The 72089-nt window shown below is 38.9% G+C and overlaps 2 protein-coding genes across 4 annotated transcripts in view; one reads left to right on the top strand and one right to left on the bottom strand.

The window, feature by feature from the left end:
• Positions 1–10837, top strand: part of LOC117294835 (protein O-GlcNAcase-like) — a 24298-nt gene extending 13461 nt beyond the window's left edge. Inside the window, exons 10-16 of one of the 2 annotated variants that reach the window (XM_033777370.1) lie at positions 1365–1418; positions 5353–5438; positions 6469–6570; positions 7471–7562; positions 8118–8310; positions 9039–9198; positions 10302–10837. In XM_033777370.1, coding sequence (XP_033633261.1) covers positions 1365–1418; positions 5353–5438; positions 6469–6570; positions 7471–7562; positions 8118–8310; positions 9039–9198; positions 10302–10435 — 821 coding nt within the window. In that variant the 3' untranslated portion in view covers positions 10436–10837. The remainder of the gene's footprint in view (positions 1–1364; positions 1419–5352; positions 5439–6468; positions 6571–7470; positions 7563–8117; positions 8311–9038; positions 9199–10301) is intronic. The other variant, XM_033777372.1, reaches the window with a different exon arrangement.
• Positions 10838–19477: 8640 nt separating this feature from the next.
• On the bottom strand, positions 19478–67423 carry LOC117294524 (receptor expression-enhancing protein 3-like). Of its 2 annotated transcripts, none has more exons than XM_033776976.1 (10): positions 67205–67423; positions 57508–57580; positions 49893–49969; positions 36171–36291; positions 33804–33917; positions 30640–30814; positions 29178–29605; positions 28562–28641; positions 24979–25049; positions 19478–21012 (listed from the first exon to the last, which is right to left on the bottom strand). In XM_033776976.1, the coding sequence occupies exons 1-9, from the start codon at positions 67234–67236 to the stop codon at positions 24986–24988; spliced, it is 1164 nt and encodes a 387-aa protein (XP_033632867.1). In that variant the 5' UTR covers positions 67237–67423; the 3' UTR covers positions 19478–21012; positions 24979–24985. The 2 variants fall into 2 exon arrangements, with proteins under 2 accessions (XP_033632867.1, XP_033632866.1); XM_033776975.1 differs by having other exon boundaries at positions 19478–20562.
• Between the last annotated feature and the right edge of the window lie 4666 nt (positions 67424–72089).

Below are 72089 nucleotides of genomic sequence, written 5' to 3'. Positions count from 1 at the left end.
GATAAATAACATCAAAAAAGGATTGAAATTAGCATTGATAAAAAATGTTCTGGTGTGTGTTCAGTTAACAACTCCACTTTTTTCTCAGGTCCATTCTTTCTCATCTCTTGGGATTTCTACTTAGAGGTTTTGGGTACTTTTTGTAGGACATAAAACAGAATATCCACAGATTTACATCAAACTCACACATTTTCGTGGCCGAGCGGATAAGAGCACCGAACTCGAGCTCTGGTGCTTCTGTTCAGCAGAGTGTGAGCTCGAATCCCGGTCGTGACACTTGTGTCCTTGAGCAAGACACTTACCGGTAACTATAATTGCTTCTCTCCACCCAGGGGTAATTGGGTACCTGTGAGGGCAGAGATGGTTCTTGTGATTGATTTAGCCGAGTAGCGCATATTAATGTTGCACAGGCTGTATACTCCCCACCAGGGAGCTGAGATGGTTTAAGGAGTGAATTAAGGCCCAGTGACCAGGGGTAATAATGTGAAGCGCTTTGGGACGCCTTCCGGGTGTGAAAAGTGCTATATAAAAACGGGTTATTATTATTATTATTATTATTATTATTATAATGGTAGAAAGCTTCCCTTAAAATATTACTTGCGAAGGTGCTGTAACTTCTGAGAAATTAGTAAAAACAAGTCATGAAAATATTTTTTGTCTCAGTGAGACAACAATTTTTTTAGCATGTAAAACTTATTTTCGTGACATTGGTTTACTCGTTTCTCAAAAAGTACAGTGCCTCAGCAAGTGATTTTTTAAGGGAAGCTCTCTTCTATCATTATCTTCAAACAGTGTAAGTTTTATGTAAATCTGTGGACATTGTGTTTTGTGTTACCAAAACCTTTAAACAATTTTTGAACCAAAGGCGGCATCAAAATGGGGTTTTATCAAAATTAAAGCAAAGATTATGGTCTTTTCACATGTAAGTTTGTGTTTACCTAGGTCGGCAAACGACTAATTTTGCTTGATGGCATCACAATCGGTATATAGATGGATTGCACTAAGCGTCATCGCCTGCCATGCTCTATGATAAACAACGGAAAAAGTGTACAACTGTGCACAACTCTCAGCCAATGATAACCTTGCACGCATGCACATTTCATCAAATACGGGGGTCGATGACACTTAGTGCAATCCATTTATATGGAAATGTGTGTCTCTGCACCTACTAAATTCACTGCAACCAAGTTTCCAGAGTACGTCAACTGCTATTTTGAATTGCCTTTCACGCTGCGGCAGTAGAAAGCTTTGCGTGACGGCACTCCCAGATTGCTGCCTCCTGGATTTTGTCTCTACATTTCCTGTTGGAATAAAAAAAAACTCATTAACAAGTCTTGTTTCCGATTTTGTTCTTTTGCTTTTAGGATATGGGAAAGTTTCTCGCTTTGGCTGTTCTCTACTGGATGTCCAGGCATCATGTACGATCACAGATATATTATCTTTGTAGCAAATAACTGGCCTTCAAAGGGCAACACCTGACTAAAACTGTTTGAGAGAGTTTCTTTTGAATAAACGGTATTCAGTTGTAAACACTGTGAATCTGGAATGTTTTGCCAGTAAAAGTGCACAACTGAATCCTGTTTCCACGTTTTGCCATTTGAAGACCATGCTGTGTACTGTAAAATATGAAAGCCGCCAACAAGTGTTCAATCTTCGGTTTAAGATGCAAGAACGGTCTTCTAAATTTTGAGAAAAAAATGTGTCTCACCAAAATAAGCTTCTGACAGGGTTTTTTCCATAGAAATTGTGTTGAGTGACTTTCATATTCTACAGTATGCAAATTTAACTATTGACCCTATTGTTTAATTGGAACTGGAAACTCGCTTCGGCATTTGGTGGCTACAACAAGCAGACACGCAAGTTGAACTAATACCATCCGATTTGTTGTCGTACTTTTTGTTGATTATTTTAAAACTCATTTTTGTTTATCCAGAAGCAGAGAGTTCCTTTACAAAAAGCCAAAAAGGGACTAAAGTCCGGTTCAATCCTGCAAATGCGCATGCGATACGCATTTTGGCTTCACAAGCAGTTGAAATTGTGCTCGACTCCTGCGAAACATTCACAGTGAAAACAGCCCTGTGACGTCAAAATTTGTATCGCATTCGCAATCCCAGGAAGTATGAACCAGGCTTTGTTCCTGTCTTCCTTCACCCTCAAAACCATGTCCCCTTCCAAATGGCTCTCAAAACTTCCTGATGATGTTGTTGTTTTTGTTTACGAGTGCATGATTTTTTTTTTTCTCGATCGGAGTCGTCTCAAAAGTTTGACTGTGGAGGATTGAAAAACGGGCGGAGTTTGGCTACACAGTGGAAATGGGATCAAGTGTGAAGGCTGCTTGGTCGTTGCCCTCGTGTATAAATAAAACACAGTCAGGTTATGAAGATCATTACAATGTGGATTGTGGAGAAAATGACTGTGGTGGTCCAGAAGGCAAAATATGCAAACTTAAATGGCGCTGTCCAAATAAAAAATCAAAAAATAAAGTTAATGACCTTAAGTTTTGAACCTAGCAGAGTCTTTCTTGAAGGCTAAATTAAAAATGCTGAATCAATTAACAGCTCCAAGATTAAAATTAAAAGTTGCAAGCGTTGCGACAGTTTTACACAGTGAACGATTTATAAGTTTTGACATGTAAACTTTCCATATTTATCTTTTTTTAATGGACATCATATTAATTGAATTGAATTGAAAGATCCTAGATCTGATTTTCAACTAAATGATTTTAAATTTTTAAGACCCGTGAAGTTTGAGTTGTCCTCTGGTCGTGCCCATCATTTTGCTCCTTGGTGACATAATCTGACTGTAGCAAACCCCCCAAAGTTTTAATCTTTGACATTTCTTTCCTGCAGGGACAAAGGACCATCCGCTGCAATAGAACTTAACCTCCTTAGTATAACTTTCTCTTATAATTTTGTGACCATACTTGACCAAATATGGCACTAAATAAAGAGCATAATGAGTTGTTTCAGTAGGTTGTTGGGCTTGATGCCCATAAGAAAAGTTTGACCGAAAAACGTTTGCAATCTTGTGCTTCTCAGGCACTTTTGATATCGAGAATATTGGTGAAAACTGCAAAAAATTCACCAACCATTTGATCTTTACCAAACAAAAACCACTCAGATCTCACAATTACTCAGATTTAAAGGACATGCTGAGTTCACGCTCGCAATGTTCCTTCAAAATTGGGCAATTTTGCTGAGATTATAAAACCTGGACTTTTTTTTGTATGTAAAACATACATTAGTCATTGTGGTTTGGGGCATTCCGCTGTGCCAACATCCTCACAGCTGAATCATTGGATTTGATCAAAAAGACAAATCGTTGTCAAACAATGTGTGGACATCAAGTCACTTCACCTGTTCATTTAAGAGGTTTTTACAGCACCTAACGTCTTCAACAGTCAAATGTACTCTGAAGGGGCTGTTGCTGTTCACTCAGCAGCAACTTTGACGGATGCATTTATAAACCTCTTAAAGGATCAAGAAACAACTCATTCTTCCTTGATTTTTCAGATTAGTAAAAAACAAAAAGTACACCCGGCCGACTTGAATGATTTTACCTCCAGAGAAAGTCAAGAAAGCCAAGAATGTTTTAGGATGATATGTCCAAGCAATTGCTCTTGCAAATCTGACAGAAGCTACATGTATGTGCAAAGACAAGAATATTTGCGGAGTCATTTCTTCTGAGTGCTTAACAAATCTTTACAGAGAATGTAATTTTCTTGATTTGTTTGTGTGTGATTTGTTTGTTTTCAAAGTGGCACTGGTAACAGATTTTTGGAAAGCGTCTGGCAAATTCTACTTTCCATGTTTGAAACTCATGAACACAAAATGATTATTACTAGAAAAAAAGTTTAAAAACTCATCCATCAATCAGTGATTAATGATCCTCAAATATTCTTCTCAGTGCCTAGCCTTGCTGCAAGCTATTGCAAATCACCCGATTCCATTCGCCACAGTGTAGCACTACAGATACTCCAACACCAACCTTGCCTGTACCTCCAGCTGTACTCCAATAGCGAGCTTTTGAGATGACTTGTTTTTAGGGCTCACATTTGGGGGAGGGAAATTTGTCGCTTAAAACTTTTACCGGACCAGAAAATATGTTGTATTTATCACTTAGTGAAAAATGCAGTGAGATGTTTACTGGTTCTAAAGTTTACTGGTCCGTCGCTAAAATCACTGGCCTAAGGCTGGGGGTAGTGTTAAGTTCGAGCCCTATCTTTGTAGCCCGTGGATCCTGCCCTTTTTAATAGAAACCTCAATGAAAGCCGATTTGCTCTCATGAAACTTTCGCCGCTTACGTCTTTTGTTTCAGAGTTGAGATCCAATATACTTTACCAAGTAGTGTTTAGACTCTAAATTAGTCTGGTAACTGATAGTATTGCCTCCTTGTGATATGACAGGGGTTCAGGGAACCCTGACTTGACCTAATTGGTATTACAGCATGTTAGGAGTCGGTAGAATTTTAGTGATTTGTTTTAGCAGTGGTTTCCTTTTTTTCAGTTGAATGTTTTATTCATGGAATATGCAACTAAATTTGTCTGTGTAGATATAATGAATACCACATCAGTATTGAGAAGGAATCGTTTTTTTTCTTTTCTTTTTCCACAAATGTTCTGATTACCACGCTCCCTGTGTACGAATCAGAAGAGTTTAGCCCCCCTCGGGCCGACATTGCGATGACACAAACAAAAACAACCTCTTGAATTAGTTTTTGGAACGATGGTGCTTTTCAACAATGACTTATTGGCTGTTGTAACTGCCAGGCAGTTTTTCCTTGCTATGAAGGGCACCTTTCTGTACCTCAGTGAAGTATCAGGCCTGAAGAACCAATAATTGTTCACTAGTGTTCCAGTTTAAAATGTTGGCAACCAATGCGTTCACATATATTGCAAATATCAAATACACTTTGTGATTTCTCAGTAATTTTAAAAGTGAGCACTGCTCAACGATGCTGTAACAAAACTTTATGAATCTTTACAACTTTAAAAAAAATTCTTTGTACAAGTTGTTTTGGAGGGTGTTCAAAGCAAATTAACAACACCAATAACAAACCACCAGCAATACAATTTATCTTTAAGTACGCGCTAATCCTCCACTCAGATTTGCAGAATGGAGTGGTGATAAAAACCTATATTGCACGGCTAATATCACTACCTGCGTCTTGTGTGTTCTATGGTCACGCGCCAAGTTTGCTTGAAGATAAATACGTTATTCCACTCGCGCTTGTGTGATAACTTATATACTGATGCTCTCCAAACATTTGTGTTTAGTGTTTTACAGTTAATACAATTAGGCTGTTTTCAGATTTGCTGATGTTGTTCTCCTTGTTGTGTCTATGATTATTCAGGTGGTTCCAGAAATTACAAGGAGGCGTTTATGAGTGGTGATCTTGAACCGTGGGTCTTTCGTGGAGGGTTGACGGCTGAATTTCAGGTATGAAGAATCAACGTTGGGGGGCCCTTCATAACATTTGCAATAGCGGGGCTGATACTTCACGGAGGCAACGAAAGCGATTGCCTCCATGCCCCCTGGTAATTGTCTTGGTGCCCTTGTAATGCTCTTTACATAGTAGTTAATTTCCTGAGTTGTTAACTGCCGATTCTTTTCAGAACCGACACAACTCAAAAGAGATTTACACATGGTGCTACTGCAGACCTCGCCTAATTAAATGCCCACCAAGCAAAGTCTCAAGTTCTACATCATGGCGTCTTTCGAACATAGTTCTTTGGTCTAGAAAATTTGTGGTTTTCCCCTATAGGCTCCTAAAATAACACCAAGTTCACAATGCTAACTTGTATATTTTACCCATACACCAAAGCACTTTGATGATCAAATTCACCAGACGTATCGTCACAAAATTCAATTGTGAAAAATCACACAACTATTCTCGAAATTTATCAAAGACCGGTGTTCTGACTTGGTGTACACCAACAAATGCTTAAAACCTGTGAAAATTTGGACTTAGTTGGTCATCGAAGTTGCAAGAGAATAACAAAAGGTCGTTATGATCAATAAATTAAATGAGCACAAATACTGTCACCTTTACCTGCTTGTACATGTACATATATTTTAAGTGCCTCAATAAGAAAACAAACCCAATATTTACATAATATACAAGATTCCTGACAAAACAACGTTATTTGTTGTTTTCTTTAAAGGTGCACACCAACTTTGAGGAAATGTTTAATGGGCTCAATTTCATAAAGCTGTCGAAAATGCTGCTTAACATATTTCTTTGCTTAGCAAAAAAATGAGAAGGGCACCAGTCACAAAAATATAACCTGTATGGAATGTTGGCTGGTAACCTGTTCTTGCTAAGCAAGATTTTGTGCCTTCAGGCTTTATGAACATTGGCCCTGGTTAGTTGGACTGGGGACGCCGACGGTGTGTTTATGGAAGAATAGAGGATTGGAATTAATTTACGAGAAATAACAATAATAATGATGTACTTTCCGTTAAACAGAGAATGCTGCCGTTAAACGGAGCTGCAGACTTGTTTGCCAAGAAACCATTCCATGTCAGCAGTAAAGTCTACACTATTAGACCACTCCTCCCGGTTGATCAAGTAAGTCCATTTGACCGATTAAATGGTTTGGTACCATTTATAGATCAATTATAGAATCCCACATCACGGACATGAATATTTATGTAGTATAACTTAACTGTAAAAGATTTAGCTTCATTAGTCCTCACGTTTTTCGGACGATAAGTGATAATCACAGAGCAATTTCTTTTGGAGAGTCCCGTAAATCTGTTGTACATGCTTAGGCTAAACTACATGTAATTTTCATCTCACTAAGATTGTTTAAAACATCTTTCTTACCATATACATTTTATAAGAAATATTCATAAATAACTTAGACAGTTTATCCATTCTTATTGGTCAGGAGGGCATCACGTGGGGGTGTTTGAACGACTGATATAACACCAGTTAAAAGTGTTTAAACATGGGCATGACTCGCGAGCTTGCACCTGTGCTTCTAAGACAGTTTATTCATTCCTATTGGTTGAGAGCAACGGCATGAACACCTTGGCCACATCACGCCACGCGATACGCGCCTCGCGCATGTCAATCTCCTTATAAGGAGAACAATTGAACAATTATAATTTTTGTGTTTTTTTTTTACTATTGGACCAAAAAGTTTTGATGTTTTTTACCGAAAAGGTATTTATGAATGGGTATAACAATATGCTAGTCTGGTATTAAACACTCTGTTTAAAACCGGTTGCAGTCTGGATGCTGATAATTACTGTCGCCTCCGGCTCTGGTAATTATCACATCAAGACTGCAACCGGTTTTAAACAGAGTGTTTAATACCGGACTAGCACATATTTATTCCCTTAGTTACAAACGCTTTTCTTAGACCAACTCACCCGATCTTTTTGCTTGTCTAAGAATCCTTGCCTTCGAAACCAGAATTGATATGTAAACATTATTTGATATTTTGATTGGGTTTTTGTTTAGGATGCAGTGTATCGAGTTTGCCAGCTTACATGTAATGATCGAGATGACGGGGGAGAGTTCTACGGCAAACATCCACAACTCATCGGTGACAAGTATGCTTTATTTCATTTTATTTATTTTTCCATCAGTCTTAGGGCCATGTCACACGAGGCAACTTTTATCTTACACTACTTTTTTTTTTTTTTTTTTTTTTTTTACTGGAAATAAAGTGAAGTGTTGTGTATTTCTGACTTACACCCTTTGGGCAATATAATTAATCATGGCTTTCAAAAAAATAAACACAAAACAATTTATTATCTCTTATGTAAAATGTAAAAGGCAGTCAATCAAAAAACTTAAAACCCAATTATCTCAAAATGGTCTCATTTTGAGATACGCCATTTGACCAAAACAGGGCCGCATGCTTGAACTTAGCTACCCCGCTGTTTGTAGCTCACAACTGCACTGTACATTTTGTCCTACACCATGCAAGCACACAGCACATACTGCACACAGTACGTAGTACGTCATTGGCGGTCTGTACTTACATGTATCAAGGAAGAAGAAGAACAACTTCCCAGGTAGATCAACCAATTTTACACAATGAACTCAGACTTCTCCACCTCCCCCCCACCCCCTCTCCCCTTTTCACCCTGTTCATTCTACAGACTTGTTGGTCACTTCCTGACGTTCAGCAATGAGTACTGCTTTGTCCTGTGCGATGGGGAGGACATCGTAGGTTACGCCCTCGCAGCTTGGAACGCTAAGACATTCTACAAACAAGTGGAGATAGCGTGGAAGGAAGAAATGAAGAATAAATATCCCAAGCCGGCCAAATCAAAGAACGCCACGACAGCCGAGGTTTGTTCACACAATCCGTGGTTATATGCAACTGTTTAGCTGATCAGCTTATTTCTTTTTATTGAGTGCCGGCCTCGATAAAACCCAAAGCATCCACAAAAGTTGGCGTGGTACCCTGTGCTTTTGCCATGGTGCCTGTTGCAAAGTTTTTTTTAATCTGGTGCTATTGTTCTGGCTTAACCGCTTGCCTTAGTTTTCATGACGGATGGAAATTAGCAAAGGTTACTCCAATCCTCAAAGGTTCAGTAAGCCATTTACGAGTTGGATTTGAATAAAGTCAATTGCTGAGACACAATGTACCGCTCACATTTGAATTTCTTGGACCTTAGAGAAAGTTGCTATGTCACATGGTTCGGGAAAAGCTTTTGTACAGCAACCTATTGCAGTTATTCGGCCAAATTTCATAAGCGCAGATTTTGGTGCTAAGCAGAGCCATTAAATTGGGCCCAGCTCAGGATACCCCGATGGATTGCTCTGTACAATGTCTATATAGAATAATTGCCTCATTGATCATAGTGCTGAGCTTTTAGCTGTCATTTTGTTGAGCAGAGTATACTGGTCGAAGTGTCGGGACCACACCGGCTCTTCTCAGAGCCAACACTCCCACACAAGAGATTGACACATGGTTGTACCCGCAAGTTTACTATTTATTTATAGTTTCTTCCTGTCATTTTGTTGATAGTATAAAAAATTGATTGATCTTTCCTCTTTTTTTTCCTGGTGTGCAGAAGACAATTCTTACTTTCCATGAAGATCGAAGTCCACTAGTCGATGCTCTCTTCAGCCAGTACCCTTCTCATTTGCGTATGGATGTACTCCCATGTGTGGAGGATACTGGTGTGGTCAAGAACATTCTGGCATGTGTCTTGTCAGCTTTGAAGACGAGTGGTAAGTCAAATACACTTATCTAGATAAAAAGGCCAGGGGTCGATTTCTTAAAACGCTAGGATTAATCCTATCTCTTAGGATGGGTTCAATGCATCCTCACATCTATGGATACAGAACTTAACTCATCCTTAGTCCTAAGATTAATCCTAAGTTAGGAAGAGTTTGGTGAAGTCGACGACTGGACTCCCTTGGTAATTTTCAAAAACCAGTTTTCTCACTTGGTGTATCCCAACATATGCGTAAAATAACAAGCCTGCGAAAATTTGGACTCAACTGGACATTGAAGTTGCAAGAGAATATTATGAAAGAAAAAACACCTTTCTTGCACACAAATTTGCTTTCAGATGCCTAAACAAGGCTTTAGGCCTGAAATCTTTTACAGATGGTTAAAAAGGCTTCAGGCCTGAAGTTTTTAAACCTTTCAGTGAGACATTATCTCTTTCTCAAAAACAACTTTACTTCAGAGGGAGCCGTTTCTCACAATGTATTATACTATCAACAGCTCTACATTGCTCATTGCCAAGTAAGTTTTTATGCTAACAGTTATTTTGCGTAATTACCATTAGTAACCACTGCCTTTAAAGGCAGTGGACACTATTGGTAATTACTCAAAATAATTATTGGCATAAAACCTTTCTTGGTGACGAGTAATGGGGAGAGGTTGATAGTATAAAACAATGTGAGAAATGGCTTGAAGTGCCATAATTTTCGAGAAAGAAGTAATTTTCCACGAATTTGATTTCGAGACCTCAGATTTAGAATTTGAGGTCTCGAAATCAACCATCTAAAAGCACACAACTGCGTGTGACAAGGGTGTTTTTTCTTTCATAATTATCTCACAACTCCGACGACCAATATTGAGTTCAAATTGTTAACGGTTTGTTAGTTTATGTATATGTTGAGATACAGACTGGTCTTTGACAATTACCAATAGTGTCCAGTGTCTTTAAGGGGGATTTTTTGTTTTCGAGTACATTGCAATCTCTGCGTAGCAAACATGGCAAGTGTAACTCAAGGAATCACTCTCAAAGGTGTATCCTTGCATTTGCAATAATACTAAAATTCAGTTTTTGTAATTTTCTTTTCTTCTCCTGAATGTTCAGGTTCCCAAGGTGCATTTGTAGAGGTAGTCAAAGAGAGCAAGAGTCAGGTGGAATTCTACAAGAAGTTAGGCTTTACAGAAGTCCAGGATCTAGACTTTCCCGAGGACACCATCATCCTGGGGAGGGCCATCTAGACAACAAAACTTTACTACAAGGCTAAAGGACTGAAATGCAAAGCCGTTCTCGTGGGCTCTCTCTCTCTCTCTCTGTCTGTGTCGTAGTCGCCGCTTTGTGAAGACTCTATTGAAATGTTTAAATGTTCAGGTCAGCATTATCTTTGTATTCGTTACTTCTTCTTATTATTTGTCGCTGCTGCAATTATTTTTATCAGTGTTTTTTGGGTCTAGTTGGGTTCATTTCAAACTGTGTAGTAAGGACCGATGTATCCTCCTAACAGAAACAATTATTTCATTAATTTACCGTACACATGAATACAATTGATAAACAATGGTGGAAGCCCAGGCCTCAAAATAACCCCAGGCCACCCACAGCAATAGACCGATCCAGTAGGCTCTGCCCACGACTCACGTGTGAGCAAGAACATGTGCGGCTCTCCAATGCCTTTCCGCACAACTCTGCCGCGCCTGCAAGCATACGCGCACGCATGTCGGACCTTAGTGTCGGACCTTCGTTGCGTTGTGATTGGTCAATACGCAATGGGGCGGAGCTTAATGGATCGGTCTATTACCATGGAGTCCTGTGCCTTTGCTGTGGTGCCCTTTGCAAAGTTCCATTACAAATGTACATTTTCCTCATAGACGTGCCCCTTACAATAGGGAAATTGCCGTGCTCCTTCAAGAGTGAAGTTCAAGACGTGCAGCCTCTCGATATCTTGTAATCTTCTTAGAACAAAAGGACAAAGGTCTAAAATCGGGGATTATCCAATAATCATGATAAAAAGGGAGATTTTGAGATTGGTGTCCAGTACCACATGTCCCTCTTTGTATGGGGAAACAGAGGGTTGCACGGTGAGTGCATGCACTGCGCATGGTAAACAGTGACATGTCCTGGGAGTCGCCTTCGCTATACATTGCATAAGTGTTTTCTGCCTGTTCTTGGGTCGTCCGCCGCAAAACGCACAAATGCAAATATTAGTGGTATATTTCATGCTCATAATTGAATGTTGTCGTCGATGCCTGTGCACTTTCCAAGACAGAAGTGACTCCTTTAAGATGTAAAGACAACTTTACAAGAGAACAAAAAAAGCTGTTTGTTTTTCTGTAAGGGAGCAAAATCATGCACTTATGGCCTACCCATAAATCTGGCGCTTAAAACCACAAAACTACCAAGATTGCTCTTGTTTTTGTACTTAAAAACTTGCAAAACTTATTTAATGTCTTTGCCGGTGTCGCGGCCTCAGTTGTCTGGCGTGCTAAAAGCTCCGGATTACCAAATACGGCAGTATTACGTCATTTCATACCTGCGCACAGCACGCGTAAGTGGTCGATTTGCTGAGTCGACTGTTTAGCTCGAGCTCGTAGCTGTCATGGCGCGCCCACAAGTAAATGATGAAGGAGTGGAGCATCTACGACAGTATTGTGAAAAAGCAACCACATAATCGAGTTTTGCCGGAGCGGTAATTACAAAGAAGGTCCTTCTGAAAGCCTGAGGAGGGTTGTACGTTGCCAGGTGAAAAAGCACTCGTACCATAACAAACAAAGGGTCTTTATTTGCGGCGGCAGTAGAGCACGGGAGACCAACGCCCGCAATGACAGCATGCTGAATAGCCGGCTTCATCATCCGAAAAGCTTGGCTCGCCGAACATCTCAGACTGTGACTGCAGCGTGCCGAAATGCCCGGTGACGTCACCTGGAATTTTGAGCACGCCGAACATCTGAGACCGTGACACCGGTGTCTTAGGGGAATCTGTCCCACTGAGATGCGGTGTCCCCCCCCCCATATATAGGCTGGAATAAGCCTGTGCAACAAGTGCTACTGGTGTTGAACTCACGACTATTGATTGCTTTAATAGTCGAGTCGTGACTACCGTTTTCAACTACTCGATTAATCATGCCGCCGCAACTACCTGCTTCGTGAACCAATTGTGTCGCTCACGATTATTCACGACAACATTTACTTTCGAAACACAATCAGACATCTGTGATATAATCCTGAAATCCTATCAGCTTAACTTACTACTTACTTACTATATTGCGTCCATGAAAAATTATTCATGACTAGTGTTGAAGTTGCAACTATTTGAGGCGCGATTAGTCAGGTAGTAAATTTCACTAGTCACCCAGGCCTAGGCTGGAAAAGGATGATTCAAAAGAAAGTTTCATCAGAAGAAGTTTGTACACAGTTCGCCATGTTGGGGGGGACAGAATCCCCTGCCACACCTGTATAAGATAAATAACTTAATCATAGTGGTATATATTGACACCTCAGTTAATAATAATGATAACAGTAATAATAGTGACTAAAGCTTAATAGTGACTTCTTGTGTAACACTCAAGTCAAAGCCATCGTGAGGTTGATGCCCATGTCTCAAAATGTATTACCCCTGGTTACTGGGGCATTTTATTTAATTCCTTGAACCATCTCAGCTCCCTTAGGAGTGATCATCCTGTGCTGCAAATTATGTAGCACCCGCACCAAGTTAAATCAATCACAAGAACCATCTCTGCCCTCGCAGGTACCCGTTTACCCCTGTGTGAAGAGAAGTAATTGTATGTTTATTTTGCATTGGGGATAAAGAATATAATTTTACCGTTACACCGATGTGTATGAAGCACTGTTATATACTCGATACTTTCCAGAGTTTTGTGAAAACAAATCTATAGGCTAATCACTTGGGTGGGATTCGAACCCACGACCTTTGCACTGCTAGAGCAGACTTTGTCTTCGAACCATCAACTTGATGTCTGAAGCTATCTGCTCTAGAAGTACAAAGTTTGTGGGTTTGAATCCCCCACCCAAGTGGTTTGTCTATGGGTTTTTTTTCTCCGCATAACTTGGGGAAAGTACCCAGTATACAGAGCTTGAGACACATTGGTGTAAGGGTAACAACTAATTATAGAAGTAATTCTAGTTTATTATTTTGCTCAAGGACACAATTTCATGAACGGGATTGGAACTCAAATCATGATGAAGTTATAAAGCCAAGGTATTACTGTTTTTGTTGAAGAGTAGTTGAATTATTTGACATCTTGTTTCAAGGTATTACTGTTTTTGTTGAAGAGTAGTTGAATTATTTGACATCTTGTTTCAACATCCTATGTGGAACTTTCATCCAATTTGGTGGTCATGTATTTGTGAAAACAGCTAAAGTTGGTTTATGTTTTATATGGGACTTGAAGGCATCGGACACTATTGGTAATTACTCAAAATAATTGTTATCATAAAAACTTACTTGGTAACGAGCAATGGAGAGCTGCTGATAGTATAAAACATTGTGAGAAATGGCTCCCTCATGTAGTTTTTGAGAAAGCGGTCATTTCTCACACAAATAATAAAATACTTCAGACCTGAAGCTTTTTTTATGCATCCAATCCAAAAGCACACAAATTTGTGCAACAAGGGTGTTTATTCTCTTGCAACCTCGCTTACCAATTGGGTCCAAAATGTCACAGATTTGTTATTTTATGCGTCATGGTGGGATACATCAAGTGAAATTACCGATCTTTGACCATGGTGTCCAGTGCCTTTAATGCGCATGATTATTTCAATTGCTGCAAACTGTTACTAAAATTTTGAAAGGGGGGGTGTCTAATTTGGAAAGTTTGTCTATCTTCACTGGATATATCTCACCGACTCACTGATCTAACATTCTTTTATCTAAAGTAATTCATTTGATTCTGTATCAACTGCAGTACACTCTGTATGATTTACCTTTATAGTTTTGTTTTGTTTTGTTTTGTAGACTTTATGAAAGTGTGCAGACCCTCCTGTTTGGATAAATGTAATTAATCATGCCCGTCTTTCCGCTTACCATATCTAACTAATTTTCATTCTTGGAAGCAGGGAAACCCAAGTTTATCATCAGCGCATTTTACATTTTAGCAATGTTTTTTTTTTTGCTGGTGCGCATGTGTACTTAACCTCACTAACATTTTCCTCACAGAAGTTTCCCTTACCAGAGGAAAACTACTGTGTCCCTTCAAGAATGAAGTACTCCCACAGCGACCCGTTACCTCTTACAAATTGTTGTTATTCTGTGTCCAACTTCTTCATTATTATTACTATGCTTTGTGAAGAGTTGGTGTAATCTTTGCCTCAACTAAAAGCAGTATTGTCTAGCTGTATGTAGATTGATTTAACATGGGGAATAAATTTCAATTGTATTTATTACAATTGCATTCTAAAGAAGTATTTATGTGCGAGCTTCGAGTCTCTTAAATTTCTTACACCAAGTCTTCCTCTATCCCTCAACTTCACACCAACAACTTTGGACTTCAGAAAAGATTGGTATGACTGTCTTGATCCAAGGCGTGTCTATCTCATACTCGTAATGCAACGTAACGTGATAAACGCAAAAAAAGGACGCGCTTTTCTTCTTGAATTCATTTTTGTTGATGACTGTCTAAAGTAACTGGAAATCGAACCTGCGCAAGGTCTTTATTGGACACGTTAAAATCATTACTTAAAACCCATCCGTTTGTCAATCTGGACAGCGCTTGAAATAACGTATTTTAAAGAGCTCTTTAAAGGCACTGGACACGTTAGGTAATATTGTCAACGTCCAGTATTTTCACTTTGTGTATCCCAGTATATGCATAAAATATCAAATCTGTGGAAATACGGACTCAATTGGTCATCGAAGTACACTCTTGTTAGCTTTCGGATGCGATACGGCGCGCTGCCCATGGTAGCGAGAATAAACTTGCGCAAAGCTAGCGGTCAATACGGCGCACTGCCCATGGTAGCGAGAATAGACTCATGCAAAGCTAGCAGGCAATACAGCGCACTGCCCATGGTAGCGATAATAGACTTACGCAAAACTCGCAGGCAATACTCCGCGCTGCCAACTTTAGCGAGGCTGCGAAATAATCCATGCAAAGGTCTTGGTTAGCCCCAATCCTCCACGATTGGACAACTTTCAAAGGTGGATTGTGCACACTTAAGGGTTTCAGTTAATACGCATGTCTTGTTACATATACTAAGGCTGAAAAACATAACATTATAAAATGTGTCAATTTTTTTAGGTCTTGGTTTTGAGACCAGAGTTAAAGTTTTTTGTTTCCTCATCTTAGCATTGTGCTTAGCAACATCATCAGAAAATGTAAAGTGGACATTTCAAATATTTGTGATCCAGTTAATCAGGTGACAGTTGGTTTGGGTCGACAGCCCAAATCTGTTGCCTTGGAGTGGCCGTCCGGCCTTGTGATGTTGGGCAATTTCTCATAATTGTTTTATTTATTTTTAATTAATGGGCAATCGAGGACATTATTATAAATCTTTGCCTAGAATCAATCGACACATAACAACAAATAAACAAAATACACAACAAATAAAACACCACAAATCCTGGTCATCTTATTTTCTTCCAAAAATTCAGATTGCTCATTTTTTTATTAAGCCAATCAGTTTCACACAAGGCACATCCATTGGGACGCTGTACACAGTTCTACTGTCATTCTTATATAATCGCAGAGTTACTTCCGTTAATAAATCAACAAATTTAATACATTTATGTGTAAATTGATACAACGGTGACCCAGAGCTGTGTGTTGAGAGAGTTAGGACAAAGAGCAAGTTCGAGTGCAGACATTTTAGTTGTGGTTGACCACTGACCAGCAACATAGATTGTACATGTGCAGTGACGTACTCACTAGAGCGACTCGTTTGGAAGTCTAGTCAACCATCGTTTCCATGGTATTCAACACTTCCATTGCCTTCCGCCTTTTCGCTATAGTGTCACTGGTTCCCTTCTGCACTTCACACATGTTAGCATGGAACAGGCTATCGGGGACCACGGAAGAAACCATGGTCTTGAGGCTGGTTCCAAATGGTCGACCACAGTTGTCAACCAATGGTGGACCTGGTCGACCACAGTTGTCAACCAATCGTGGACCTGATCGACCACAGTTGTCAACCAATGGTGGACCTGATCGACCACAGTTGTCAACCAATGGTGGACCTGATCGACCACAGTTGTCAACCAATGGTGGACCTGATCGACCACAGTTGTCAACCAATGGTGGACCTGGTCGACCACAGTTGTCAACCAATGGTGGACCTGGTCGACCACAGTTGTCAACCAATGGACAGGACTAGTCTGGCACCCTATAATCGCCCACGTGTTTTTGCACACAAAATGGCTTCCAATTGCAAGTGTTTGCAACTCTCTCAATATCTGACTCAACTGTAACCCAATAACATTGCAGAATGCTTTGTATCCAAAATCACTGTGACAAAAGAAAAAATTGTAAAACTTTTTCAACAAAAAGATAAATATTTAACTTGCACAAATTTGACACGCAACAGCTATATCTATTTACATGTTTTCCCAAAAATAATGGCTTTTTGTAGACATTTACTCGACAAGGCATGTGTGCGCTACATATATAGAAAATATTTGACGGCTCCTAGTTATGTTTGCTGTGAAATTTATAAGGCTGAATAAATGGTTACTTGGCACAAGCCGTATTCTGTATGCCAAATATACACGGAATGCTCTAAACCAAGTGCTTTTAGATTCCGTATTATACAGTTTTTTGTTGATTTTCTTTTTTAAACACGTGAGCTTCTTACTGAAGATCTAGATTAAAGCTCAACATCAGACTAAGAAAGTCCCCTAAAATTTAGAAATACACACACTTGGCATGTTCATGTTGCAAAGAGTACCAATTATAAAAGAAATTATTCATAAAGAAAAGTGCTTAAAGGAACGTTACAGAATTGGTAAGAAACAGAAATCGTGTAGATCACAGATTTACATAAAACTTACACGGTCTTATGATGATGCTAGTAGAAAAAATCCCTTGAAATATTTTTGTCTGAAATTTCGTATTTGATGAGAAACAAATAATCTAATTTCGCGTTTGGAGTTTATCGCTCAGTGAGCGTTTTATTCATTTTTGTTTTGCCATCGATGCAATAAAAAATTTGTAATGGGTTTTTCACTATACTCTCGTGACCCAGATGGCCGATCGATCTCAAACTTCTACAGGTTTTATGGTGGATTACAACAAAGTGCTTACACTGCCAGCAACTGTTTTGTTAGCAAAACCAATTCTGTAATGTTCCTTTAACTGAAGCCAATTTTACACCAGTTATAGTCGAGTACTTATTTATAATCTAAAATGCTCTAAATGACAGGAAAGCTTAAAGGTTTTAAACCAGACTTTAAAACATTCAATCCTGTTACATCCTTAATGCACTTTTAAATTCATTCATTCATTAAGATTGTCTTGTCCAAAGCTCATTAACACGAACGCACTCGCTTGAATATTCCAGTGTAAATACAACTTTCTAGCATACCCTTTTCTTGGGTTAAAAAAATACATTGCTCTTCATGATCAGGGGCTGATTTCACAAAGAGTTAAGATTGATCTGACAATTTATCTTGCGATAAATTTCATTGCTTTGAGTAATCGGCCCTGGGGCCCAATCTCATAAAGCTAATGTTCAGCAGTAAATGCTGCTTAGCAAGTTTCTTTGCCTATCAACAAAATGGGTGGGGCACCAGTCACAACAATGTAAATTTTAATGGACGTTCATCAACCAGTTTCTGCTAAGCGATACTTGTCTGTGCTTAGCAAGTTTTTTGTGCTTACTTTGCACACTTTGCTGGTTTAAGCAGCCCAACAAATTTCCAGGAAACGGTGCAACAGCCTTGGACAAGGCTTACAAGAAGCGTGAGGCATCACTCAGGCTCTTTTCCAGAGCTTCTTCAAGCATTCATTAATTTTTAACGATTTTACAAAAAAGGCAATATACATGAGGCAATTTACATAATATCTACTGGACAGAGAAAACAAATGGCTGACATATCTCATGTTACTCTTCTGTATGTTCAAATATAACATTCACAAAGATATAAACTATGTACACAAGTGATGAGGTATGAGTGGGAATTACGGGCAATTTGTGTATTATGGATACACTGGAAGAACATTTCTATATAATGTTGTCGTGTCGTCTAACTAAGTCGTCGTCTTCTTTTTTTCACAATCATCATTTGGAAAATCATGTGTGAAGATACTGGACAATTTTAGCTCATTGTGTAAAAACAAATTTGAAACCATACTTACTAGTAGTAGTTTTTTTGAGATATTGCAAACAATGCAAGAGTGCATCGTTTGATTATAAATGTGTTTACCGACAGGTCTACCAACTGTGCAAAACGTTTTTTTTTTGTATCAGAACAGGGTATTTTTTTTGCATCACAAATACAGTTTTATCTTATTTGGATAGCCTGTGTTTTGTTTTCTTCTTTCAATGACCAGAATACATACAAAATAATTATTTCAGATCATTGTTTTGCATCAGGTAAATTTGGTTTCATTGTGCGCTTGGTCAAAAATACAGCAAATTGTAATGTGTCGACAATATATCCAAATGTCTTATGACTTCAAAGAGCCTTTAAAAAAAAATGGGAAAAAAACCCATTAAGGATGTCTTTGCATCTGTCTTCACACAAATTAAATCTAAACAAAAAATAAACTTAAGTATGGAAGAAAATGGTGAACAAACTAAAAACTTACAACAAAATAATGCACTAATCCCTACAAGAAAGACAATTTTTCACATACACAGGAAACGTCAAAATACAGGGGTAATAAACAAAGATGTTTTTACCTGAATCTACTTAACAAAATGTGCTAATCCTGAGCAATTTCTTCAATCAACGTAGTTTAAGTAAACTTATAACATTGTGATTTTAAAACTAACAAATTTAAAGGCACCGGACACTATTAGTTATTACTCAATAAAAATGTTAGCATAAAAACTTACTTGGTAACTAGCAATTGAGAGCTGTTGAAGTTATGTTTTTTTTTTTTTTGTGTTTTCTTTTTTTGAGAAAGAGGTAATTTCTCACTAAAATATTTGAATCTTATATACAAGACTTCAGGCCTGATGAAGCCTTTTTTATGCATCAGAAACCACACAAATTTGTGCAGCAAGGGCGTTTTTGTCTTTCGATATTCTCTTGCAACTTCGATGACCAATAGAGTCCATATTTACAGGTTCGTTATTTTACGCAATGATATACAAAGTGAGAATACTGGTCTTTGACAATTACCAAAGGTGTCCAGTGCCTTTTAACATAAAACATCAATACTCATTTGCATCGAGGATAAAGCAGAATAATTAGGTTGACCTTTCGCATATCACACATTTGTGTGAGGTTAAAACAAAAATATAATAAACGTTACTTACAAAAACTACCATTTGCTCATTTGCAATGTTAGTTTACCATGTCCGTCAAACAAAACAACTAAATTTAATTACACATATTGACTTTTTTCAATGAACAACAAAATGAAGAAAAACCCCTTAACTATTATCTGACATCGCAATGTGACGTCATTGTTTTCAGTTGCAATTTAGGGTGCATTCGCTTAGCTTTCCCGTGTCGACCCCATGATGTCATGCACCTCGGGCCAGCCCCAAGTGACCTGTTCCACAAGTGGGGCACTAGGGGCTGACCCAGGTGACCCCCTGGAATGGCGTCAAAGCTATTGGAACGTACCAGGGGCAGACCGGGGTCGACCTGAGGAAGCTAATCCAACGCACCATAAGGAACAAGACAATGACTTACTAACAAATAAAATCTTGCCACATAATTATGAAGTTGTTATAGATGAAAAAATGTGATGATCTGTGACTAAGTCCGACACAGCCAGACAGATTTGAGGTATGGAATCTGGAGATGCATGTAGTTTTCAAAGAGGAAGACAACTCAAGAATAGATCCCTTGCATTTGACGTCAAAAGCCTGAACAACGCCCTCACTGAGGTCAAAGAAGACCTATCATTGGCTGAAATTTGTGCGCTGCGCATTAATTTATGCACATTTCCATTGCAGTGGCCAATGCAAGGGATCTTATAGTGGTGTTTTTTTCTGCAATGGGTTAGGTCCAGAACAAGATTGTCTTTTATACTAAAAATAGCTACACAACAAAACGTAACATTTCTACGCTCTATGATTTGATATAGGGAAAAGAATGTAGGAGTGGATTGGACCAATTTATGGGTCTAGGAAGAATGATGCAAGGAAATTAGATGCAATCTAATTTTCAAAGTTTAGTCTTTTTCATAACATACAGTTGTTGATGAAGATGTTTGTCTCGTCCACTGTTTCTTTCCGCGTCTGCCTGAAACAACCCAACAATTTCCACATCATAAAGTACACATATTTCATAATAGATTGCAATACATCCACCGCCATGTTTGATGTATTAACAAGCGAAAAGTGCTTGCGTGTACGCGCTGTGTACGTGCACTTTTCCCTTGTATTGCAATCCATCTATAGAAGTCTACGTTGTTTAAATGATTTTTCAAAATGAACACAATTTGTTATCCACATTTAAAACAAGGTTGTATCCAAAGTCGTACACAAAGTGACTCGATGTCCAAAATACATGAATGGTCGACTATTGGGACACTAGATGGCAGCAGACTTACCAGGTAGTTCCATGCTCTGGATAACGTGCGCATGCTCAGAAGTTCAAAAACAATGAAAATTTACCTTTTACATCTGCTGCCACCTAGCGTTCCAAAGTCTCCTATTGTTTTCACGCAAATTTCCAATTTGACTTTGCAACCTTAAAGAATGAAACAAGAATTTGTAGTTTGAGATTGTGGACATTATTTCTATCGTAACGACCTTGTTTTGAAAATGAAAGGGTCATGGTAAGAGAGACTGATAAAAAAAAACTGAACTAGTTGTGAGCTCAAAGCGTGAAAGCTTGCGAGGGCGAAAGCTTGCGAGAGCGGAGCCTGCTTACATACATTTATCATTTGTTTTAAAGACACTGGACACTATTGGTTATTGTCAAAGACCAGGGGCCAATTTCATAGAGCTGCTTAAGCAAAAAAAATGCTTAAGCACGAAAATAGCTCGCTTATTTTACACATGTTACTGGCCAAAATTTCATGCCATATACATTGATTACCACTAGTATTTAGCTGTTGTTTACTTAGCATAACAATTGAGTGGAGTCTTGGCCGGTAATCTGATTTTACTAAGCAATGAGTTTTTTGCTTAAGCAAAATTTTGTGCTTCAGCAGCTCTATGAAATTGGGCCCAGTCTTCTCACTTGGTGTATATCAACATATGCATAAAATAACAAACCTGTGAAAAATTTAGCTCAATTGGTCGCCGAAGTTGCGAGAGAATAATGGATGGAAAAAACGCCCATGTTGCACAGAGGGAGCTGTTTCTCCCAATGTTTTAGTCTATCAACAGCTCTCCAATTAAGTTTTTATGCTAATAATTATTTTGAGTAATTACCAATTGTGTCCAGTGCCTTTAAAGCCCTACTCTGCTGCAAGCTGGGGTGATCTATATAGTTTGATCATAGAGTTATATATAAGAACTAGAGGGCACACTGGCCTATATACGCGCTCCGGCATGCACGCAGGCGGCCATTTTCTAAGTTGACAAAACTGGCATCTCACAGCGTGTGTTTGTGCGGCCATTTTGTAAGTTGAACAAACTGCATCGCGTGAGCGTTCAATAAAAAAAAACTCAAACGTGTATTTCATATTCAACGCGCGTGCAGAATGACGCGCTTGTCATCTTGCGGTCCCGTGGCATTTGTGCACGAAGCATCACTCGTGCGCCCTCTAGTTCTTATATATAACTCTATGAGTTTTATCTACATGTTTTTTGTGAATTTTATCTTAATTATCGAGGGGGGACCACACACTTTCTGAAGGTTAATACCAATCACCTCAATCATTAAGTCCTCTCCTTTGAAATTGAGTCGGAAGAACTCGTGATTGATACAGCGTGAGGTATGCTTTGATGGATGAGAGGATGCAAGCACTCATGGCACCCCCTTCCTTATAGTTACCACCATCTGCTAGGTGTTAGTAATCATACCCTGTCACCAAGTATATACGCCCATTTCAAGGAATGCCACCAATGTTATGCATTTAAAGGCAGTGGACACTATTGGTAATTGTCGAAAGACTAGCCTTCACAGTTGGTGTATCTCAACATATGCATAAAATAACAAACCTGTGAAAATTTGAGCTCAATCGGTCATCGAACTTGCGAGATAATAATGAAAGAAAAAACACCCTTGTCACACGAAGTTGTGTGTGTTTTAGATGGTTGATTTCGAGACCTCAGGTTCTAAATCTGAGGTCTCGAAATCAAATTCATGGAAAATTACTTCTTTCTCGAAAATTATGGCACTTCAGAGGGTGCCGTTTCTCACAATGTTTTATACCATCAACCTCTCCCCATAACTCGTTACCAAGTAAGGTTTTAGGCTAATAATTGTTTTGAGTAATTACCAATAGTGTCCACTGCCTTTAAGATAAAGTTAAGATAAATTTGCGTCAGGAAAAAAAGGCCTAGTCAAGGGAGTCCAAGAAGCAAGAAGGCCATTACCATGTAAGCAGCAAGGACTGCAGCTGCGTCACCAGGCGCGTGCTGGGCCTGGAATGAGGTGCATGCTGGTCTAGCTAGCGAACAACTTCGATTCAATAGCTAGACCAGCATGCACCTCAGTTAACAGTTAGCGCTTGCGCAATGGGTATTTGCGAAAAGGTCTATGATAAAAAAGGTCTAAAAAAAAAAACATTACAAAAAATGTACAATATTATTATGTTATAATTTATTAAAGCATATAGGCTGCCCCTTAGCCACTTTGAGCCAATAACCCCAATGATGGAAATCAAATTTTACCCCCTTTAGAAAATGGAAGAACATGGGAAGCATTGGTTTACAAGTGCACAACACATACCACTTCCATGCATACTACCATTTTGGTCAGTGCAATTACCACAGGAGGGTGAATCTTACTACAGTGAAACTTGAAGAAAAAAGTTTTGCAAATACCTATCTGGCTTCTGTGTAACAACATTGTATTTGTCATGGTGCATAATGCATTATAGTCAAATTTGCCCTTCAGTCTTCCTTCTGCCCTTGCTATTCATTTGGATCCACCCTGCCCCTCACATCAATCACACCCCTTGACATGGTGTGCATCAGTCCAGTTTGTTGACCCATGTGGAGGCAAGTTCAAATGACCATGTGCAGACATTGTGCTGTGCTTAAGCATGGAGGAAGGCACCCAATGGCTGAAGAGGGGAACCTAGTTGCTTTAGGAAGGAACCTAGTGGCCTGAGGAGAATCTAGAGAGTTGAACCCAGTGGGTGGAGCAAGGAACCCAGTGGCCTGGGGAGAATCTAGAGTTGAACCCAGTGGGTGGAGGAAGGAACCCAGTGGCTGGAGAGGGGAGCCTAGTTGCTTTAGGAAGGAACCTAGTGGCCTGGGGAGAATCTAGAGAGTTGAACCCAGTGGGTGGAGGAAGGAACCCAGTGGCTGAAAAGAAGAACCTAGTGGCTGAAGGTAAGTGGCTAGAGGAAGTCACTTGTACATTTTTCATTGAAGGCTATTGAGCCAGGGTGTGGCTGGAGATAACCTAACTGTGCTATGACCAAGTAAGTTGTATCTAGGTAGATTTCACACACAGGTAACCTGCCAATTTACATTCAGCAAATAATTTTGATAAGTAATATTTTCGTGTCTTCATGAAATTGGGGCCTGTGTCTCTTGAAAGAAAAATTCAGTGGAAAAAGTCCCCCGATTTTATTTTTACTTAAGCGTAACGGTATCAAGAAAATTAGGCAATCAGCTTGCGCGTTCACCATCGATTTGCATCGTTACGTCAATTCATTTTTAAACATCTTCGCACAAGAAGGTTGGCATGTACCCGTGTGTTATACAGTGCAGTGCTCATTTTAGGCGACACATTGTTTACATACTTGGTGAGCGCTGCAGACAATAGCGAGGTATAGCTTCACGTTGCACGAGCAATTACGTGAACGTGAACAAAAAAAATATTGTGTTGTTTTGGGTGACATCGCCACTTCGGGCTTATTGCATGCTCACGTATACGTCTGCGTGCACGTACGTACCTGACGTGAAAAATTGGAACTTCACGTATGCTAAAAACGTGAGATTTTAACGACACAATGTTGTGACAATCACGTTCACGTGGAATGTGCAGCTAAACCTCCCTATTAGCCGTGTGTGAGGTTGGTGCGAGGGCTCAATAGATACATTTAGTCTGTAGTGCATATCAGTGTTAATGAACCCATATACAAACTCGAGCCTGTATCATCCTTTGCTATCTTTATTTATAAACACCCCTTACAAATATTCTGCCTTTTCATTATTGGTTTAGAGCGCATCACATGATATGTCTTAGTTTTACTAGAAATGGTGGCCGTGTGATAGTGCATCGTTTGATGTGCGATAGTCCGACGACTATCACACAGCGTGTAGTACCCAGATGTCTTTTTACCCACCTCAAACCCAATCAGTTGTGCATCTGTACGAACGTTACGTGTGCGAGGACGATAAATAGTCTGTTGGGGTGTTATAAAACAAATATTGACTGCTTTTACTCGTGCTATGGTTAAAACTCCGACTCCCTCAGTGATCCCCGGACCGTTCACACTCTAAAAACGCACCCCTAGCCTATTAGAGCCTCCCATTGCTAGTAAACCTTCACCAATGCTCAAATGGTCTACAATAAATCATCAGATACCTTGGCTTCAAATAGTACCAGTATTACCCTTTTCAGGGCTGGTTGTGGACGATCGGTTTTTCTTCTTTTTGCTGTTTGTGTTAAGGCAGAGGAAGAAAAAACAAGAAATTCAAAAATAGATTAACGATTAATAGGAACAATTTAAGGTGGACGTTTCTAATGTTAAAAAAAAACAGCCCTTTTCAGGGCTGGTTGTGGACGATTGTTTTTTCTTCTTTTTGCTGTTTGTGGTCAGGCAGAGGAAGAAAAAAAAACAAGAAATTCAAAAATAGATTATTGATCAATAAGAACAATATAAGGTGGACGTTTCTAATGTGTAAAAAAAACAGCATCAGCAGAACACTCATGTAACCTGTCATTAAAGGCAGTGGACCCTATTGGTAATAACTCAAAATAATGTTAGCATACAAATTTACTCGGTTACGAGTGATGGGGAGAGGTTGATAGTATCAAACATTGTGAAAAACGAAGTGGTGTAGTTTTCGAGAAAGAAGTAATTTTCCACGAATTTGATTTTGAGACCTCAAGTTTAGAATTTGAGGTCTCGAAATCAAGCATCTGAAAGCACACAACTTCGTGTGATAAGGGTGTTTTTTTCTTTCATCTCGCAACTCCGATGACCAATCGAGCTCAAATTTTCACAGGTTGGTTATTTTATGCATATGTTGAGATACAGCAAGTGAGAAGACTGGTCTTTGACATTTACCAATAGTGTCCACTGGCTTTAAAGGCATTGGACCCTATTGGCAATTACTCAAAATAATTGTTAGCATAAAACCTTACTTGGTATTGAGCAATGGAGAGCTGTTGAAAGTATAAAATATTGTGAAAAAAACAGCGCCATTTGAAGGAACGTAGTTTTTGAGAAAGTAGTTATTTTTCACTAAATGATTTGAATTGAATTCCAGACCTCAGCTGGTGTCTCGGTATTCAAGGCATCTGAAAGCTCACAACTTGTGTGACAAAGGCGTTTTTTCTTCCATTATTCTCTTGCAAGTGAGAATACTGGTCTTTGAGAACTACCACACATGCCCAGTGTCTTTAAGTATATCTTGCGCTAACAATTGAAAAATTAGCATAAATTATATTGAAGCTTCCTTGTGTGCTGGGATCCATGGGTCAATCTTCCCCTCCCCGTTCTCTTGTTTTATGTGTGGACTTCACAGAAAATAACATGTGGAGATCATTTAAACAAGCTCTACAAATTATAAATCATCTTTATAACAAAGGACTGGCCAAATTGGACAGCAAGACAAAGAAACACAAAGCAGAAATGAGATTCAGGACTTCAGAATAAAACTCTCTGTAAGCTTGAAATGAGAACCAACTGGGCCCAATTTCACGGCTCTGCTTACTGCCGAATTCTACGCTTACGATCACGATTCCCCGCTTACGTGCAAGCGCTGAACTTCTGCGCTAGCCTTGTCAGCGTAGGATTCCAAGTAGCGTGGAGTAAGCATGCGCAGAAGCCAAAATTCACCGCTGACCCGTGAAATACGCTTGCCGTAAGCAAAGAATTCCCTGCTTACATAGGCGCCGATTCTGTGCTTAAGGTAAGCTGAGCCATGAAATTGGGGCCTGTACGTGAACATGTGGTGTTCGTTGTAACATTTGATTAAACGTGTTCTCAATATTATGAGTAACATAATTCGAAAGACTCTTTATGTTGTGACATTTTTTAAAATACAACAAGTCACATACTTCTTGACACACTTTCGAACCAATCAAAGGGCTGAACTTGAGTTTTTACATCACCTACTTAAAGAAAGTATCCATAATATTCATGTTTGTTATAAAGGCTTAGTATAATATATACATGTATGTATAACAAGTGACTCTAAAAAGGTTAAATAAAAACAACATTCTGTTCACACATCTTCTGTGATTTAAACCAAAATGTTAAAAAAAACACAACTTAATTGAACGATAATATTAAATTGGAGAAATAAAAAAATAACAAAACTGTACATCTTCTTTTCTCCAGAAGTCCAATTCTAAACAAAAATTAAAATCATACCATGTGCCTCAGAATAATTATATTTGGATCAACATGCTTCAAAAATCATTGACTATCATTATAAACAGTGAACTCTTTAAGTTTATAAATATCAAATCATACAGTTTTAGATCACTTAATTTCTCAACGTGCTCTATAAATATGGTTTGAAAATTAACCTTTTCTAAGGCCAAAAGGAAAAGGCTTCAGTCATGATACTTAACCTGACCAAGTAACCTGCTTATAATAATAAAATAGCCACATTTACCGTGTACAAAAAAGTAGAGTTATTAACGCATACAATTGTAAGAAAAACCTTTACCAACAAGTTTCTTTGGAGGACGTTTATTCACTGCATTGAGTTAACGAAGTGCATCCTGCTAATATTCATAACATGCGTCTTTTATCTTAAACTCATCGATGGTAATTGAGTGTTGTTTTTATTTCGTAAAGCATTCTGTAAATGTCAGTGATAAATCTGACTACTAAAATGTAAATGAACATTATCATGTTCCTTTTTTCTTAAGACAGTCAAATTTTCTTTGAAGTATTCACATTGGAAAGTTGCTTCCTTAAAATTTATACATTGTACCAGAAGATGGCCAGGGGAATTAATTCAAAGAGGCTTATAAAGTTATCATCCGAAACTTTTATCTTTAGGTTTCTACACACACATTTTTGGACATACCTCCGATATCAACATTCAGCACTCACGAATAAATACGAATGTGCACGTTATCAATATTTAAACCATTATTAAAAAATATTTGTACAAACAAAATTCAACTATGCATTGCCACTGAGATTACTTCTCCGCAGTGGGTACATGATGAAATAAGAATTGACATCTCCTTGAAACCAGCAAGGAATTCAACATATCGGCATTCTTGGTTCCTCCTTTTAATAATGAGAGGATAATATGGACTGCAGAGGAGCAACACTATTTAAATAGATTTTTCACTGGTGTTACCTCAAACATCTCTTTAGTTAATAGACACCTTGCATGTGACGTCACACGCTCAAAGGGGTCAAAAAGCGCCCTCACTGAGGTCAAAGGAGGCAAATGATTGGATGATAGCTGTTCTGTGTGCGAAAAAACGTGCGCATAAGCTCAGCATCTGTGTAGCCTTTCGCGTTATGCAAGGGGTCTTAAAACTAGAAGGCATGTAGTTTCAGTTTGCAAATGTGTCTTTGCTCATATTACATGTACATTTAACGGCCAGTCAAACTGCAGCTATAAACGAAACAACGATAATGATCACATTAACAATGCACGCCCTCGATTAATTGAATAAGCGTGCGCGTATTCTGCACGGAGCAACTCAACCAGTAGAAGGCATTCTCTTTGCCTTGTGATCGTTATCAATTTCATAAACGCTGCAGTTAGATTGGCCCTTCAGTCAAGATACATATAACACTTATTCCCAAGTAACTCTTGTCCATACATGTAGCTTGAGATATTGGCTGATAGTTGAGATTTTAAAGCACTAAAAACTCCAGTATTTCTTGTCCATAGCTCGAGATATTGGCTGATAGATTTTAGACGGTGGGATAATAAAGCACTGACTGTTGTTTAGTTTTTAGTACCTTGTCATTTTGATGGCTGATGTCCTGGTCGGGTAGCGCTGTTGAGTTCTCTCTGTACTGGGTTGTGTGGTATGTGTGGTCTGAAAATAGAAAATATGGAAACGAACATTCAACACACTGGCTGTCGATAAAAATAATGAGGCCTGCAGCCGTTTTCACAAAACGCTAGGATTAATCCTATCTAGAGTTAGGACGAGTAACCCGTCCTAACTTAGAATTAATCTTAAGGTCTGCATGCTACAGTACGGGGTTGGGACTCGCCCCAAGTCCTAAGATTAATCTTAAGTCATGAAGAGTTTGGTGAAATCGACGGCTGGACTACGACACTAGTGGCGACTCATTTTTAATTATTAAAATTCAAGCTAAAAGGATTGAAGGATTGTGTCAATACGGTACTTCAATTAGTATTACTTTGTACATATCCCAAATACAAGTGAAATAAAAGGGTTGGTGCACTCAGAATCCCAAATTTTTACGTACAAAATTTGCAACGACATTTGACATGTGCTCAACTCCAGTGAAACATTCACTGTGAAAACATCCCTGTGAAGTCAAAATTTGTATTGCATTTGCTTTGGCAGAAAGTATGAACCGGGCTTCAATCACCATCCCTTACCTCGGGTTTCCTCCTCATCGGTCTTCGGCTCAAGTTATCCGCCGACGCGTAGTGAGAACGAGACATTGAACCCTCCGTACCGGACATATAAGTAGGCTGTTGTCTCAAGGAACGTAGCGACGGGGAACGTCGGAAGGTATAGTTATCCTCCCCGTCCATGTACATGTCGTTCTCATCGTTGTCGAACTCTTCTCTGGACTGAGTCCTCTCGTAGTACCTCGGCATCGCCCGGCGAGGGCTCGGGTCCGGTTTCTTTTTCCCCCGCTGTTGTCTCGGTCTTTCCTCCTCTACGTAACCGCCTTCGTCTTGCTGACTGATTTGGGCGGCGTACTCCTTGATGTTGTCGTGTTCCTCGCGCAGTCTGTTGTCAAGGCTTTGTAGGCTGTCCATTAAACCTGGTGACACGTCTGGGTCTGATTCCAGCCTCTCTGGAGGTGACGAAGTCAGGATAGTAGTTTTTGTAAAAGGGAAGAAACACAGTTAGTTATAATTGACTGAATTTCAGACTAGCAAAATGTAATTACAACAAAAAACTGCATTGGACAAGAAAGGAAGAATGTGAATGTCCCCACACAGGGTAACGGTCCATGTCACAAATTGACAGGCAACCACTTCCACGCTATCTACAAGAAGATAATCTACTCACATTTGAAATGTTAAAATATTATTCTCGGGGATCGTAAGTAGTGCTGGGCGAATAGTGAAATTTTGGTATTCGGATACCACTGGCCAACTATCCGAAATTAACCGGATATTCGAATAGTTTTTTCGCCGCTAGAGGGCTCTGTTCATTTGTGAATGAGATCTTTAGGGCGGATTAATATTAGTTTTAGACAGTGTCACTCGGTTCATTCATAAAAATAACCGGATCTAATTTAAAGATGGCGATTTGCTTTTTCTTTTGATCGTGATTGACTCTACGTGAAGGAAAACTTTCGTAATCTTTGAACAAATTACGTCAGAAATGTCATTGTTTTAACTCTTCACGGAGGTGAGCATAGTTAAATACTTAATTTATGCTGTTTAATGCTGTCTTAATAGAAGTTTCATAAGGATTCAGACAAGACATTCCTATCAGTTGTCGCCCGACGTCCGCGGATATTCGGATATTAAAGAATATCCGGTTACTTGGTTGTAATTACAGAACTATCCGGTTTATAAATAGCTATTCGCGCCCTATGCGGATATCCGGTTAAGTAAAAAAAAAAAAGGCATTTGCGGTCACGGATAGAAAAACCTAATCGCGATTAACCGTATATTAGAATAATTCGCCCAGGCCTAATCGTAAGATATTGTTCTAAAAAATATTAACTTGTTTTCTACCACAGTGGTCCCCGTAGCATGTGCTGCAGTTGGTTGCCTCCAAGTTGCCTGTAAAGTTGGCTCATGTGACAAGGCCCTAAGAGTGATAAGTTGACTGCGTGTAAGTGAGTTCTGAACAGTTGATGGATTTTGTTCGTACCTCTGAGTGGAACATCGTAATCTCTATCTTTCCTTTCTTCCTCTGGACCATCGTTGCAGACTTCTCCTCCGTCATTCTCCACCATGGGAACGTTGGAATCTTCCTCCTCTTGTATCGCATTCTTTGGTGCGTTTTTGTTGTAGTTCTTGAGTTGGTCCATAAGTGTTGACTGGCCCTGTTAAAAAACAAAAGGATGAAATACATAAATTATATAATGTTTAGGTCTCATAAGTCCGCATACCTTGCACGATTACTGTATGTTACAGCGCCAGGAGCGTCACTGAGTGATGGATTTGCGCTTTATAAGAAGCCGCTATTATTATTGTTATGAACACACATCGGCGTATGGATTAACCAGGCATGAAATTTGGTCCATAGTAGGAACATTTTATTGAGTACAAGTGCTTAACCACATCGTGTAGGATTTAGTGGCTTTTTTTTAATAAGGGAATAAAAGGGTAGCGACTAGTTCTTTCATGGCCGTTTAAAACAGCCCAGGGTCTAATTGCCGTGTGATAAAGGCCCGAGCCGAAAGCGAGGGCCTTTATCACACGGCAATTCGACCCTGCAAGGTTTTAAACGGCCGTGAAAAGAACTAGTAGCTACCCTTTTATTCCCATTCATAAATACCTTTTTGGTTAAAAGGCGTAATAAAGTAAGAAACTCTGTAAAACTTTTCCGACATGCTTGAGCTCTGTATGTTTCCACCTTCATGGATGTTACATGTACTGTACATGTACGATGTCCGTGTGTTGCATGCCTATTTTTGACAGTTTTCGGTTCCGTTCGTGCGCATGCGCATATAGTCTTGCAACATGCAACATGCTTTACTATAATTAATTCTGATTACCAATTGCTTCTATTGCAACGGCTAGCAGGGAATTTTTGCTTGTACACATGTGTACTCCACGTTACTAAGCATTCTTCACCTAAACAGCTAGTGCAGAATTGCAGTGCTTGCAGAGTAAATGGAGAATGGTGATATTGAGCACAGAATTCGGTTGTAAGCAGTGCCATGAAATTAAGCGAACGGCCCAACGCCCAATTTTATAAAGTCTGTAGGCACATAAACTTGATAAGCACAGAATAGTATGGCTTAGCAGAAACAGACTACCAGCCCAAATTACAGTAAGTTTACATTGTTGTGGCTGGTGCCCGACTCAGTTTTTGCTTAGCAAAGACAGTTGTCAAGCAGTATCCCAGGTCAAAATTCCAGTTGAACCTAGTTAACCGGTGTCAACTGGTTCAACTGGATAGTGACCAAACTCGTCCATTTTCCATATTAACCAACTGGTTTGGACTAGGTTTAACTGAGTTCAACTAGGTTGAAATTATAAACCCGTAGGTTTCTGTCCATTTTCCATATTAAACCAACTGGTATTAACTGTGTTTAACTAGTTTATCAACTGGTTTTCAACTAGTTCCAGTTAAACCCAGTTTAACTAGGTTCAACTGGAATTTTGACCTGGGATGACATTGGGACCAGATCTCCAGTTGCCAATGTACTCTGTCAATCTCTCCATCTGTCTGCCCAGCCACATGACAAACCCATAACTCAGTGACTTTCTTTGACAGTCTGGTTTCCAGACCTGACCTTTGTCTTACTGGTTAATCCGTGAAGGATTACCAACTGCTAATTATCAAAACCTTAAATTATATATTTGTATTCTGTACATGAATATATATAACTTACGCAAATCTTATTCGAGGACAACAAGCAGTAGCGGAAACAAACAGGCCTACAATTAACCCACGGCCCCCACAGCAATTGCAGCTGTGCCCTGTACTTTTTGACGTGGTGCTGATTAGAGAAAGGATTCGTTTTAAGATTGCTCTTCATGTTTTGAAAGGCTTGAACAAAACTACTCTTGGATATTTCCACTTTACTGTCACATTACACTTCTATTTGATTTCTTCGGTTCACACTTTTCAGTGTACATGTAGCTGGGCAAATGATTTGGCACAATCTCCTATCTAATCTGCATTTTGTTAAGTTCTAAAGACTTTGTCCATGTTGATTGCTTACATGTGCGCTACGATCTTGATAAAATAGGGCCTAATAAATTTTAATTGCTCTCTATTGTATTGTTATGTTTCTGCGTACATCCTGCAAAGTTATTAGCGAGATACAACAGTGGTACAATTTCAAACTTGTGCGTCAAGTTTAAATGCTATTTTGGGACTGACAAATACTTGTCTGTATTGACGAGACAACTCCATACCTCTTGACATTCAGGAAGTATGATTGCGCAAACAAAGAAATTGTTTTCAAAGTGCATTGCGACCTTTTGGAAAAAGTGTACATTAATTTTTGTTCACCTTCAATTTATAAATATTTGGTGGAAAATTTGAGTCTTAAAGCCATTATACACTTTCGGAACAGAAAAAAAAAATAAAAGTTCACAGATTTACAAATAACTTACAGGGTTTAAAGAAGGTAATGGTAAAAGACTTCTCTTGAAATGTTATTCCATGAAATGCTTTACTTTTTGAGAAAACAGTAAAACAATTATCAATTCTCAACATCAAGAATTACGGATTTATAGTAAACACATGTCATGACACGGCGAAACGAGCGGAAACAAGGGTGGGTTTTCCCGTTATTTTCTCCCGACTCCGATGACCAATTGAGCCTTAATTTTCACAGGTTTGTTATTTTATATGTAAGTTGTGATACACAAAGTGTGGGCCTTGGACAATACTGTTTACCGAAAGTGTCTGATGGCTTTAAAGGCAAAATTTACCTCTGTTGTTTGGAATCGTTTGATTGTTTTCATCGTGATGTACATACATAAAGATGTACATGTATACATGAACAATGAAACCAACATGTGAATATTTCATTTCAAAAGGTGGTCACGTTTATTTTTTTAATCTCGCAATTCCAGAGCAAACATTTCCAGAAGGAAGCATTATCTCTACTAGGCAGATAGGAATACACAATCTGAGACACTTCTCCATAATCAAGGTTGGAGGCATATAAACTGATATTTTTTGTCATAACCACATTACTTTCAAGTGAAATTTATCTCAAAATGCTTTACACTATCAAAAGCTGCTGTAGGCTTCTATTCTATCCAATACATAGCTTATATATTGCCATTAACTTTAAGATTGATCACCAAACGTATATCTTCCCTTTAAGTCTGTTTTAGTGTACTTGCCTTTATTGCTGATGTCATGACGACATTCGCAGCGATTGAAAGCCCATCTCGGCTAACTTTCTTGAGTGCTTCATACCCTTTGTTGCTCGCTTGTGATATATACTCGTCGATTTCCTGTGGCGTAAAATGAAAAATAAAGAAACCATGACATCAAAAGTAGACTTTCATTTTGTTTGTGAATTTCAGCAAGAGAAGTAGATTACAGAGCAGCAGGGAACGATTTCGTCCAGAAATTATGAGTAGCAAACACTCACGACTGAACCTATTTTGCCCACACTGACTGCTAATATTGAGTAGCAAATGGTGATTTTTTAGTAGCAACTGAAACAATTTGTGTAGCATTTTGCTCTGTTATACAAGAGAAATTGTTCACTGAGCAGGATGTCTTTATATCTGCAGACAGAAATAGCTCTTTTTTTTCCCCAGCACACATAAAAGGTCCAAATTCAGAAAAGAGTTTGAAATTTCTCATTCCTGCCTAATGCACCGTCCACAGCTTTCATGGATTTCCATTGCTCCAGCGCTGATTTAATTAAACCAAACTGACAACTTTTGACACTCATAGCTTTAACCTAATTCATTAAACTGACAGACGACAGACGGACAACTTTAAACTGGTCAATCCTCTTCTGAACGCTCTGCTTACTCAGAAGTATCCCATGAACTAAATCTGCCCAGATCCTTTCCAATCATGAAGACGAAATCATTATCTGGATTCGAGAGGCTAACAAAACACCTGTACAGTCAACAAGGCTCCTCTAAAAATAACTAAACCTGAAGAATGCTATAGGACCGTTTAGAATAATCAAACTTTAATTTCTTAAATGGTGGGGTTTTTTTTTCCTGTTTGTTTTTTTTCTTCTCTTTTTTGTCTTGCCCACCCATACCAAGTTTTAATGTTTAAATATTATTTGGCCAAGAAGTATCATATGAAATGATCACATGAAACATGGCTTAGAAGAAAAATCTACACACCGAAGAACAAAGAAATGCCTCAAAATGAACGAGATTTTTTAGTGCTTATTTGGTTTTTGTTATCCTTATAAAATGTAGCATCTAAAACACTGTTTTGTTACATCTCTGCTTTGAAATGGACCCTGCAGCCAATTTCCCAAAATGATAGGATAAATCCTTAACTCGAGTAACTTGTCCTAACTTAGGATTGGTTCTACGCGTCCTAGTATAGCATCCATTGATTCAAAACCGAATTCGTCCCAAGTACTAAGATTAATCCCAAGTTAGGAAGAGTTTGGTGAAATTGATGGTTGCCTCCTTGAATCGCGTCTTGTATATAAAGACAACCCAAAGTATATTTATAACCCCAACGCTAAACAAGCCACTGTCCCCACCAGGAACTGGATAATAAAAAAGAGTGACCTCTTTTGGCAATCGCTGTCAAACAATCACAAGAGGAACTGCTACATCGAGCTATCACTATCAGCCCCCGAAAAAAAAAGAGTCGAAGATTAGCAAAACTGCCCAAAATAACTCAAGGCAAGGGTACTTGCTCATGGCACCTGTGTCATACACTTCCCTCTTTCCATATGACTAATTAGTCAGGTTCCCTTCAGACTTTATCCTTACTGAAGTGTGTCATAAAGGTCGGTTACTGATCCACATCTTGTGGGTTTGGAAGGAGCAATGTCTCCTTTGGGCCACACCCAAACTACACCCACCTGACCACTTACAGGTACCTGGGGTGCATTCCACTCGCGCAAGCGTATCGCAACTGTTCGTTTTTTATCTTTGGAACGATTGGTGTGCACTACGCGCTGAAATGAAGATGGCGCGCACCGTACAAAGTTTTTTTAAAACTTTGTTTTTGCTGTATGTAGTCCTTTTTTCTACATCATTTCTTCAACTAATTAACTCTGTTAATTTAAATCTTCATAATAAATCACCGAAAATACAATGTAATTATGTTTGTGACAAAGAAATAGTACCGTATACTTGGCCGCCATTTTAAAAACCACTCGCCAACACCTCAGAAGTATGTTTGGGTAAGATTGCCAACGCTCGCCAACGGTGGCGGCACACAACTCGTTCCACTCAAAATTGTTGGCGACCGTGCGCAAACGTTGGCAACGTTTGGGCGAGTGGAACGCACCCCAGGTGCACCTTACTGACCTTAGGGTGGAATATGTTGAGAGGAGATGGACGATTGTTTTCTTTAAACTCTTCTAACAACAAAATAGCTCTCAAAAAAAGGTTTTTTTTAACACTATAAACAGCTGGCTTGCAACACAAGTACATTGACTGGTGCAACAGAACACCCAGGGGCGGCTGGGGGCTCGAAGTATGCTCTTCAAACCTGACGCTCATCTTTAGGAACAACAATTTGATGTCCAACCCTATTATCTCAGTCACCTGTTCTCGTTTACTCAGCGTTGGATGGACAAACTTTCTGTAGAGGTAGGTAGAGCCTTTGGTCCACGGTGAGATGAGCCAGAATATGAAGAGGATTTTAGCTTCGTAGTAAAATGGTAATCTGAAAAATAGAAACGGAAACAAAATAATAATAATAATAATAATAATTAACCATTCTTATATAGCGCATAACACATAGAAATCAAACATGTCCCTAAGCGCTCCTGAGAAGAAAGAAAAAAACAGAATACAAAGACAAAATAGTGTACCCTCCAAACAAAGTTATAAATCAAATGGCTAATTGCACATATCTGTACACAGGCCTTGAATTACCCGGAGGCCATTGCCTCTGTTGCCCCATGTTTTGGTGCCCCTTCAAAAGTTCACCATAGACTTAAAATGTTTTTCGCAGGGGATCCATTTTGTTTTGGGTCATACTCAGTGAAAAAAATGGTACATGTAGTATGATCAGGCCTTGCATAACAGTGAGCTCAAAGGGGTCATGTCCTCTGTTGCCCTTGGTGCCCATTCAAAACTTTGAAACGGACCTCTAGGATTTTTCAATGAAAGTGCTCTCTCATAATAAAAGTAATAACCGGCTTTTATATAGCGCCCTTAACCCCCCAAAAAGGGTCCCGAGGTGCTTCACAGAGGTTAAAAATATTAAGCAAATACAGACCAATTTAAGGAAAAACCAACGTCAGAAAAACAGATTAAAATTGCTTAAGAAAATTACAAACGCCCAAAGACAATTATAAAAAAAAAAGTTAAGCAAGTAAGAACAATGCTGGACAATAGGAGACTTTCCAACGCTAGGCGGCAGCAGACATACCGGGTAAATTTCCATTGTTTACGTAGTTCTGAACATGCGCATAATTCTGAGAACAATGGATTTACCCGGTAAGTCTGCTGCCCTCTATCGTCCCAGAAAGTCTCCCATTCTCTGCAACATGAAAAACTACTTTGCGCTCTCAAAGATGAAATACCAGACCAGTTTGATTTTCCCTTTTTTCATTTATTTACAAATGTATCACTTGTGGTGCCGTTTAAAGCCATTGGACCCTTTCGGTAAACAGTGTTGTCCAAGGCCCACACTTTGTGTACCACAACTTCTATATCAAATAACAAACCTGTGAAAATTTAGGCTCAATCGGTCATCGGAGTCGGGAGAAAACAACGGAAAAACCCACCCTTGTTTCCGTGCGTTTCTCCGTGTCATGACATGTGTTTAAAATAAATCCGTAATTCTCGTTAACGAGAATTTATATTGTTTTGCTGTTTTCTCAAAAAGTAAAACATTTCATGGAATAATATTTCAAGAGAAGTCTTTCACCATTGCCTTCTGTAAACCCTGTAAGTTATTTGTAAATCTGTGAACTTTTTTTTTTTTTTTCTGAACCGAAAGGGTCCAATGGCTTTAAAGAGTCTGGGTACTTTTTGTAGGACACAAAAGACAATGTCCACAGATTTACATTAAGATTGCACCGTTTGAAGATAATGATAGTAGAAAACTTCCTTTAAAATATTACTTGCTGAGGTGCTGTAGTTTTTGAGAAAATGAGTAAAACAGTGGCACGAAAATAATGTTCGTCTCAGGAGACAACATTATTTTAGCATGTACACACGTGTACAAAGTATTTACCAGTATTAAGCTTTCTACCAACATTATTTTCAAACCGTGTAAGTTTTAATGGCAATCTGTTGTCATTGTGTTTTGTGTCCTACAAAAAGAAACCCAAACCCTTTAATCTAATTCCAGCTGATAAACAAAATGACTGAAATTCCACTCATTCAAAGAATGCCTCTTCCTTTTTATTATTGACTGACATTCGTGACCTTAAAACAATCCTATTAGAATCAATAATTAGTGATGTACACACATAACAGTAAACCATGTGTCCTTGCATGACTGACTGGATTACATGTACATGTACAACACATGTTGTCATTGTCATTTATAGGGGAATTTGTCATCTATCTACCAAAATAGATCTGACCTCGAGTTTGAATAAGTCTTGAGCTTGTTGCTTCATGGACAAAGGTCCTGGTCCTTTCTCTAAGCAGTGAAAGATTTCCCTTGTATTGTATACATAACATAGCAGAGCAAAATGCTATGCAAAATGAGTCAGTTGCTATTCAAAAATCATCATTTGCTACTCAATTATCAATTTCAGTGTGCACACATTTTTTTTCTGTCAAAATATTTTGCTGCGCAAAAATGGTGGGTGAAATCGTTCCCTGTCTAAAGTTGGTTCAGGATGGCAGCCACTTCTAGAACTATGAGGTTCATGCGGCTTTGGTGGCAGCTTTAAAAAACCTTCATGGGTTGTTTTATGGACAACTTATCAAAGGGACTCATCAAACTTTGCAATCTGTTCTTGCTCTTTATCATTAAGAATGGGGATAAGTTGGCGCAGTGATTTCTTTCCCCGCCTTCCACCTCTGTCTGTGGACTGTGGTTCGAGTCCCACCTCAGACCAGAGCCTTGCATGTGAATTGGGTTTTCAGTCCCTACCTCAGTGCTTGGGTTTTCCCACTCAGAGGTTTTTCCTCCCACATCTAAAACTGAACATTGTCTTCTCTGTTCCTATTCATACTGTTATTGACCTTAAAGGGAAGGTACACTGTTGGTATTTGTCAAAGACCAGTGTTCTCACTTAATGCATCTCAACATATGCATGAAATAACAAACATGTCAAAATTTGAACTAAATTTGTCATCGGAGTTGGGAGAAAATGATGAAAGAAAAAACACCTTTGTTGGACGAATTTGTGTGCTTTCAGATAAAAATAAAAGACTTCTAGCTAGAAGTCTTTTATTATTTTAGTGAGAAATCACCTCTTTCTCAAAAACTATGTTACTTCAGAGGGAGTCGTTTCTCACAATGTTTTATACTATCATCAGCTCACCAATGCTAGGTACCAAGTCAGTTTTTACGTTAATATTTGTTTTGAGTAGTTACCAAACGTGTACCTTCCCTTTTAATGTGCTGTTGGATGTGTAATCAAATAATACAAAATAACATGAAAAATAGCAAAAATCTACCCAAATTTAGGACACTACTGCATCTTAAAGACAGCTGCTCTAGAATTCAGGAAGTGACATTTCTCTGTTGTTCTTTAACAAAAAGTGCACTCATGACTGGTTGAGTACCCATTTATAGTTTATTCATAAATACCTAAGACAGTTTATCCATTTTAATTGGTCGAGAGGGCATCACATGGGGGTGTTTAAACGGTTCATATAAAGTCAGAAAAAGTGTTTAAACATGGGAGTGACACGCAAGCTTGCACCTGTGCTTATTAGACACTGATAATTACCCTCGCCTCCGGCTCGGGTAATTTTCACATCCAGACTGCAACCGGTATTAAACAGAGTGTTTAAAACCGGCCAAGCACATATTTATTCCCTTATTATGAAAAAATATCAGTTACATTTTTCTCAGAGATAAAAACAAAACAAATCTGAGAGACGCACTGACAGAATGATTCACACAATGTAATGTGCCCAACAGATTGACATTGCCACGTACGTGTAGCTATTAATCATGTATCCTGTATCTAAATGTGGACATGTGTCATATTTGCTATGTAATTCTGCTTTACACGCAATGTACTCTCGTGGTGATTATCAAATTAAAGGGAATGTACAGGTGTGTGCTTACACATGTAGAAACATAATACGGTCATTATTTAATTCCTGTTAGTGTCACAGGACATTGTTACCCTCTGCATACATTTTGGTGGTCAACTTGGCTTAAGTGGTTGTATTCATTTATTCAACTGAACAACTCATGTTATTGTTAATAATATCAGTCTTAGATAGTGCACGTACCTACCAAACAAGGTACTCAAGGCGCTGAGTAAATACAAACTTTCTGAAAGATAGGTAACTGCAGTGATGAATTTTTAGACCCAATTATTTAGCAACTTGTAAGGGTTTACAAGGTGCTACGGCGCATACAGCAGCCACAGCCAGGAACACCGGCGCAAACCCCCTTCTCTAATCGATAAGTGCAGTGGGTTCTTTTACATGCGTTACACAACACATGGGACCAACGGCTTTATGTCCCATCCGAAGGACGAAGCAATGGTTAAGTGCCTTGCTTAAAGGCAGTGGACACTATTGGCAATTACTAAAAATAATTATCAGCATAAAACCTTACTTGGTAAATAGTAATGGGGAGAGGTTGATAGTATAAAAAATTGTAACAAAACGGTTCCCTCTGAGGTGACGTAGTTTTGGAGAAAGAAGTAATTTTCCAAGAATTTGATTGTGAGACCTCAAGTTTAGAACTTGAGGTCTCGAAATCAAGCATCTGAAAGTACACAACTTCGTGTGACAAGGATGTTGTTTTTTTCATAGTTGTCTTGCAACTCCAACGACCGATCGCGCTCAAATTTCCACAGGTTTGTTATTTTATGCAAATGTTGAGATACACCAAGTGAGAAGACTGGTCTTTGACAATTACCAATAGTGTCCACTGGCTTTAAGGACACAAGATCAATTTTTTAACTACTACTACTTATTCTTCTTCTACTCTTCCTCTAACTCTTCTCAAAAGGATAATTAAAGATTGAATTGAATCTTGAAACTTGGCATATACTTGAAGGTTGTCATGAAGACGACACTTGAACAATGACGTCATGATGACGTCATCAGGGCCCAATTTCATAGAGCTGCTAAGCACAAAAATTTGCTTAGCATGAAATTTCTTCCTTGATAAAAACAGAATTACCAACCAAATTTCCATGTGATTTTCAGGATAAGCAAACAAAAGCTGAATACCAGTAACAAGCACTATGTAACAAATTTAGCTGGTAATCCTGTTTTTATCAGGGAAGAATTTTTATGCTTAGCAAATTTTTGTGCTTATGAAATTGGGCCCAGGTGTCAAATGACAAGGTTTTTAAACGTTAATATATTCACACCTGATGGGTTTCTCAACGCGCTCCAACATCATTACCCATGGTCACTTAATTCATTCCTTGAACCATCTCAGCTCCCTTGGGGAGTATACAGCAAGCACAAAAAATGTTGCCTTGGATCGGTCGAGTTGGTCTTTGAAAAGCGTTTAAAAAGTTGTTTTAAAAGTAGAATACAATGATCCACACACATTTGCCTCCAAATTGCGTGGTTTTCCTTTGACTTTGCGATCAACTCGACCGATCCAAGGCAACGTGTTCCTTTAAGAAAGAGTATCATTTGAAATACCTACATGTATTGAGTTAAGAGAGAGTAAACTGCACAAGGCAAGTTTTTATCAAAAGGATTTTCCCAAAAATGTGTGGGTATTTTGTGCTGACCTGGGGAAATTATTATGAAATTCAGCGAATGGTGAGGTTATGTTAGGAGGCGGAATGGAATTGGGCTGAGAGGGGCAGTCAGTACAGTACGATAGAGCTGTGCATGATCCTTAAAGTGTAATCCCCCAAGAAAAACACTGCATCACCGGCAAAGAATTCCAGCTCGTTAAACAGACACTTCAGAAGAAAAACACGAGCATGAGTGCTTAAAGGGCCTGTATAAGTTAGGTTTTTGGAACCCTTTGAATGTTTCAATCCTACATCAATGTAGATATATAATACAATAAAACCAACCCATGAGAGTTTCATTTCAAAAGTTGGTCTGGTTTTTGAGATATCGTTGAAAATCGGGAGCGAATATGTCCACGCATGAAGAATAATCCCTAATAGGATTACGTAAAATCTTAGAAGCGTCACCGGTAACGCTGCTTTTATTCAACATTTCGGGAATAAAACAGTGATATATTTTTTTTCAATAATCACAGTACTTTAAAGTGAAATGTTTCTCAAAATGCATACAAAGCTGCTGTACTTCTTACATCGTAAGATTTTATTGACATTATTTTTCAGAGTCATTACCAAACAGATACAGTCCCTTTAAGTGCTGTTATGCTACATGTATATATCTAGACATAAGATAAACGATGAGAAAATAGGATGAGTCATAGATCATTATTTCTGAGCAGTAATGTTCCGAAGGGGGGGGGGGGGGGGTTGTACTTAACAGCTGTTGCTCATTGGTTGCTCCTTTTTATACACAATTGATTCCTCTAGAGGCAGTGGACTCTGTCTCCAGTGTATGTCTTGGAATCCAGACTATTTCTTAAAAACCAAAGAGGAGTAAGCTAGTTACTGAGTGATCTTGAAGGGCTGTGCGGTGCGGTGTTGAAAGGTCACCTCTGCTGTATGTTATTGTTTTGATATTGAATGATATGATAATTGTGGGGGACTTGTTGAAGATAAGGCTTACCAGCTTTTGCCTTAACCATGTTCAGAACAAAGTTATCAATGAGTTTTGGGTTTTTTTTGTTTAATAGAATTGACTTATGCTTTTGTGGCTTGTCCAAACCTGCCTTCAAGGGCCTTGGTGTGCACTGTTGAAATGTCAACTCTGCTGTAGGCCTATGTTATTGTTTTGATATTGAATGATATGATAATTGTGGGGGACTTATTGATGATAGGGCTTACCAGCAGCTTTTGCTTATCATGTTTGGAACAAAAGTATCAACGAGTTAGGTTTTTAAAATAAAATTGACAGGGCCCAATTTCAAAAGTCTGTAAGTACAAAAACTTGCTAAGCACACAAAAGTATTGCTTAACTGAAACATAGTTTTACATTGTTTTGACTCGTGCCCCACTCAGTTTTTGCTTGGCAAAGAAATTTGTCAAGCAGTATTTTCTGCTTAATAGCTTTATAAAATTGAGCCCAGCTTCTGTGGCATGTCTTGGCTGAGCAGTCTAGCACATGAAAATCAATGACAGGAACCCAATTTCATAGAGCTGCTTTTAGGAAATAGTGCTTTTAAAAACATTCCCTGCTGAGCAGAACTTAGTCAGTCTGATAAGGATACCAGTCAAATATCTGCATAATATATGCAGGCCTGATACTTCAAGGAGGCAAGGAGGGGGATTGCCTCCATGCCCCCTGGTCATTGCCTTAGTGCCCTTGAAATGCTCACAGTTGAAATTTACAATTTCCTCATAGAGGTGCCCTTTACCAAGAAGAAAATGCCTTGGTGCCCTTGCCCCTTCAAAAACGAAGCATACATGCCTGCATATGACATACTACTTAGGCTGGTAAGCATAACTGGTAAGCATAACTTTTTTATGCTTAGCTATTTTTGGGCATGGCTGAGTCATGCGGGTGTGGGTTCTAATCCCGATCATGACACTTTGTATCCTTGAGCAAGACTCTTCACTATAATTGCTTCTCATTACCCAGGAGCTGTAAATGATTAGCCATCTGTGTGCCCATGTGGCTGCCGATGCTGCATACTCCTCAGGAGTTGAGGTGCTTTCAGGATGCCTAGGGCCCGATATATGAGTAGGGGTAATACTGATGTCATGATAATTTGAGGAGTCTACTTGGCTTGGAGAAGCACATTTTAAATATGCATTTTTATTATGATGTCAAACTTCAGTGTAATCCACAAGAAAAAATTCAGACTTGAGTTGGCAGCTGGGTTGATCTTCTGAATTTCAGGAACACGTCCCATCCATGAACTAACTTAGTTGTAGTTGTTAATTTGGGGTTCTGTTGGGTTTTTTTTTTTGGGGGGGGGTGGAGGGGTGTTAACTTTACTCCAGTCTAAGCGTATTCAATGATACAGAGTTCTCATAAAAGTTTAAAGCCATTGGACAATTTCTGAACAGAAAAAAAATTTAAAGTTCACAGATTTACAAATAACTTACAGGGTTTACAGAAGGTAATAGTGAAAGACTTCCTTTGAAATATTATTCCATGAAATGCTTTACTTTTTGAGAAAACATTATAACAATTATCAATTCTCGATATCAAGAATAACGGATTTATCTTAAACACATGTCATGACACGGCGAAATGTGCGGAAACAGGGGTGGGTTTTCCCGTTATTTTCTCCCGACTCCGATGACCGATTGAGCCTCAATTTCACAGGTTTGTTATTTTAAGTTGTGATACACGAAGTGTGGGCCATTAGTCAATACTGTTTACCGAAAGGGTCCAATGGCTTTAAAGCATAAAAGGTATTTAAATGAAATACAATTTTTTATGTCTTTGTAATTTTCTTGTGCATGTCTGAATTTTTTTGAAATAGTATTATTGGCGGATTGAATCTTTTGGTTATAGACAAAAGAAAAATCCTTAATGAAGACTTCATCGTATCTGTTGAATCTTTGAGTGTTTTTTATTTGGTGTGTATAATTCTATTGCATTTGTGGAGCTAAATAAAATAATAATAACAAATTACAAAAATAATATCAAAGTTGCATGTCGGAGAAGAAATCAAATCTTATTAGGAATTGCAATGCGGGGAACGACTGGAATTGTTTTCCCGAGTAGCAAAATTGGATTTAGGAATACCAATTGATAATCTTGTGCAGCATTTTGCTATGCTATCCAAGAGAAAATCATTTACTTTATTAGGCATGTATGCTTCATTTTTGAAAGGGCAAGGGCACCAAGGCATTTTCTCCTTGGGAAAAGGGCACCCTATGAGGAAATTGTAAACTAAATTTCTACTGTAGCGTTTCAAGGGCACCAAGGCAATCACCAGGGGCATGGAGGCAATCGCATTTGTTGCCTCCAGGAAGTATCGGGCCTGCTACATTGTACACTTGTAGTGTACAGAACATCAAGAGAAAATATTTCATCTATTTGTGGTTGTTGATCAGAGAATCCTAAATGGATTCCACACCAGACCACAAAATAGTTGCATGCACACAAAAAACCCTGATTAGACAAATGTCTCCCTGACATTTAAAACCACAATCTGGATGATTTTATATCTCCAATAACAGCCCAGAGAAATTCAGGAGATACTCGGGAGAAATTTCTCACAATATTTGTTTGACAGTTGAAAGATTGTGCAGTGGAACAATTTCGTCTAACAATTTTGCGTAGCAAGAAATTTAGACTGAACTTATGTTATGCACACTGAATGCTGATAATGAGTAGCAAATCCTGATTTTTGAGTAGCAATTGATACATTGTGTGTATCATTTTGCTCTGCTATACAAAATCGTTCAATGTGTTGGTCAAGACCCAGATGGGAAAAAAACGTAAAACAAATCAGGTTACAAACTTCTTTAGAAGTGCCAAGCACTTTTCTTTTTTATTCTGTCAGTAACAAATATTGCCTGACAACTGATCTATCATCAAACACACCTTATTTTCTATACAATGCAGTAATTGAGTTATAACAACCAAAACTGTTAAAATAAAGTAATTTACTTCTGTTTGGATTGGTCTATTTTTCTGACACTACTGCTGGTATTTGGAAGGGGGTGGTGCGGTCGAGGGCCGGAATTTATCATTGGCTAGCCGGCCTAAACGTTTGTGGACCACTGTTTTACATCTTGCATTGAGATAAGGAACGTTAATTTTGATATTCCAAGCCAATTCATGTTGGTGTCCCTTCAGAAAATTCCAATGGACTGTGTTCAAGCCTTACCCTGTAGAATTGAAATTTCAGTCCTGAATTTCCCTCTATTCATACGCATACCTAGATATGAGGCATAATATGCCAGGCCTGATACTTCACAGAGGCGATTGTCTGCAGGCCCCCTGGTCATTGCCTTGGTGCCCTTAAAATGCTCCAGGAGAAAAACGGAGCAATGAGCATATATACAGGCCTGTATGCTCAATGCTTGATTCCTTAGCAACAAATTATCCACGAGGGCCACGGGTAGGATTTACACCCAAAGTTTCTGTATGTTTTTGTGGTTTTAGGTGCTTTCTTTTTCGAATCAAAAAAGTAAACTTATATAACAGACTTTGAATCTTGTTTGAATTAAATTCTTACAGAGTAATCCGCAGAGGGAAATGTTAAGTATGTGTCATTGATGAAAGAAGAAGTGAACCACCCTGGTATTTCTTACAGTTCTTCCTTATTTCTGTACACAGCAGAACAAACATACTTAAGTATCACTTTCAAATTACCTCTGTCATTTTAAAGGTGCTGTTTAGTTGTGATCTACATGTAGCTGAACAATTCTGCGCATAAAATTATCTTTGTAATGGTATACACTGTAGTATAACCTTCGAACTACGATGTGACCTATGTTTACATTCAAACCGCCCTCTGTTGACAAAACACTATATACGTCATGTTTCGCCGGGCACTGAGTTGCGTAGTCATAGTAAGATTGCGTACACTTTCTAGCTGGCTGCCAAAACACAAAGGTTTTGCCCGGCGGTATGCGCGCGAATCATGTTATGGTTTTCGTGTGACGTCAGAGGTCACATCGTCTATATGACAGGCCTTGAATTAACCTATGTCGCCCACAGCAACTGCCATGGTGCTGTGGTGCCCCTGTGCTCTTGCTCTGGTGCCCTCTGCAAAGTTCCAACACGAATTTACACTTTCCTCATACATAGAAGCACCCTTAACAGAGCAAAGCTGCTATGCCCCTTCAAGTTCAAGGCCTGTACGACAGATGTACAGTAAGTTGTAACTTCTTTCCAATGCAAGTAAATTCATGTCAGACAGTATTTACCTTAGACACGGGGGTTTGTGACCTTAATTTGCTGCCTCCAGCTCTGACTGCAGACATATACGATAATTAATTTGGGACTGCAAGTACGTTTCCAGGGAATTATATATTTACAATCTCCCTAATAATTATATGAAGTATGCAAAGTGCATAATATTACAAGTTGAGATTCAAGTAGGATGATTCTAACATTAGGAAGTAGATTGAAGTGGAAAAGGGAAGTTTTCATTAAATTTCTGTCTGCCTAAATAGACAAGTTGATGACTGATTATTTAAAGAGGCTTGGAATGTTTTGTTTTTTAATGTATCCACGGTATGCCAGGCCTTGAACTTTAATCTTGAAGGGGGCAGGGCAGTTTTCCTACAGTAAGGGCAGTTTTCCTACAGTAAGGGCAGTTTTCCTACAGTAAGGGCAGTTTTCCTACAGTAAGGGCAGTTTTCCTACAGTAAGGGCAGTTTTCCTACAGTAAGGGCAGTTTTCCTACAGTAAGGGCAGTTTTCCTACAGTAAGGGCAGTTTTCCTACAGTAAGGGCAGTTTTCCTACAGTAAGGGGCACGTCTATGAGTAAAAAGTAAACTTAACTTGCTGGCATGTGCTCCTGGTATTAAAGGCAGTGGACACTATTTGTAATTACTCAAAATAATTATTAGCATAAAACCTTACTTGGTAATGAGTAATGGGGAGAGGTTGATAGTATAAAGCATTGTGAAAAACGGCTCCCTCTGGAGTGACATAGTTTTCAAGAAAGAAGTAATTTTTCACCAATTTGATTTCAAGACCCCAGAATTAGAATTTGAGGTCTCAAAATCAAGCAACTGAAAGCACATAACTTCGTGTGACAAGGGTGTTTTTTTTTTCATTACTATCTCGCAACTTTGACGACCAATTGAGCTCAAATTTTCACACTGACAGGCTTATTATTTAATGCATATGTTGAGACACACCAAGTGAGAAGACTGGTCTTTGACAATTACCAAAGGTGTCCAAAAGAACAAAATCCATAAACTGAATCTGTTTTCTCTGTCAAGAAATTTTCAAAGGGCCAAATTTTGCAATTCGACTACAAAAAAAACCTGAAAATAGAATTAGCTGTTGCAAACTTTTTACCAACCAAAAGGAACTTTAAAAAAGAGTTAATGGTCTGACAATTCGACCCTAACAGAGTCTTTCAAAGGCTATAAAGACTCTGCTAGGGTTCGAATCAGCAGGCCTTTAACTATTTTTTGCATCTGAAAAACGTTCCACGACAATAGATCTTTGATGTGTATAATTATCCCATCACGCTCAACTCGACCAATGTAGCTACGTGCAGAAAGATAATTTCTTCATTTAACAACATGCTGTGCTCACTGTCTGTTCTTTTAAGTGGAAGAAAAAAATCCACACAATACGTTTATCAGCAGAAGCCTCAAATGCTAAGAGAGAGGAAAAAACAGGGCCAAGTGATCCATAATTATAATGCATTCATTTCCTGCGCCCGATTAATGCATCTTTGAGAGACTGAAATGTAAAGGGACACGTTGCCTTGGATCCGGCGAGTTAGTCTATGAAAAGCATTTCAAACCAGTTGTTATAAAATGCATTGGTTAGAAAGACGCTTTAAAAGTAGAATATAATGATCCACACAATTGCCTCGAAAATTGCATGGTTTTCCTTAATATATGTCATGAACTACATGTAACACGGTCTGCCAATTCGACTCCACAAAATGGAAGATCGTGTTAGTTCATAAAGTAAACGGATACCACGCAATTTCGAGGCATATTTGTGTGGATCTTTATATTCTACCATTAAAACATCTGTCTAACCATATACATGTACATTTCATAATGGTTTTAAACGCTTTTCGTTGACCAACTCGCCCGATCCAAGGCAGCGTGACCCTTTAACATCTAGACAGCCGCTCCAGTCACCGTTTCCTTAGTCAAAAATCAACCCCGGATACAAACTTATCGTGGTTGAAGTTTGAAGACATCGCACGTACGGTATTATGTAAAATCAGTGACGCCACTCGACTTAGAGGGATTTTAGGAGGACAGGGCGATCATGCTTTATGAAATACTTTCCCTGATGATAAAAATCTCCTTTTTTTTAATTCTTAAGCCGAGAATTCCTCGTCATAATAAGCCAATAACACACTGTATGGTAAATTGCGAAGAGTAATTTATAGCAATATGTCAGTGCAACAAGGTCTTAACTAAAAACAAATTGTCGTTTTGCGTAAATCACTTTTTAAGGTTTAAGGGGACTTTCTAAACAATCAATTGTTGTTGAATTGAAGACAAGTCCACATAATAAGTATGAAATCGGACCCTATACAATACTGTCGGATTGTTTCCAATGCAAAGCCCATCATGATATTAGCCCAATTTTATGGAGCTGCTTATCACAGATTTATGTGCTTACATAGCCCTGTGAAGCGCATAAATCCATAGACCATAAGCGCAGTATTTAACAGCAAGCAGAGCACCACATTGGGCTGGGACTATTTAACAGGTGAATTGAACAGACATGCACGTGTGCATTTCTGACACTTCGCGCTATTTTTTACCGCATGAGCTGTTATCTTTGCTCATTGCAGAACATTACCTATTGACAGAAAATGGGTAACCAGCCAAACTATCACAAAGTTAGTTTACCTATGACTGGTTACCTGCCCATTTTCACTTTGCATAAATTGGCTATGATGCAATATTTTCTGCTTAAAGGCAGTGGACACTATTGGTAATTACTCAAAATAATTATTAGCATAAATTCTAACTTGGTAACAAGTAATGGGGAGCTGTTGATGGTATAAAACATTGTGAGAAACGGCTCCCTCCGAAGTAAAGTAGTTTTGGTGAGAGAAGTAATTTTGAGACCTCAGAGTTAGAATCTAGAACTTGAGGTTCCGAAATCAAGCATCTGAAAGCACACAACTTTGTGTGACAAAGGAGTTTTTTTCTTATATTATTATCTTGCAACTTCGACGACTAATTGAGCTCAAATTTTCACAGGTTTGTTATTTGATGCATATGTTGAGATACACTAACTGAGAAGAACAGCTTTATGAAATGAAGACCCAAAGCTTTAAGATGTGTAGCTTCATAATAAGACAACGTAATTATAATTAGCTGAGGTTTGCAGTAAACACCATGTGAAAATCTCTCTTTTGAGTAGTGTTGGTTCTAAAAACTCAAGTAATTACATACTTCTTAATTAATGGTCTCATATTGTACTTACATTGATGCAAAAATGTCTACCACTGTTTCCACAAAAGTGAACAGCGCAAATACAATCCAGTACATCATCCATTTGACCTGCAGAAGAAAAACACAAGATGTCGTTATAAGTTTGCCCAGGTAAAAGTATGTGTCCTCAAAGAAGAAATTTGGAGCACTTTGCATGATTGGCTTTTTTTGTGCAGAATCACAAACTGAGCTGTGTAGATTTTCTCACCTTACCTGATGTGTACATTTCTACATTCCTAAAATCAATAACATCCTTTAATATTGTTTAGAAATCCTTGTTCAGGCCTGATACTTCATGGAGGCACTGAAGACGATTGCCTCCATGCCCCTGGTCATTGCCTTGGTGCCCTTGAAATGCTACAGTAGAAATTTACAATTTCCTCTTAGGGTGCCCTTTACCTTGGAGTAGGCCTAAATGCCTTGGTGTCCTTGCCCTTTCATAAACAAAGCACACAGGCCTGCTTGTTATTGTTTATTTAAAAACCCATTAAAACAGGTGTGTAAGAATCTTAAGTCTTTAGTCTTTAAACCAGGTTTGAAAATACCCACTGAAAACCTTAGTAAAAGGTCAGTGATTTTAAAACAAATACCTACATGATCATAGTACATGTAGCAAGATTTTTCACAGGAGCATTAAGTCATAACTTATGTTTATAACTTATGTTTATCGTGGGACCTTTCTTACTGCTTCAAACATACTTATTTTGCACTTTCTTCTAAAACACTCCCAACACAGAAATCGATAGACGGTTTAATTTGAAGCTAAATGTAAGATCAGCAATTAAATGTATGCTGCTTTTTACCCTGAGCCTAATTTAATACAGTTGCTTAGAAAAACAGAAAATATTGCTAAATAATTTTCTACTGAATAGGATACCTGTCCAAACTCAAACACATGGTAGCTTGGCTCATAACCATATTCTCCCTTTTTTTGTGCTGAGCCATACTTTTTGGTTAAGCAGCTCTATGAAATTGGGCCTTGATACTGATGTGTGATATTGATATGAACTTATGTGATGCCCCCACAATGTCGAATACATTACGAGGCCGAGCATTTTTAAACATTTCCAGGTGTCAAAAAATGCATTGAGCATATGGAGAGGTCAGCAAAAGGTAAGCCATGGCGTCAAATTGCCAACTCACTCTTGAACCTGTAGGGGGGAAATGTGTTTGCATTTCAAGAGAAAATTCATTAAACCAAAGTTAATCATTAAACCAAAGTTAATCATTAAACTCAAGTCCCCGGAGTGTACATACGTAATGTCCATCAGGGTGTGTCGGTTGACAACATTGTTCCTGAAATAAACAATGTTTACAAACCTGAATCTCTTGGCTTCAGTAAACAATGTTTAACAACCAGACTGTTCGAACCAAGGAGACCTGGTATTTTATCTACATACATGTCTCAATGTGGTTATTATGTCCACTCTCTCTCTCAGATATGAAGAGTTTTCAAGGAGGACTTTTTGTATGCAAAGAATTAGGCAAAGGAGGTCATGACCTCTGTGTGGTTGAGGCCTGGCCCAATTTCATAGAGCTGCTTTATAGCAGAAACTATTGCTTAACAATTGTCTGCTAAGCAGAAATTAGCAGGATACCAGTCACAAACTGTTCATATAACCTGGGACCAATTTCATGGCCCTATTTAACGTAAGCAAAGAATTGACGCTTGCGAAAGCAGGGAATTTCGTGCTTACGTCAAGCGTACTTCAAGAGTTATCTGGGAATTGTGGCTTTGCTTTTCACTCCATCAGCTGGCTAGGGTACATATTTAATTACACACGTCTCTGCAATTTTTACAATCAATTGCAATTTCTCATTTTGAAAATTTTTGGTTCAACATCAGTGCAAATATTGGAGGGTTGTTTTAACTCTACGCCTAGAGGCTTTTACAAGTTAAACTTTAAAGTACTTCATGATGTAACATACGCAACATACCCATTATAAAACTAGTTTATTGAAAAGGCATGAGTCACATTGAGTGTTTAGTGTCACCATGGTTACAATACTACTAAAACTTAATGCTTGAGGATAGATGTCATTTGAATGACTCAAAGTCAAAAGCTCTTCTTGACTCACAAGTACCAGGAAGGCATATTTTCTGTCTTCCTTCTGCTCATGGCCAAAGTCAGTGAGTGACAGATTTTGCTGTAGAAATTGAGAAGAACTGGGCATTGAAGCTTCTTTAAAGGGACTTATAAATAGTGTTTATAATATGTAAAACACTGTACAGCGTTTTGAGATTTTTTTTTTATGTAAGACGCTATATTAAAAATAAATTATTATTTATTATATTATTATTATAATACATTAAAGAGACACGTGGATCGGGCGAGTTGGTCTATGAAAAGCGTTTGAAAACCATTTGTGGTAAAATACATTGGAAAGATGTTTTAAAAGTAAAGTTTAATGATCCACGCAATAATGCCTCGAAATTGCGTGGTTTTCCTTAAACGTTGTGAAATCACATGGCACGCCATTTGGTGGAGTCAATTTTTGAATCCACAAATTTATTATGTATACTTGTAGATGTATAGTACATACATTACATCATCCTTCCCTGCACTTCCTTCAGTCTGTGTATTATACATGACCCCAGAATATAAACAAATCACCCAGTGCCAGGTCACCACTCTCTATGCCAGTAATGATATTAGCATCAAGTGATGAGCTTGCTTTATTGATGACAGCTGTTGAAGACTGTCTGACCTTTGACATGAGACAGTTGAAGAATGCTTCAGAGATACTGGTTAGTAGGAGCCATGGTAGGAGGATGGGGATGAGGCAGACATAATACAGACTCTATGCCTGAGGAATCCATGCTCTATGATACCAACAGTGCAAAGTACATCGGGTACATTTATGTATCATTAGAGCATGGAGCATTAGAGCACTGTCATAGCTCAGAATTCACACATGACCACTGGCCCGATCGGCTAGATATTGCAGTGCAGAGCCAGTAAACTCGTGACTGGACAAGTCTTGTGGTATTGTGTTTTTCAATTGAATAAACAGTAATAAACAAATGCCTCGAGTCTGATAGATATATCTATTAATTATGTTGAGCATCGAAGCACACTTACACATTATTATAAGATAAATGAGATAGATTTTCTCTTGGAATCATCACCAAACTCTCCCTAAACTTGGAATTAATCTTTGGACTTAGGATGAGTTAAGTTCCCTAACCATAGACGTTGAGAGGCATTGTTGAACCCATCTTAAGTTAGGACGAGTTCGTCCTAACTCAAAAAAAGGATTTATCCTAGCGTTTCATTAAATCAGCTGCTGGTGTTGTAAACTTAATTCAGGGGTGTGTTCCACTCGTGCAAACGCTGCCAACAATTTTAAGTGGAATGATTTGTGCGCCGCCACCGTTGGCGCACGTTGGCGAACGTTGGCAATCTTACGCGAACATTCTGAGGTGTTGGCGAGTGGTTTTTAAAATGGCGGACAAGCATACGGTACTATTTCCATGTCAAAAAAATATATTTACATTGTTCTGTGGGTGGTCGATAATGAAGATTTAAAATAACAAAGTTAATTAGTTGACGTAATGATGTACAGAAGAGGACTACATACATCAAAAACTAAGTTTACAAAATTACTACTTACGGCGCCCTGAAATGAAGATGGCGCGCCCCCATATTTACATCGCGTTGTGCGCACAAATCGTTCTAAAGATAAAAAAACGTTTGGGCGAACAGTTGCGATACGTTTGCGCGAGTGGAACGCACCCCTGTTCTATAGTAACAAAGATTGAGCTTCAAGCCCTTCAGTCCTGTGGATATTTCTTTGAGCACTGTTACTATAGAGCTACAAAGCACTGTGTGTATTGATGAGAACATTACATACGGGCCAATTTCATAGAGCTGCTTAAGCAAAAAATTTGCTTTAAAAAGCACGAAAATAGCTCGCTTATTTTACACAGGTTACTGGCCAAAATTTCATGGCATGTGCATTGCTTGTGACTAATAGCTGTTGTTTACTTAGCATAACCATTAAGTGGAGTCTTGGCCAGTAATCTGATTTTACTAAGCAAGGATTTGCTTAAGCAAAATTTTGTGCTTAAGAATATAAATATGAAATTGGGCCCAGGTACTAAAGTCTGTTACATTACTAAACCATCCTGTGAGTCCACATGCACAGGTTTATTGAAGCCTCCTGGCCGCTGACACCATTTATAGGTTGCAAAACTTTTCAGAATGCAACGGCCTTCTGTTTTGCATTGTTCTTTTGAGTCCTTGGCACATCATGCAGAGATACATGCAGAACACAGCATCTGCATAGCATGACCTTGCTTCACTGTGTGGGCAATACCACCAGACAACCATTGTGTATCCCTTTGGTAATTATTGTCAAAAACCAAAATTCTCACTTGGTGTATCTCAAGTAGGCCTAATGCACACAAAAAGTTAGTGATCTAAAGTGACCTAAAATACATGTTAATGTATGGCATATCAACGCTGAGTAGAAAAATTGCACTGGACTCAAACTCTGGACTAAAAAAAGTAAAGCTATTTATGAGTGTGGATTTGAGTCCCGGTCTTGACACTTTTAAAAACAAGACACTTAAATTGCTTCATCTTTCTGTAATAGATGTTAAATTTGCATCGGGGATAAAGAATATTAATTTTGGTTTTTACCCATACACCGATGTGTGTTAGCACTGTATACTCAGTACTTTCCCGAGTCCTGTGAAAAAATATCACAGGCATGTTACTCGGGTGGGATTCGAACCCACGACCCTTGCAATTCTAGAGCAGTGTCTTACCAACTAGACTACCGAGGTTGCCCGGCAGCTAGAGGCAGTTCGAATCCTATCTGATTGGACGTACATACAGACGTAGTAGATAGCGGTAAATAATGTGTAGAGTGCCAGCATGTTAATCTGGAGGTCACATTGTGGCACTGCTGCAAGCAAACTTCCAATCACTTAACAGTCCGAGGGTAGGCAACAATTCACCATGATGAAAAGTCCCAAGAAGCGCCCCCAGACTATTTAAGCTGCTTTGGCCTTCCTGCGTTGAGTCATTGATACCAAAAATACCCAGTTTGAGAAGTGAAGACAGAGCGTACATTGCTATCCATGAAGGAAGCCTGACAATTGTATTATAAAACCCTGGGTATAATGTAAGGTCAGTTTTAGGTAATACTGCGCTGTATCTTTTTTTAATCTTATCCTGAAGGCAAGGTTAAAATAAAGGCAACTCACATTGTCGGTACCATCAATCCAGGGTTTTGTCCAATGCACAAGCCACTAAGGCAGTATCAGGCTTAGAAAGTGACAGTTGCTGGCCGATTCCCCCAAATAATTGGGGGTTTTTTATACAAATAATATTATATATCAATAAATTATTTAAATATTCAGGCAAATTCACACTTTAAAAAAAGCATAAAATAAAATAAAATAAAATGCTCCAGATAAGAGTGTTTTAACCAAACACAAACATCAAGAAAGGACCAAGATTCAGTTCAACAGTTGTGAGTTTGAAAAAAAAAAAAAAAGAAAAACAGAAATTGTGCAGTGTATCCCTGTCTAAATAAAAACACTTAGTTATACACGTTAAAGGCAGTGGACACTATTGGTAATTCCTCAAAATAATTATCATCAATAACACCTTTCTTGATTACGAGTAATCGGGATAGGTTGATAGTATAAAACATTGTGAGAAACAGCTCCCGTTGAAGTAATGTAGTTTTCGAGAAAGAAGTAATTTTCCACGAATTTAACTTTGAGACCTCAAGTTTAGAATTTGAGGTCTCGAAATCAAGCATCAGAAAGCACACAACTCTGTGTGACAAGGATATTATTTTTTTTCTTTCATTATTATCTCGCAATTTCGACGACCGATTGAGCTCAAATTTTCACAGGTTTGTTATTTTATGCATATATATGTTTTGATACAACAACTGTGAAGACTAGTCTTTGACAATTACCAATAGTGTCCACTGTCTATAAACAGGTATGACCTTAGGATGACACACCCAACTTAGGCCGTGTCCGAATTGGCGACTTCGGCTACAGCTACGGCTAGATCAGCGCGTCTGTCAGTGTTGAAGAATAGGCAGACGCGCGCGATCTAGCCGTAGCTGTAGCCGAAGTCGCCAATTCGGACACGGCCTTACATTGTTTTAAAGTAGCATACAGTGACATTTAGTTCATGGTAGGTGACCAGATTGGTGACCTGTCAACATAGATGTGTACAGGCCTATAGTCACTCTTTTACTTGATGTACACAAGTATGGTCTTTAGTTGACCCATCCAAATTGTATACTGTATAGTACATATGTGTCCATGTCGGCCTGTAATGACATTTAACTCGCTAATAAAAATGTGCCACAAAAGCAACACAATGCACCTGTGCATGGTAAAGCCTAATTTAATTTCTAAGCAAGATTGTGTTCTGAGTACTGGAGGACAGTGACTAAAGGGGTCAGTGACCCTTACACCATCAGTCTGAGACATCCCTGTATAGACCATGTGGCCTTAGTTTTCTATTTAGTGTGACACATGAATCCAAGAGTTATGAAAGTAAAAGCTGGACAAGTTTTGAGATGTGCCCCCCTTTCATCATATCAAAAGTTGATGAGAATTAGACAGTGCAATCTCCATAAAATATAAGATTTTATGTTTCCTTCCATTAGGCTATGTACAAATCGTGCCTGCAGGAAGTCCAGGCTCTAGGGCTCTTTTGTAAACATGTGCTGTCACAGGTCACATCGTCTATACAGCCAAGCAATCCACCAGCCATTTGCACTAGTAATGAAAGGGAAATATTTTGCGTTATGCTGCCAGTCTAACTGCTAGAGTCATCCATACAAAATGAGTTTTTGTTCAGTTACAAAGAACGTGGACAATAGAACATGATGCTCTGTATCTCTCAACAGGAGATATTCGCCATTCGCTGACGACATCGCTAAACTAGAAATTTGATAGCTATGGCAAAAGTGCCATCCATTACCTGCCTCGTATTTTTAATAAAACCTAACGATACCATAATAACCACTTTTGGCTGTCCTTTCTCATGCTTTTGCTTTCCATTTTTTTGCTGTTGTTATTTCTGCGTGATCTCTCTTTTCTGATTTCCAAGTGTTAAAATTATGAAAATAATTTGAAATTGTTTTGAGAGGTTGGAATATGTTTTTGATTCGGCTTTTGTGCTTTTAATTTTGTTTGTTTAACTTTAGTTTTTTAAATATTGTAATTCAAATACATTTGGCCTCTGGCCATGACTTCATGATGTTTTTCAATAAAGCAATAAACCAACCAATAAATTTGCCAATAAACAATACAATCTTTACACAAGCCTGAAGCCTATGCGTCACCAGGCAATTTGTTTTTACAGGCAAACCAACAATGCATTCGAAATGTACACTTCACATTCGTTAGTGGAAGAAAACAAATTAAAACTATCAACGAAACTGCCTGAAACCGGTTGCTTGTTGAAGTGTCTTGCGTGACATGGCCCTTAGAACATCTCCAAGGCATTAGCAGCATCAGAGTTCAACGCTGCTACTTTCAAGTTTTGTCCCATCCCAAGTTTTGTCCCGTCCCTGTCCCATCCCAAACCCACTGTCCTGTTTTTCTTTATTTCTTTACTTACATATTCTTTGACGTTTCTTGTCTTGACGGCTTTATAGGAAGCATAGGCTGGATACAGAGTCCCAAATATCAATCTGAAAATAAACACAACAGGAAACAGAAATTTATCTTACAGTTCTTCAGTCACAAGATAATCTCTCGGCCTAAAATGTTTAAGGGATACATTTAAATGTATGGCATACCATGGCTGAGTGGAAAAGAGCACTCGACTCAAACTCTGGACTAAAAAGCTATTATAGGCTGTTTAGTTTCTGATCAGTACCGGGTTTGAGTCCCAGTCTTGACACTTGTGTCCTTTTAAGGAAGACACTTAAATTGCTTCATCCTTCGATTGGACGTACAGCCGTAGGTAGATAGAGTGCCGGCATGTTAATCCAGAGGTCAAAGGTTCAGATCCAGCTCCAGTTAGTTTTTATTTGTCCAAGCCATAATTATTTTTATAATCAGTGAGCTTTCACTTTCAGACTAACAATAGAAATAATGATAAGGTTGAATATTTCTAGTGCGCCAGGCTTCTCAATGATGACACTCATGGTGCAAAGTTTGAAGGCTACGGCCAGTTTCTGTATTAGTTATTATTAGATAGGTTTTCAGATGTGTTTTGAATTGGGAACAAGAATCGGCTTTTCCGTGTTGCAGTGGGATGCTGTTCCAAAATGATTGAAAACTAATCCTCTTTTTTTTCCATTTAATTTTTTGTTGTTGATAATAACAAACCCTGTACTTTGTCTTTGAAATAAAACAATTATTTCGCAGATTTCGAGTGGACTTCATCAATCATGATAGCGTCTGGATGTCATAGACTGGTCCGACGTATTATTTTATTTTAGTGTTCAGAGGAAACTGATTGCCTTTGAGCTGACCGTGGCATTCCAACAGCACATGTGTGTCGCAGTATAACAACACAGAATCAAAAGTGACATCTGCGTATCTCAAGTGATCAATTATAGATTAAAGGCTACACACAGAAACATACATCCACTTGAAATACCTTTCATCCTGCAAAAAATGGAAACCCTTTTCATAAAGATTTCATGAACGAGGTCAAGGTTTTTTCCTTTTAAATGTCTGTGATTTATTTACACTGTAGTACCAAGGTAGTCCCAACCTAAGCTAAAGCAATCATGTTTTCAGAAGAAACAATAACCCCTTTTCACTCAGCAGCAAGGGTCCCTTCCTTAAATTTAGCATTGTTGTGAAATTGCATTTTGTGTGAAAAAAACAATAGCATAGACTATCCAAGGTCCCGAGTGAAATCTTCTTAAATTTACAGTTCCTATGGACAGTTTCCCTAAATTTTCTGTTTAAAAACGTAGAAGAAATTGAACAAAATGCCTTTCATGCTTCATTTGGGCAAGGGCACCAGAGGCATTTTCTCCTTGGTAAAGAGCACCCTATGAGGAAATTGTAAAATTCTACTGGAGCATTTCAAGGGCACCAAGGCAAAATACCTTGGTGCCCTTGCCCAAATGAAGCACGAAAGGCATTTTGCATGGAGGCAATCGCCTTTGTTGCCTCCGTGAAGTATCAGGCCTGGCCATTATTTTTAACGTTGGGGAAAAGAGGTAAAAAACTTCATCTAAGAAAATAAAAACTTTGAACAAGATTTCAGGAAGGTACACTTTGATACTTCGTCCGATTTTTGTAGAAAAAGAACGAAATGAAAAGTACAGCAGATCACATTCCTGCGAACCAAATCGCCATGTTTGTCTCCAATAATCAAAGACGTTTCACTACAATAGCCCAGCAGACTTTGCAGTTACATGAGCCCTCAGCTCAATATGTGAACAGTGAGAGAGATGGCGACACACGCCGTCTTCCCCAATTTCTCTGCAAATATTAAACCTCTCGTCTTGTCTTTCGAGCAAGACTGAATTCACTTATTTGGCGGCGCAGTGTTCACCAGGAGAGACACTCTAATTCTACATTCATGCAGGCCTGATACTTCACACAGAGGCAACAAAAGCGATTGCCTCCGTGCCCTCGAAATGCTCCAGTAGAAATTCACAATTTCCTCATAGCATGCCCTTCCATTACCAAGGAGAAAATGCCTCGGTGCAGTTTCCCTTTCAAAAACGAAGCATCTTTTCATGGCCTGGCTGTGCATCATGCTTAATATAAATCCACCTCAAGTGCAATTTCAAACACTTTTGTCCGTTTGACACTCAAATTATTATGCAAATTAAGTTCCTTCAATGGGATGGGTGTATTTAGAAGGCAAGCCTTTTCTGTTTGCGACATCTTATTGTCCGAAAATACATGGTCACAGTTTTTGTTCAGGTGTGTCTTTTGTAATTTGCGAGGCCATTTTTAACTCATTTCCCGTGTATTCTTTATCATCAGGTTTTGGAGGTTTTATCACTAGAAGCTAATGGATTGCTCACTAATTTCAAGTGACACCAAAACAAAATGGCAACCATTTTGTATTTCTTTCTTTTCCAATTATTAGAATGAAATCAGTCTTTACAACAACAAAAAATCTGACAAAAAAAAACGTACTATGAAAATATTTTCTAGCCATCATGCGATTCAGAAGGTAAATCGTGATATCAATCTCTACTTTCTTTTTTCAAATCATTGTGGGTTTTTTTTATATGGTGTAACAGGGGTCGGAATTAAGTGTATTTCATGGCAGTCAGCAGGGCTAGTATCGCATAATTTTTAGTAGCCCTAGTGAGATTTAGGTAGCTCGAGAACAAAAAATTACGTCTTGAGTAATGGTATAGAATATTTAATTTCACAATACCATCAGCACAGTTCATTATTGTTTGAGATGTTAATTTTTGCATTATTTTTCCACTAGCCCGCCAGGCTATCAAACTGGAAAAACGAGAATCCGGCTGTAAATCTGGTAGTCCCAGGCTAGCGGCAATTTGGACACAAGCTGTAACTAGTACATGTAACATAAGTATTGGTTCAAGTCATTGTTTATTCTGTGTGTTTATTCCCATCATTCAATGAATGACGTACGAGGCAGTTACCATGGCGATGTTCATGACAACACCATTAACAGACTATTTATTTCGGATCATGAATCCCACATAGATTGCAATTGATATACATTCACAAACTGCTGATGTAGAGTACGTAATACATGTAGATCAGTAACATACGTAAATCATTAGAGAAGCCAGGTTCTCAAACTCAAAAAAGGTTGGTTTTTTTTTTCCTCTTAAAGGCACAGGGGTCGATTTCACAAAGAGTTAGGACTGTATCTCCTAAGTTAGGACTAGTCCTAGGAGATATAAAAAAACGCATGGCTAGTCCTAAGTTGGGACGAGTAACTCATCCTAGCAAGAGATAAGACTAGTTCTCTAACTCTTTGTGAAATCCACCCCTGGACACCTTTGGTAATTGTCAAAGACCAGTAATCTCAGTGGTACATGGAAATGACAGATGACACAGGGTGGCCCAATTTGAAACAGGGTACATCCCTTTGGCTAACAATATGGCAAAGAGTTTCTCGATATTTACATCGGGGGGTATGAGTTGTTTATCAAATGTTGGTGTCTTTGTAACAAAAAGTGTACACATTATTCAAATCTAGCAACTAAAGGAACTAAGACAGTTCAGTAGATCACATCATTTCGAACAAGTCTTAAAAACAATAACTGAACCACACAGACAACTTAAGTTATAACCACAATAAAAAACCACAAATTTGGGCCACACAAGTTATAGGTAATACAATTTCCTGTTAATTAAACTCGATTACGCAGCGGAAACCTTAAAACAATGATGCCGGATAAAATGAAGGCAACACCCATCGACAGAGACCTTAACTGCAGTCAACTACACACACTGGTCCAATTTGAGTTAATCCACAGTTCAGAGTTTCTCGTTCCGTTTTATAAACATACATCATGGAGGTAGGATTATGTAGGGCGACCTGACTTACTACATTGTATGTGTTCTCATCCACCATGCCAATAGTATGTAGCTACCTTAGGCAAGGAATGCCTATAGATATGGAAAACAGGAAAATGTTGAGGGTTCATCAATTGGGGTTCTTGTTTTTTTTTCTTGTTTTTTTTTTTGGGGGGGGGGTGGGGGGTGGGGGGTAGGAGCAGGTTATTGAAGGAAAAATGTGTATTTAGCTATTGCTTGCAAACAAATAGTTAATGGCCTAACGTTTCGACCCTAGCAGAGTCTTTCTCAAGGCTAAATGACAACACAACAAACATGATCAGGTAACTACATGTACATTGTAAGTAAGTGTAACATAGGTAGTGAACGGGAAACACAAATAGAGAGATGGAGTCACCTCTGCTCACCTTTTTTGCTATTTTATGGGATGTTTTTGTTTATAATGCCTCCGACGAAGGTCCGATTTAGATTGAAAGCGAAGGCCATCATCCACTACTAGTTTTATATTAAACCTATTCTGGACACTCTTGATGATTTTGAATAAGCCTATTATCTGGTTTCTTGATTAGTACTAAATCATATGTATTAAACCTTGACAGCTATTAAAGTGTAATCCCTGGTCCCTGCACAAGATTGCTTCAACATTGCTCTGACATCTTTCAAACAGACAGGCATCCCCCAACTGACGTTTGAGTAAACACAACAAGTCCCTTCAGATTGTCAGAGAGGCTGTCCAGGTTTCATGGTTCACGTTCATGATCAGATCGTGTTTAAATTATTATCCGTTATTACAGCTTCCATCCTGGAGTAATCGTTCCTGCGAAAGACAAGAGCCAAGGTGGGCAGGGCTGGATTTAATCAGATAGTTCATCGTACAATCACTAGCTGAAAGTGCAGTGGGTTAGCTAAATCAAAAATGGCCTTGCCCTCCCAAACATGAGATTCAAGGCCTGTCAGGATTTTACAGGCTCTTTTGTAAATGTGATGTCATTGATTACTGTCTCAGGTCTGATACTTCACAGAGACATTGAAGGGATTGCCCAGCCCTAAGCCCTCTTGTCATTTGCCTTGGTGCCCTTGAAATGCTCTACAGTAGAAATTTTACAATTTTCTCATACTGTAGAGTGCCCTTTACCAAGGCCTGATACTTCGCAGCGGCAACGAAGGGGATTTCCCGGCGCTATGCCTTCTTGTCATTTGCCTTGGTGCCCGTGTAATGCCCTACAGTAGATATTTTACAATGTTCTCATCCTGAAGAGTGCCCTTTACCAAGGGGAAAATGCCTTGGTGCCCTTGCCCTTTCAAAAACAGATCAATCAGGCCTGTTGTCTTTACACTACAAATTACCGTAAGAAAAATTTTAAGGTAGAGAGAAGAATGAGCGTGAGAAGATGCGACTTGTCCGTTGATGGAGAGCGACAGTTTACTGAATTACCTCAACTGTCTAATGGCCCTGTACAAAAGGAGAGCTTGTCAACATGACCTTTACAACATGCCCTGGAGGTAGCTCTACCTCCATGGTTTATGGATGCATCACTCCGGGGGTCATCTTTGTTTCATCTTCTCAGGTATGCCTCCAAACAAAACAGTACGACAATGCTTCAAACTGATTGGTGAACTGCGGTTTCAGATTAAGTGGTATGACAATAAAGCAGTTTGTTGCAAATTTTGAGACTTCTTGCCATTTCACATATCATAAACCTCTGTCAAAAATTCACAGTAATTGCAGGTTAAATTTCCATTGGAACATTTCAAACGGCACCAAGATTAGACTAAGAAGGGGCATGAAGACAATATATTGCTTTTTTTGCCTATTTCTGTAATATTTGTGTTGAAACTACATGTATGTTCATGTTGAAAATTCCCTTAAATTCAAATCTCTGTAATAAGATAAACACAGCTTGAACCAACCTGCAGCTTACTGTATCTACTGTTAACCTTTTCATTGTAAAGTAATATTTGCTTCTGTAAAATATTTTCTTTTGTAATTTTGTAGATCTTTGTATTATTCAGTGCTGTTGCCCTGATTTTAAAAATGTCTGCTGGACAAAATTATCATCGCGCTTTATCATCTAATGTAAATATGAACATGCCCGAATTGGTGGTAACAATAGATGGCTGGATCGCCCCCATCATCATGGGTACAGCCTAGGAGTACGCAAGAGAAAGCAACTTTTCACAAGTTATTCATTGACCAGTAAGAGAAATTACTGTTTTTGTTTCTAAGGCAAGACAAGCAAAGTGGACAAGCAAAATGGAGTTTTTTTATTTATAATTCAAGCCAGCATTTGTAACAAGTCAACAACGCAGACCACTACAGGATGCTAGCCTCAGCTTGTTCAAATTCCAAAGTTCACTTTCTGACACCAAGGTGGCGTTGATTTTTATTTGAAGTACAAATTTATATTTGTTTATTCTGTACCACCTTGATGAGACAACCTCCATCATACACTCTCAAACCAAGCACATGTCTTTTGGTTTTTTTCTGTCAATTTAAAAAGAAAACAATATGTGCGTTCGATTAGCTTCCCTGGGTCGACCCCGGTCTGCCCCCGGTATGTTCGAATAGCTTTGACGTCATTTCAGGGGCTCACCCGGGTCAGCCCCAAGTGCCCTGCTTGTGAAGTGGGTCACTTGGGGCTGGCCCGAGGTGCATGACATCACGAGTGTGATCGTCCGATTAGCTCTTGTCAGGGGCTCACTGGAATGAGCACCGCGGGGTGACCTGGGGAAGCTAATCAAACGCACCCAATGAAACAAAACACAAGCCTGAGCTTACTGCTGGCCAAATGCTAAAATTAATGGACTCATTTGTAGTTGAGTGGATATTTCAAGTGCATTTAGACAGTGCCAGTTGACGCAAAATTCATAAAAAAATCGGGCTTGATACTTCACAGAGCCAAGGAAGGCGATTGCCTCCCCTCCATGCCCTTTGGTCATTGCCTTGGTGCCCTTGCTATGCTCCAGCAGAAACTTTCAATTTCCTCATAGGGTGCCCTCTACCAAGGAGAAAATGCCTTGGTGCCCTTGCCTTTTTAAAAACAAATCATACAGGCCTCAAAATCTACTACACATCTTGATCATTTCCTTCCAACGGAAAGAATAGTTTGTCACAGAATGTGCACTTTAATGTTGTGTCTCCTTCACAACCCCTAAAACTGAACCCCTAAAACTAAAACTGAACCCCAAAAACAGAACTGGTTATATACGAAATTTAACAGAATTCAATTTAGATTTTTAAAAGGAATAACCATACTACATTAGCTATTTGAGCACTAAGGGACTAAATTGTTGGTTTTTGTTCTTCTATTACATTGGTGTCTAATAATAATCATAATAATTTATCATTCATTAAGGCCCCCTATATAGCACAATTTTAATATAATTTTGTTCAAATGCGCCAAAAAAAATCAGTTTGCTTTTTACAGAACTGCAAAATGCGAATGCACTGCCCTACCCTTTTTTTTTACAGAAGGCAAACCCAAAATGGTATTGTTAATAACAATGTATGTACAATGTAATAACATTGACCCACACTGAACTTAGGATAGCTCGGAGTGTGACTACAAAACCACAACACAGACACACAATTGCCCACTCGTTTCCACCACACACTTCCAACCACATTATATTCAACCGGACAAGTTTGGACTCACTCAACCAGATTTGTGTATTTAAGGGTTTTGATACCTTTTGTAGATCAAGTGTTTCGCCATGACATGAGTCCCTACTCACTGCGAATGAATAATGTAATTTACCTGTAGAAGTTTCAGTTTCATTAGTTGTCAAGTTTTTAAACAAAAGGTGAAAATCACAGAGAAATTGTTTCATATTTAGTTTGCCTGTGTAATATCCAAATTGCCTAAAGTACATTCAGTATGTCGGTTAACGAGACACTTTTTGCAGTCAAGCCACACATAGTATCTGATATCCAATCAAAGACCCAAGTTTGAGGGTGGCATATTAATGTCAGTTAATCAAATGATCAAATAAACATACATGTACAATGCAAGGCCGAGACCACAGGTCCATGTTGAGCTAAGAGCCCAATTTCACCTGGGATTTCTCCCTTGAAGTTTTGTTTCAAAACTGGGGCAAAATTTGGATCCAAATGTGTGTAATGTATGACCAAAGCATGCTGAATTGAAGCAAGGTTTTAGGAATGTTTCTCCTTCAAGTTTATCTTGGTTTTAAAAGCTCTACTGTTCGATCTGGAGCATCATTGGTTTCTCTTTTGATTTTGATTTTTTTTTTGCTTATCAGCATGTAGACCGGCTTCATGCTAGCTTGGCTTGTACTTGGGGAAAACACTGCCCCCCCCCCCCAAGTTATGACACCCCTAGTGTATTTTCTTAACCCTAACCCTAAGCATGTAAATAATTGATCAGGTGTTTTCGGAACATAGGGTTGTCGGAATGTCTCTAGGTGTCGAAACATTATGGGTGTCGGAACATAGGGATGCCAGGAACATAGGGATGCCAGGAACATAGGGGTGTCGGAACAATAGGGGTGTCGGAACAATAGAGGTGTCGGAATATAGAGCAGTCACCAGCATGGTACATCTAATGTTGACACCTCATCTTAACAGAAATTAAATCAAGCCCAGCATAAACCCAGAAAACACTTTTTCAAAAAGACAATAAAATTGTTTTCTTTGTTGTAACCTAACAATCAGTGGTAGACACAGGGTATCCAGTGTAAAGTATCCACATCAATAGAAAACAATGAAAGGTGTGATTTAATTAATGCATGGAGGTAGACCGACCTCCATGATGAATGGGTCAAGGGTACAGTGCAAATCAGAACATGATCAGATAATGACAGTGTGTCCACTGATTGCTATGTAATGACACAGGTAGTAACTAGGCCCCTCTGTAAACAAAAACATAAATCACGGAAGAGAATTCCTATCACGTCCTGTTTCTTGTCAATGAGTCACATTTGTTGATTGGACACAATTGTCTTGTCATTTAACAAAACAGTTTCAGGTTAAAACTGCCACCTAGTAAGAACAGCTGGAAATGAAAAAGAGTCACTTAGCATTCAACAAGTTTTTTATAATTTGTTCTTTTTCGAAACCGTTTGTCTTACTCGATGAGGTTTAAATGGTCTAGTTTGGTTCAAATAAGTTTGTCCTGTGAGGTCTAGTTTGTGCAATGCAACTTTTATCCGTAAAGTAGATGCGCCAACAACATTATTTTGTGGGCCATAAAATTACATTTCTTTTATACACATTTAAATTTTGATGACACAACCCCCACTTTTCCACGTTTAAAATATCAACATGGTACAAAAAATAGTATCATTTTCACACTGTTTGGTTTTATTTTAAGAATACGATTGATCAACAAAATAGCAAAAGTACCACATTCAATTCATGGTGAAAGGTGGACCCAGAAAACACTGGGGCGCTGTACTCTTTTTAAATTTTATTTCGACACCTGCTGCGATTGCAGAGATGTAAACAAATTATTTTCACAGAGTACAGCGCCCCATGTTTATTTATAAATATTGTGACTGGTCTGCTGGTGAAATAGTTGCTCTTTTTTATACATAACAATCATACACTTTCTACTCTTTCCTGTGGAATGTGGTGAGTGATTAAAAATGTAAGTTACAAAACTGTGAATGTCAACATTCACAGTATGATTCAAATCAAAGAATCATTTAAAAAAACGTCCGCTGAGTGATGAAAGACCACGATCCACTGATGATGGTGCAACGGTTTCCTGTTTTTGAATGGAAAGACTACGCTGCCTACACACTGTGTTGTGTATTATCGTTCATAAATCAGATTCACAGATTTAAAAAATAATGGAAGGCAAACTCACACAACCACACGCGATATGATGTAAGAAACCATGGCTGCCAACACCCTTCGATCTCTCCCCTAGATCGGTGGCAACTAACTCTCTCCCTCGATGATCTAAATCCCGATCAGGAATGCTGGAAGAACGGCAAATGGACGGTGACTTTTTCAAACCCAAACACGTAGTCGACAGACAATCAGCTGTGTTTGGTATGGACGGTTTTGTGTCCAGAGTGTGTATTACTATACTAATAGTATGTGTGAAACCTACGAGAGCAACAACAAATGCATTTCCCATTCATCAGTGCACACGTACACGCACTACCCGACAGCTGCATTGCTACTGTGGTATTTTGTTTTCAATCTGCGGTGTGCTTATACTGCGCCCTCTGTTGACTGATGAGAAAGCGAAACATACTTTTATAACAATCGCAAAATGATTCATGGCCTAATGAGCAGAGTCTTTCTCGAAAGGCTAAAGTAATCATCATCATTATTTTATGCTTCCAATTTCAAATTTCAATTTCAAATTACTTTATTATCCACGATGGGAAATTCATTTCGGCCTTTTATGCAACAAATTTACAAAATTTACTTAAAATTATAATTTACCTTAACACAGACAAAAAAGCACTACAAGCCACAAAGCCTATAAAAATATATATATTACATGAAAAGCAGAAAATTTTAAAAGATTGATTTTACAAAAATATTACAGAAAAACTAACACATAAAAGATGATAACCATCAAGTAATAAACCACCAGGGAAAACTGACTGGGTGTCCAAGGTTCAACGTTCATTTATTACATATGTATTATCAAAAAGCAAAAATAATATTTGTAACAAGGAGTTGATACAAAATGCAAAAAGTTTCACATCACACGGTATGAACAAACTGTTTTGCTGTTCTTTTTGTTATGCTAATTATCCCTGGATTAATTATGCGAAAGTTTCTTTGTGTTTTTGCGCTTTTGATCAATAGAGCATCACAAAAATTTAAATGAAAAAGAAGAAAACAATTGCTAAAACCTCTACTCCCTGTCATTGTTGGTCACGTGCTTTTTGTCCCGTTACAAATATGACAAAATGTTAGAAAGATTCACTCTACTTAAATTTTCCAATCGAAAATTTCATCCAGTTATTTAAAAACTAAAAAATTATACACACAAGAGGGCGCTATATGTTGGTGCCGTAAAATTTTTGACGGGAACGAAATGTGGACTAGCAAAACTTGAGAGGGCGCTATGGCTCAAAGGCCAAAACACCCAAATTATTTATTCACTGTGCCTCCTGTTTTCTTCTCCAGATCCTTCTCAGGATGCCACATTGCCGAGCTTCTCTAAAACTGTGTTTACTTGTTTTCATTCAAAACATCAACACTTTCCATGCAAATCTTTGACCGATCACATCAATATGCACCCCGGTTTAAATAAACACAGTATCCCCTCGCCATGCACCTGATAAGCTTGATTAAGAGCCAGTTGTTTTAGAAGTCCATACACAACATTTTTTCCGAAATACATATTGATATGTCATGTTTGTATTCCAATCCCAGTTAATATCCGGCCACTGAAAAAGTTCTCAACAAACTAACATCATCAATTATTATTATCTCAAATCTGAGTAGCTTCTTCAAACACATTGTATTTCTCGAGAGTCGACAAGATTGAAACAAATTCATAAATAAAAACCCTTCAACGCATTTTCTTGATGATTTTTTTCTTCTTCTTGCAAAGTCAATATGATTGGCCAGTTACAACGATGGCTGCAGTAATTATTTAATGATTCAAGACTCTAAACATTTTTGTTTTTATAGCATGAATATTCCTGGATGTTCGAAGTGCACTGTGTAATTTCTTACTGCATTCGATCTGGGTGCATTCCAAATAATTATTCGGGACCATTCTTGTTGATGGCCAGAATGATTTGCTCATGCTCAAAACTTTTGTGCTGCATTCGAATTGGAGAAAATTATATCGAACAGCATCCTAAAGTGTATTCTAACTGCACTCTAACTGCATTCTAAATATTCTTGTGACATTCCAACAGCATTTGAAACATTCCAAACACAATCCAAAAGCAAACCACTTCAAGTCCTGCCAGAATGTCCCGAACGCACCTTTAATGCATCTTGATTGCTGCCGGCGGAGTCTATTTCGACATTATCATAATTCAGCTGGAAGGCACTATGGGTGCCGTCATAATTTTTCGATCGCCAAAACGCACTTTAAAAAACGTGAGCAGCTGCCGCTGATGGAACTTACTAGTAGTCTGCATTGAGAAGTCGCCTGCGTCAACATTACCTCATGCCAACACTGAAGAAGAGAGCCAAGGACGAGATCTACACCACTGGCCGCGGCCATGGACGGGGCCAGTGGTGTACCTGCCCTATAGCTGCCCTATAGCTGCTTCCCAGATGGTCGTGGCCGAGGTCCATCAGCCAGCAGCACAGTCCTCCTCTGATAGTGATGAGTTGCCTCCAATGGAGCTGCCGAGTCCAAGAAGAAGCGCACGAGGGAGCTGGTGATGGCTGACTTCACTGAGGAGCAGGAGCAGGAGATGGTTGACTGGCTCCAGGCCCCGAGCACTATTGCCTCATCAACAAGAAGCACCACAACTAGATAAAGAAGGGCCTGAAGGACGCACTGTTGGAGCAGAAGGCCAGGGAGATGGACAAGACCAGTGGTCAGCTGAAGAAATAGTACGCAAACATGAGGTCAAGGTTTGGCAAGCTGAAGCAGCAGACCTCCTCAGGTTCTGGCAACAATACTGAACTGACTGCAAGGGACCGGTGGACCCTGCGCCACTTTGATTTTCTCAGGCCCCACCTCATCGTCCAGGGCAAAAAGAGGGTCACTGCCAGTGTAAGTATATTATTTGTTTTCTCTCTTTTATTTCTTCATTTTGATGCTCCTGATGAAATTGCAACCGTTGTCTAAATCTGTTCACATTAAACGATACTGTTTCTTATCCAGATGAAGGCCAGGCACCAAGTCAGGGCAGCTCTGTCTGCAGCGGCAGGGGTTCCCTTGTACGAGTCTGAGTCTGATGTCGCTGATAATAAGCACATTGAAGACACTTCCTTGAGGTTCCAGGTTCAGGGCTACTAATGATGACACTGAGTTTACCATGAGCAACTTTGCCGAACTGCAAAGACAGCTGCCGAACAAATTCTCTAAGGCTGAGAAGTCACCCCTGCAACGCCAGTAAGGACGCCTTTGCCGACTTCATGAAGGAGGTGACCTACCCATTTCCTCCCCGAATGTGGCTGAGGTTCCAGAGTGAAGTCAACAGCTTGATGCAGGTGTACCAGATTGAGCTTGACCAGCTGCAGCCTTCCGGATTGAGTCGTCCGTCGTGAATCCTAATGCTGATTCCGAACAAGTTGTGGCGTGTCATGGCCACGCGGTTCAGAACACCGGACTCAAGCTCTGGTGTTTGATCAGCAGAGTGTGGGTTCGAATCCCGGTCGTGACACTTGCTACGTAAACTTGGGGAGGTATAGTGCTTTCTGCTCTACCGGCCAGGCTTCGGACGGATGATACCCAAGCCTACATCCTTATGGACTGTAAAGGGGGGTAACCCTGTTCAGCCCTAGGAGTAGGGGGCAATGGCCTCTGGGAAATGTAGCCCACACCTTGAAGTGGCCTTCAGGCTAGACTTGACTCAAGTCCCAATCCCGTGCCATCCTCAGGAAACTACTGTTTTGTGATGCTCTGCATTCCAAAACCTGTTCCACATTGACGGCGAGCGCGCACTGTACTGTATGCTACGGGTTGTTTCATAGTAAGTTGAGGGAATAGCTTAGGGACCTCTCACACGAGAATTGGACTTGAATCAAGTCTACCTTCAGGCCGCATGCCTGACGACTTGCGTAAAAAAAGTGCGAGGCAGGGGGGTGGTAGTTTATGGACAGTATAAACATTGTTATCCTTTCACATTGTTGTCATTTTCAAAACCATGCTAAAGGTAAGCAAGTGACCCTCGCTAAATTACTTTTGAAAGAAAAAGTGATATCGATGCCACTTTGTAGCCCAATTTGCCGCATCGAATTGTTACAAATATACTTTGTCCCACTTTGGGCTCAATTGAAAACAAAGCCGATGTATGCGCAAGTGCGTACTGCTCTAATGGAGTAATGGAATACTTTGGAACGCTAGGTGGCAGCAGACTTACCAGGTAATACGTAGTTCTGAGCTTGCGCACATAACTGAGAACAACGTCGTTACCTGGTCTGCTGCCACCTTACGTCGGCGCTCGTAGCCGGTCTGCTGCAATAATTATATAAGTTCAACATTACTCTTTGAAACGCCTACAGAGAGTATCTTTAATGCAGGTAGTTGACTAATTAATGTAAACAAGTAATCGTCACTGATCGACAGAGATTGACAGAGATATCCAATACAACAACTAAACTATTTAGCAGTCAGAGCACACTGATCGAAACGGTTGAAACCAACGGTTCTTTTCAGAACAACCCCAACTCATTTAGAGATAGTCATTACGTGACCGCAAACCTTTCAATATCGTATTTCCACCATGCAAAGTTTCAAAATCTTACTTATTGCTAGTAATTTGCTAGTAATTGTGTTCAAATCAATTGTTCAATAATTATAAGGGCCTTGGAAACGTAGTGTTACCGTCAACAAGTCTTTTGAGGCAAACACACATGTGGTGAGTGCAACAGGGAAAATCCCGGGCAGCAAAATATACTTGTTTTCGACAGTATAAGTTCACAATAATTTTACTAAAATAAGACCCGAAAAAGTTCTTGGTTTTGAACTTTAAGAGCAATCGTCATGATTGTGAAGTGAATAGCTTGAATTAAAGTCAAAATTTTGTGTAAAGTACTTTTTGTTTGGCTGTTAGAACACAAACGCCTTTGTCTTCAAGTGTTTTATAAAC

The sequence above is a fragment of the Asterias rubens genome, chromosome 9 (genome assembly GCF_902459465.1).
Source record: "Asterias rubens chromosome 9, eAstRub1.3, whole genome shotgun sequence".
NCBI lineage: Eukaryota > Metazoa > Echinodermata > Asteroidea > Forcipulatida > Asteriidae > Asterias > Asterias rubens.
This window is presented reverse-complemented; position numbering and strand designations above follow the sequence as displayed.

Bases quoted from the DNA above. Each gene is read 5' to 3' on its own strand.
- LOC117294524 (XM_033776976.1), bottom strand. From the start codon at position 67,236: ATGGTTTCTTACATCATATCGCGTGTGGTTGT. The intron at 57,581-67,204 runs GTGAGTTTGCCT...GTTTATTTTCAG, and splicing joins ATCATATCGCGTGTGGTTGT to ATTGATATTTGGGACTCTGT. The intron at 36,292-49,892 runs GTAAGTACAATA...TCTATTTTTCAG, and splicing joins GTAGACATTTTTGCATCAAT to ATTACCATTTTACTACGAAG.